The sequence below is a fragment of the Gymnoscopelus microlampas genome, assembly GCF_963454915.1.
Source record: "Gymnoscopelus microlampas genome assembly, chromosome: 7".
Taxonomy (NCBI): domain Eukaryota; kingdom Metazoa; phylum Chordata; class Actinopteri; order Myctophiformes; family Myctophidae; genus Gymnoscopelus; species Gymnoscopelus microlampas.
Window position 1 is genome coordinate 18171893 of NC_139944.1, and position 72089 is coordinate 18243981.

General features: G+C 41.2%; 6 protein-coding genes across 9 annotated transcripts in view; 1 reads left to right on the forward strand and 5 right to left on the reverse strand.

Moving 5' to 3' along the window:
- Positions 1-19376: 19376 nt before the first annotated feature.
- On the reverse strand, positions 19377-30542 carry myorg (myogenesis regulating glycosidase). Of its 2 annotated transcripts, none has more exons than XM_084063280.1 (4): positions 30499-30542; positions 26738-26846; positions 25110-25422; positions 19377-23425 (listed from the first exon to the last, which is right to left on the reverse strand). In XM_084063280.1, the coding sequence occupies exons 3-4, from the start codon at positions 25370-25372 to the stop codon at positions 21628-21630; spliced, it is 2061 nt and encodes a 686-aa protein (XP_083919406.1). In that variant the 5' UTR covers positions 25373-25422; positions 26738-26846; positions 30499-30542; the 3' UTR covers positions 19377-21627. The 2 variants fall into 2 exon arrangements, with proteins under 2 accessions (XP_083919406.1, XP_083919405.1); XM_084063279.1 differs by having other exon boundaries at positions 25110-25429.
- Positions 30543-33032: 2490 nt separating this feature from the next.
- LOC311048481 (uncharacterized protein) lies at positions 33033-37952 on the reverse strand (the record flags this gene model as incomplete). The annotated part of the gene is made up of 6 exons (XM_084061740.1): positions 33033-33181; positions 34145-34246; positions 34733-34795; positions 35303-35468; positions 35895-36018; positions 37833-37952. The coding sequence occupies 6 exons, from the start codon at positions 37950-37952 to the stop codon at positions 33082-33084; spliced, it is 675 nt and encodes a 224-aa protein (XP_083917866.1). The 3' UTR covers positions 33033-33081.
- A 4100-nt stretch (positions 37953-42052) lies between these two features.
- LOC311048482 (BOS complex subunit NCLN) lies at positions 42053-59973 on the reverse strand (the record flags this gene model as incomplete). The annotated part of the gene is made up of 16 exons (XM_084061741.1): positions 42053-42109; positions 42255-42333; positions 42642-42695; positions 43833-44005; positions 44690-44728; positions 44836-44923; positions 45486-45664; positions 46739-46878; positions 47065-47153; positions 47601-47704; positions 47849-47926; positions 49528-49625; positions 50547-50691; positions 51126-51316; positions 58876-59058; positions 59889-59973. The coding sequence occupies 16 exons, from the start codon at positions 59971-59973 to the stop codon at positions 42053-42055; spliced, it is 1782 nt and encodes a 593-aa protein (XP_083917867.1).
- Positions 51883-53983, forward strand: LOC311049418 (zinc finger protein RFP-like). The gene is made up of 2 exons (XM_084062990.1): positions 51883-51962; positions 52384-53983. The coding sequence occupies exon 2, from the start codon at positions 52393-52395 to the stop codon at positions 53872-53874; it is 1482 nt and encodes a 493-aa protein (XP_083919116.1). The 5' UTR covers positions 51883-51962; positions 52384-52392; the 3' UTR covers positions 53875-53983.
- On the reverse strand, positions 57688-58029 carry LOC311049604 (dolichyl-diphosphooligosaccharide--protein glycosyltransferase subunit DAD1-like; the record flags this gene model as incomplete). The annotated part of the gene is made up of 1 exon (XM_084063285.1): positions 57688-58029. The coding sequence occupies one exon, from the start codon at positions 58027-58029 to the stop codon at positions 57688-57690; it is 342 nt and encodes a 113-aa protein (XP_083919411.1).
- Positions 59974-63827: 3854 nt separating the features above from the next.
- Positions 63828-72089, reverse strand: part of fam219aa (family with sequence similarity 219 member Aa) — a 26843-nt gene continuing 18581 nt past the window's right edge. The window contains exons 5-7 of one of the 3 annotated variants that reach the window (XM_084063284.1): positions 68245-68299; positions 66051-66953; positions 63828-65712 (exon numbers count right to left, since the gene is read on the reverse strand). In XM_084063284.1, coding sequence (XP_083919410.1) covers positions 66795-66953; positions 68245-68299 — 214 coding nt within the window. In that variant the 3' untranslated portion in view covers positions 63828-65712; positions 66051-66794. Of the gene's footprint in view, positions 65713-65931; positions 66954-68223; positions 68300-72089 lie in introns of those variants that run through there. The other 2 variants (XM_084063282.1, XM_084063283.1) reach the window with 2 other exon arrangements.

Below are 72089 nucleotides of genomic sequence, written 5' to 3' on the forward strand. Positions count from 1 at the left end.
TGACAGCTCCTGGCATCGGCGTTCATTCTTATCAGCCAGCGTTCTGCTAATGATAGCCTTTGCATGGCCGCCGTTGGTCAGTGCTTTGTCACTGCCTTATAAACCGTGGCATCTTTGCTGAGCTTGCAGTGTCGTTGATCCGGTGGCATGAATTGGATGTATCAACAGCGCACACGCACTGACTCTACATTGCTCTAATGGCTTGGTAGACAAAGAAGTCAGATGGTCCATAAGCAAAGCTGGCACGGTGTTTCACCGCCCAGACAGATGGTATGTCCTTCCGCCCACCCACCCACCATGGATGACCACATCAGCGGCAGTTATGACCATACTGTATGCTGCAGGCTTTGGCTGTTTCTAGAACAGTGGTTCTCTAAGTGGGGTCCAGGGGGGCTATTGTTGGCTATTCAAAAATAGATCCGCTACGTTTGCTATTTTTGAAATGGAATCCTGAAATTTGTACTTGAGTTAAAGTAGCCTACTGGAGTAGGGAACTTGCTTTAAAAAAATACTTAAGTACATGCTTTTAGAAATACTTGAATCAATGTAAGACGTTTTTGCATTGAATTCTGGACAAATGTCTTGTCTAGACATTTTCAAAAATAGCGAAACGAGCTACAATATCTAAAAGCTCACAATGTGTCGCAATGTGGCGCGTTGCTGTGAGCCAGTAGATCAGCTATTTTCACTTTATTTTAAATAGCATAGTAGTTCATTCATGTACTTTTTTCCCTTCCTAGAAATGTTAATGGAGTAAAAAGTACCTATTGTCTTTGAAATGGAGTGTAGAGAAAGTACCCCCCCCCCCCCCCCAAGACTCCCTACCTCAAAACCACCATAAAAGAGCACCCGTCTGCAATTCTTCTAGCTTGCCAAAAGAAATGACCCCCCGCAGTGTTTCTGTAAATATACTTTTACTGCTCCTAGTATTGATGATTTCTTCGTATAGTATTGAATGTTTTATGTATCTCGATGAATTGAATACATAGGACCGCAATGGAAACAAGCTCGCTTTTTGTGTTATCCTTTTAGCATTATTAACTGTACCTTGCACCTTTGCAAACTGTTAATAAAGTATTCAATCGGCGTCAAAGAGCCATAAAGAGCGAGAGACTTGGTGGACCATGTGGGTCTGCAGAACGTCTCTCCTGGGTACGCCTGTCTTTCAGGGAAAGGCAGAACAGCTACGAGGAAGGAAAACAGGTCAATATCTCGGTGTCTTTCATGGAGGAATATTGTTGTATGTGTGTTTGAAGAACATCCTGAGGGGGAGTATTGATCAGCTGCAGCTACACCGCGGAGAGAGGAAAGGCCCTCCTGCATGACTTCAAAATTGTTCCTTAAATACTTGTCAGAGGAACGCCATTCACACAGAGAAGCAGAGAACGAGAGAGAGAGAGAGATAGAGGGCTGTCATGTATCATGACATTTTAGTTAGACAATTATACGATGAACAATTTACGCTTTTTTGGGGCACTGAACGTTGTAACATGCAAATAATACATATCTGTTTGGCTTTTAGGCTGCATAAACAACAAAATATGTTTAACAACTTTCACACATTACACTTTCATACTTTTTAAAAGATAGCGGAAATAGCCGTGGAAAAAAGGAGATAATTGCGATTATGTCATAATTGTGACAGGCCTAGCGAGAGAGAGAAAGAGAGAGGGGGAGAGAGAGAGAGAGAGAGAGAGAGAGAGAGAGAGAGAGAGAGAGAGAGAGAGAGAGAGAGAGAGAGAGAGAGAGAGTGTTGTGGAGGAGGGGATCTCATTACATGCACAGAGAAATAAAGTCCATAGGCAGCCGTAGTTATACTAAATTGTCCGATCAAATGTTTGCTGGTGGTTGATTACAAAAACAAAACAGAACAAAGAAATGTATAGCCATGATTACTTCGGTCAGTATGCCTATCATTGTCATTGTTTGTCTGATCAGTGACAACAGCGGTTCCTTCTCGCTTGTGGAGATGCAGATCATTACCGATGCTGCTCTGAGGAAGATTTGCAATTTAGACTCTATAGCTTTGGCTTTGACGGGAGGAAAGTGCTGGGATACTTGATTCAGATTGGAAGCATATCGTCTCTGTCGGGTGGAAACCTCCTAATGTCCAAAAACTGTTACTTTTCAGGGTTCAAATTCAAAAATAGCAGATTGACAAGCTTCGCACCGCGTTTCGAGCTTGTAGATCTGCTATGTTCTGCTTGTTATACTTTTGTTTTGTGTGACACTGTAGTATGATCATGTAGGGCATTAGTTTACGAAAAAACACAACAAGTTAAAATAACGGAGATAAGAGGTTTCTGCCCGACAGCAACGAAATGGGAAACTCTCCAAGTCTTCTCATGCCCTGGGATACAGCCTCATTACATATTTATTGGTACTGTTTGCATGTGGGAGCATACAAGAAGTGGGCCTGTGACCCACTTTGGATTCTGATCCTTAAAATAAAAAGTCTATAATATAATACATTCTATTTTAGTAGAGAGAAAACATCCAAAAGCACTGGTGGAGAAAGAGATGTGTTATAGTAACACGTGGTGTACACATATCATAGCCTATTTGTACAAAGGCATCATACAACAGTGCTTCACAAACTTTGTCATGTCAAGGACCCCCAAATTAATATGTATTTGGCTGCAGATACAGCATATAGGGTTAAAGCGGTTAAAGGGATTTTCATGCTATATTAACACATTTCACTGGGGACCCCCTGGAACCCCCTCAAGGACTCCATGTTGTTGTTGGTCATTGTATGACCCCACACTGTCACACAATGATCATGGCACAGTAGTAGTACTTAGCGTGGAGTCTGGGGTCCCCCAGGGGTCATTGATTGTTAATCTTCACCATTAGTCATGTACTGTACAAGTAAATACCAGTGTTGTGGAAGCTACTTTGAAAGAGTAGTTTATAATGCTAATTCGTCCAGTGGTTACAGTTCACCATGGCAGTAGATATGTCTCTCAACTGAGTTTTTTTTTTTTTTTTTTAAGTTGACCCTTCTTTTCTTTTTCTGGGTTCTGGAAAGATTAGAGACTTTAAAACAATGATCTTACATGACATCTGATGTCAATCTAAACACAGAAACAGTCTAGTCTTTAAACTTAAAACTGTAATGACACATTTCTCCTCTGCACTAATGATGAACTAAATGACCGGTATCTTGTATAATGATAGCTAGCTACACCTACATATGCCTCAACTAAACAATGTTACATTCTCTCTGAAAGATTCCAGCTACTTTATTTTATTTATTTACAACAATTGGGCCTATATCGTGACACGAGCAGTCTCTCAACGTTCTTATGGGAAAGGTGGTTCTGTTTGGCACTGAAAAGATCCTTGCCAATGGCCTCTCACATGCAGCACTGGCTGGTCATAAATTAACTGTGGTTGTCCATGGTGACGTAGTGTTTGTGTGATCACACTGGCCTCTTTGCAGCAAGACACGCCAACCCTGCAAAGCGTTCAAGTGCTTCCAGGGCAAGCCAATCAGAGGCAGCGTTGGCTTGTCATGTCCTGACATGCCTTCAGAGCAATCAGGATGGAAGAAGTAGTCCTGTCTTTCAAATGGGGTTATTGCCCAATATTGTAGTTTGTAAATTGAGTAGTTAAATTACAAAAAATTACTCAAAAAGTAGTTGAACTACTTGACACAAGACAAAAATATGAATGTAGTTGAACTACCAGTAAGTTACGGCAAAATGGAGTTGAAGTTTTCTGAAAAACTTCAAATATTTATTCAAAAAATACAACAAATGTATGTTGCTGTATACTGTACATAGCAACAAGAACCACAAAAGGGGTTCCTGTCCTGAAAGGTATAGTTACAAATAGGGGTTCCCGTCCTGAAAGGTATAGTTACAAATAGGGGTTCCCGCCCTAAATGGGATACTTTAATGCTCCCCAACACAATAAATACAACTAGAGAAGGTACAGTTTCACTGTTGTCACTGTCACTGCACGACAGTAAAGGAATTATAGACCAAATGACAGACCATATCAGCTCAAATTATGTCTAACAATAAAAATGTTCTTATGACAAATATTATGAAATGGGGGTCCGTGGCCAAAAAAAGGGTTGAGAATCACAGCTGTAGCGACGCATACTATTGCATATTCACATCAAGAAGTTGGAGTTTGCGCACGCGAGCAATTTCCCTTTCTTCCTACACAACAGAGCGGCTCAAGATAAGGGCCTTTTTAAGCCATCATCACTTCTCTCTAAAGGCATGAAAGAAACATTTCCACGGCAGCGTGGCGTGGATAAGAGAGAGAAGAGAAGAGGTGTGTGCACCTGAAGAATATGAAAGCCACGGAGAGGAGAGTGAGAAGCAAAGAGAGAGAGGAAGGGAGAGGACGCCTTATCCAACTTTGCCAGAAGGGAGATCAGCTCTCCTGTCGCCGTCCATATGTTATTACCGTGATGTTCTGTGACATCCATCCCGACTCCGACACCTGCCAGCCGCTGGTATTTGAACTGTTCCTGTGCACGTCCATCTGGACTACCGCAAACCACGGCAGCTGCTGGAGAGAGCGAAAAAAAAAATGAAGGGGAGGGGAAAAAATTGTGAAAAGTGAAGGCTGTCAGGGGGAAATGAATAAGACTGTTACAGAATATGGAATCGAGTATTATACACAGTGAAATCCCCAGTGTTACTTTAACCACAAATGGCAACCAAATGGACGGTTCCATGTGTAGCCTATATACGCTATTGGAGTAAAAATGAACACTGATGATTTATTGTGTATACATGTCATTATGTCATTTCTATAGCATGGCTGTGTATAGGAGGCTTATAAGAGGGTTTGTCCAGAGGTAATCTCTCTAATCTCGCAAACCACTGGACCAATCAGCGGCTCATTATTGTGCACAATGCCAGTAGGTAGGCCAAAGAAGTACCTCCACAATTTTGTCATATACCTATATCTACATCTGGCAATTTGAACAGACCAACGGTTTCCGAGAACCGAAAAAACACACACACACACACACACACACACACACACACACACACACACACACACACACACACACACACACACACACACACACCTCAATTCTGCCTGCATACATTCTCAAAGTGCCCGAAAACCTCTGACGTTACCATAGCCTCCGAAAACCCAGCAGAGCAGTGTGTCTCTGCCTGCCCTAAACAGCTCGCTGACGGCTAGGAGATAGATCAGCAAGGCAAGACGAGGAGGGACAAATCTAGAGAGGAAACAGACGGAGAGAAAGAGAAAGGCCCCCCTCTTTTTTTTCGTCCCTGTCGCCCTATTAATTTGAGGAGCACTAGGAAATGCCAGCGGGATTAAATGTGTTACTCCCCGTCCGCCACCCACCCATCCACCCACCCCCACGCACCCTTTTTTTTCCTTTTCCCTTTCTCTTATTCTCCTTTACACGACTACAAATTAAAAGATGGGGAAAGGGGTGGGGGGGGGGGGGGGGGGTGTATGAGGGGAGCGGGCGGGGGGGTGATTGGGGTAAAAGAGGAAAAAAGGCATTAATTGCTTGCCAATCGATAATTCTATAATTACTTTGTGACAAATGGCTGGCTTGCGGTGCCGGGTAGGTTCAGAGAGTAGAGTGCGTTTGCTGTCGGGGTGGAAACCTCATTATGTCCCAAAGGTGTTACTTTTCCGGATAAAAAAAATATTATGAAAAATAGCAGATCTACAAGCTCACATGAGCTTATAGATCGGCTACTTTTGTGTGACGCTGTATAGCATGACGAAGTAGGGCATTTTATTTATGAAAGAAAAAACATAAAAAGTTAAAGGACGGAGATAAGAGGTTTCTGCCCGGCCGGCAGCAATGAGTGGAGGGTTGGTGGTTAGTGGTTGGTGGGTGTGAAGGTGGGGTGGGGGTGGATGGGGGGGGTCAGTGGGCGGGGATGTTAAAAGGGATTGGCCACGATCAAGCAAAGAGAAATATTTGCTTTTGTGCCTACGAGCGTGGCTGCCCCCAGGGATTTGTGACTGGGCATTTATGTCAGGTTTAAGCATAAAGCGGAGACACACACCCCTCCCGGGGATGCCTTCCTTGGGAGGAGCGTGCATGTGTGTGTGTGTGTGTGTGCACACACGTACACATACAGTACACGCAAACACACACACACACACACACACACACACACACACACACACACACACGTATGCACATTCAGACGGAAGAAATACTTGCAAAAATGGTCTAAATCCAAAGTCCTGCTGTACATACAGTACATAGGCTAAACTAGACCATGAGAATGCGTTTTAACCACTTAAACCCTCTAGACCAGTGCTTCTGAACCTTTTATGGGCCAAGGCCGCCGTTCCAATTTCCATGTCCCTTACCCAATTAAAATGTAAGCTTTATTTTCTTTGTGTGTATTGTGTTGCTTTTATAATTTATAAAACATCTCATAGCTTTTTTTTTTATTTGAGATATACGCACCGCGGGGGGGCTGTACCACCCCCATTGAGAACACTACTGTAGACTTGGTAAACTAGACCCGAGTTGGCCCTGTACTTGGACCCCCCCCCCCCCCCCCCCCCCGTCTACACCATAAATACATTTAAAAAGAGGATCACAACACGTTGCAGTGTGGCGCGTTGTGAGCTTGTATACTGTATCTAGTACACAACAATGCAGGACAGGCTGCACCATTACATAAAAAAGTAACAAACTGGAAAAAGGATAGGCACTAATAAGCTACAAGCTTCTGCCTATACCTTTTCGAGCAGGCTAAAGGAAAATGCTTTTTTTTTGTAACGTCTCACTGTGCATTATTCATAGAGTATCGAAGTAAACTATTCATTAATTCATTCAACATTCCAGACAAAACATTTTTTGTAAAAAGAAAAGCATGTTGAGTCGTTTGCATTTGGCCAGGTGTGGGTGTCGGAGGAGGGAGGAGGAGGGGGGGAGGGGGTGTTTGAGTCTCCTGCGCTGCCTGCCAGTCACAGTTCACCATCTTCCAATCACGGTTTCATCTCTCCAGCCGAGCGTGTAAAGTGACGGGAGTCTCCTCCAGCTGTGGGGAGGAGAGCTTTTAAGGCAGATGGCAGGTGCGCCACTGGGAAGACCTCTGCAGGTCAGGGCGTCATGACACCTGGCGCCCCCTAGCTGCCAAAGGCCGGCCGGGGGAGGGTCAGAAAGGCGGCCTGCGGCATGCAGGAGATTGATGGCCCCACACCTTCGCTCGTGTCAAATCACCTGTCAGCGTGCCCCTGGCATTGAATCTATTTTGTTCCACGCCACCATTAACCTTGGACCATTTGGATTCATTCACCCCTCTCCCCGTGGACGAGGCCCCGCTCAACCTTTGTCCGCGTCTGCCTCCAAACTAGTTACCCGGGCTATGGTTCTGTTATGTTTTGGGAGCTTCTGTCAAAACGGTGCACTTTTTAGGCAGTAAACAAGGATCTGTTTGACACGGTATACCAAAGCCTCAGTCGAGAGCTCGGAGTCCAACGCGGGGAAACAACGGTTGGTCGGTGCGATTACGGTGGAAACTATGAGGTGAGGAACAAGGTCTAATCAGAAATGTGTGATCCCCCCCTCTCTCCCCTATCGATCCAGGCTGTTGGGGCGAGTCTTTTGCTGTACGCTTGAGCTCCGTGGTGCGTTGCTGTTGGTTCTGCTGTCGACGAGGGCCATCTCAAGCCTATATTTACCATTAGAAACCGCACGTAAACTCTTCACAACATGCACACCTTTGGCTAGAAGAGATGTTTACTTCGAAACCGCGGTATTGTCGTGGTTAAACCCCAGAGCACGGTGGGGGCCAGGTATCACGCGAGGTTTGATATTGTACGTAAGATGCATCTATATATGAAAGCAAGGTTATGAGCAGATGTTTGATCATTTCACAAGCCTATAAAAGGACGATTGGGCTGCCAGTGGCCGCTGTAATATTGATTGATGTCGGGCAGGTGGGGGCCGCAGTGCTGCCCTCAGACAGACTCTGTTTATTTATACAGTCTGCCGTCTGCCCACCTAGCCCATCGCTGGGGCTGCATTCGCTGAATTTACAGTCGTCAGGAGAGAAGGATATGCTAATGACACCGCATCTAGCCCCGAGGAGAAACAAAAACAGTTCTCAGTCCAAACTTTTTTCTCTTTTTTCTTCCACGTCGGTTCCATCAGGCTGAAATCGTGTCCATGTCCGCTACAATTATGGAATTGGGGGTGCCACGTGCACATGAGCTCTCCATAAACCAATCTATAATTTGCCGCTCTGTCCCCCAAGGCACACATAAATTGGAGCCAATAATGAGAGCCAATAATGATTGTCTTTGCATATTTGGACTTGATTTTCAATTATATATTGCTGATGTTATTGTTCTGGATGGCGCGCCTCGTGGTATTAAATTGTACTTCTCCTTGGAGGTGAGCTCGCTTGTCTGATTGAACATGCAAAGAAGGCATTATTTTCCCACGGAAGGGTTTATTGCGGCAGTGAAAAATAGGAAAAAAATAGTTTATATCCTAAGAGGCTTATTCGAGTCACACGCTGCAGTGAAATCCGCGTGGCTATTACACCTGTACAGTCACACACCACCACTGCTGCTATCGTTTATTGGATACTGAATAAGCTGCAACGTGTAGGCTAGCAGTGCAAAGGTAAACAGCCTGTACACACACACACGGACGGACGGACAAGTTTGTATTGCTATCCTTGTGAGGACAGCACTATTATAGGACGTCAAAAATGTGTTGATAAATAGCAGATAACCAATCTCCCAGTGCATTGTGAGCTTGTACATCGCCTACTTTCCTGTATGCGACACTGGTGCACAACTAACGGCATAAATACAACTTAACCCCTAAATACCTATAGTCCTAACCCTCACCCAAACCTGGATCTTTTCCTAATTGTACCGTAATCCGCACATCTATTTCTAACCACACATAAACCATTTCTCTTGTGTGGACCAGGAGAATTGTCCTCACTCATATTTCTCAAATTCTACTGTTTGTTGGGACATTTGGCCCTCACAAGTATGGTAACACAAGTACACACACACGCGCACGCTGTCGTCTCACCACACCATTAAGGTGGCTGAATATCAAATTCCTTCCTCCACTCCCCGGCTTGCTGAGGAGTCACAGTGATGACAAGCCCAACTGGATGTGGCTTGTCTGGCTGAGGGCGCGCCCCCCCCCTGCCCTGCTCAACTGAGCACCAACAGCAGCAGCTTTGAGATCAGCTCGGTATGTGTCCCTGACAGGGATGCGTGCCACTGGAGCTGTTGGGCCTTAGCTGTCCGCCGACACAGAGCCCGCAGGCCTCAGATCAGTGGCGGTTGGCGGTTGGCCCCACGGCTTGTTCTTTATGGCCGTTGTCGCTGAGTGGCCATGGCTCTCCTCCGGTCCTGTGCGCCCGGCAGCCCTCCAGATGGATGCATGGGACAGCGCAGGAGGCCACGGGGCTGAAAATCCCATCAAACGGCAGTTCCAGGCCCTTGCACCGAGAAGATGAAGCGCAACGGCACGCCAGGGGACACAGGCCAAACCCTGAAACCCCCCCCCCCCCTCCGCTCCACCTCCATCCGTCCATGTCCCTCTTCGCCTTCACCCCCCCCCCCCCCTCCCCTCTCCTTCTCTTCTTACAGGAGAAGAACTGGAAGCCCAACCAGCCAGAATATGGAGTGTGGCCCTCGGGGTCCGTGGCCCTCGCTTGTTAAATAAAGGAGCTGACTGGCTGATTGATAGACCCTCACCAGTTCCCTGCACCTCACACGTTTCCCGGTTCACCACCTTAAATACGAAATCCTTTTGTTGGCCGGCGCCCCCGCGTTGGCGTTTGTTAAATGCGCCGTTTGATGGATGGCACCAATTTCCCTCCAAAACCCAGATGAGCCACCTAAGCACCTCCCCCCCCCGACCTCCTCTCCTCCCCCCATGGTTTCTCCACAGGTAAAAGCCCCGCCAGCACCGAGGGACACGAGTGTTCCAAAACGGTATCAATCACGTCCCCTCCTCCTCCCACGTCCATGCCGCAGCCGCGGCAGCAACGCAATGTTTCAATTATGCATCTGTTCCTCGGAGCCTGACATTTCTAGCCCACCGATCAACCCTCCACCGGAGCGCAAGAAGAGCCCTCCTTGTTTAAACTTGCATCGTTCACTTTTTCATGTTTACCATGGAAGCATGGTAGCAGCAGCAGGAGCCCTGAATGATTCAGAGGGCCCAGAGCTGGACAGAGAGGCCCCAGAACACGCCAAGAGATGACAGGCTAAAATACACACGTTTACCCTCTTTTTTCTTTCTTTTTTTTATGACCGCCTCCAGTCATTTCTTTTGTGTCCAAAATGTCTGTGATTTCTTTTTGTACCATGTAGCATTTTGGCACTTTGTCACCTGCAAAAACAACTCGCAAAGAGCTGCGTAAAAGTGACACCATTTAACCTGGAGGGGCGGCTGCACGCTTCCAAGCCAGTGTGTCCTCAAAGTCCATTATAGCAGGTTAGAAATCGTTGCCCAGGTGGAAACCTAGCTTGCATGTCCAAAATCGTCCCCTTTTTCATTATTATTTTTAAAACATTTAAAATGTGTGAAAATAGCCATCAAGCTCGCAACGTGTGGCATTGTGAACTTGTAGATCTGCTATTTTCACTACTTTTGTGTGATACTCTTGTACAGTATGATGAAGTCATTTACGAAAAAACATTAAAAGGTAGGCATGTAACGATAAATCGTAAATCGATTTAAATAGATTCAAACGGGCGACAAAAGTGAATGGCAATGTGAATAGCCAGAAGAAACATTTGGAAAGGTGGAACACTTTAGTTAAACTTTCAGAGTGACGCATTACTTTACCTGGTTTACATCTTCTGATAGTTGTACTTGAATGTTGACATGAAATAATAATCCCGCCCGTTTAGTGTTTCATTAGCGCGAGCGTGAAAAAAAACAAAAAACAGCGTGTAGTGACGCAGCTGGTAAACACCGACGCGTTGAAAGGCTAGGAACATAATATCAAGGATTCGACAGTGATGTCACCATTATGCAACCCGGAAGTAAAGATACCAAGGATTCGTCAGTGATGTCACTGACATGTGCAAAAGAAACTACAGGAAGAGAATTGATAAAGAGTTTTCAGTCATTTGCTACTGTATTGAAAAGAGGATAAGAGAAAACACAGTATTGTTAAAAAAAAGAAGAAGAAAATAATAGAAAATAATGGATTTGTGTAAGAGAAATAATTTAAAAAAAGTTTTGATCAATTGTCTGGAAAATAATTTTAGTTATAAAAATTGTGAAGTATCGTATCGTGAACCTCAAATCATGATTCCAATCGTATCGTGAGTTGAGTGAATTGTCTATTAAAAGGCTAAATATGTAGATATGAAGTTGTTGCTGCCTGCCCGACAGCAACAGACATGGACTGTGGATGTGACCGGTGTGGAATACATTTCATTGGCCTGCCCATAATTTAGCAACATATGGTGAAATAACAACACATTAAGAACGTGGATAGACCTGTGTGTACAGTAGGCTCAAGGACTTATCAGGTGCAGTACTTCAGCTATATACAATATAAATGACATACTATATATGAACAGAAACATTTGAAAATGTTTGGGCCTTTAAAAAAAATACAATTTCAATAAGGTTTTGCCAACCACCTGGACCCATCCCCTGGGGGTCTGCAGACCCCAGTTTGAGTTCTGTCCAAGTGACATCATTCCCATACCCTGGAGCGACACGACTCATTGTAATTGGCGGCTGTTGCCTACACAATTATTTAGTATCATTTTATGATGTTTATACAATAATTGAAAAGGGGAAAATCCTGCTTTGTGACCCCCCAAAATAATCATATTTGAACTGGGGTATAGTATTATAGTATAGTTTGTGGATTCATTTTGATGCATTCTTTTAGGTATTAAAAAGGTCTTAAAAGTCCTTAGATTGCCACTTCACTGTCATCTGGGGAATCTGTCTGGTGCCACAATATGTATTTGCTTTATTTGTTCATTTGTGCTTTTTCTGGTCTTTCAATATTACTTTTTTTATTGTTTGCTATGTTCTCAAAGCAGATCAAGTACACCAGTAAGCTAGCAGCGTTGGTGGTGAAAGCAAAAAATACAATAGGAGAATGTAAGAACAACTTTATGCCTACTACAATAATAAATTATGATTAAAACGTAAAAAAGAAAAAAAAACTTTTATTCCTTTACATACTTCTTTGCCCAAGCAACTGGGAGCCACGGGAGACGGCCTAAGAGCAGCAGGTTGTTATAGGCGAAAAAATGTTCGCCTATACCCCTGTTATAGGCGAACATTTTGATGCATTTTCTCTTTTGGGTGTGGGAGGGATTTTGAAGTTGAGGTATTTGTTGACCCGTTTCTAGGCTCATCTGCTGTATGGCTATTCACTTGATTGCCTGACTATGTAAAAACTGAAAACTGACAATTAAACTTGTTTAAGAAAATAAACAATAAAGAATGCGCTTCTCGATTATTTGTTTAATTGTATGGATTCATTAATTAATTGATAGAATATCCGCAAAGAAAATAATCGATAGCTGCAGACGGCATCCTTAAGAAACCCCGGAGGACTTTGTTTCTGCACAGGAGAGCAGTGTGTCAGTCTGATGCGGAGCTGGGGAAGGGGACAGGTGAAAAGGAAAACAGATGCGAGACGGTCTCCTGGGCGTCAGGTTCATTTGCTACCTAGCGAGGACAGACATATTCCCGTCAGACGAGCCCTGGCAGCCAGCAGATGTGAGGTCATTCTAGTCGGCGAGTGAAAACCTTGGGTTAAGGATAAAGATTCTTACTTCACACACAAGACGGCCATGGGTTTTTTATTTCCCCTGTGGGCATTGGCAATGAATGCCATTCCACCCCAAAGAACCCCTGCAAGCGTTTCTGAACACCACTCTCATGGCCCACAATTTGTCATCGTTTCGATTTGACGCTTGCAGGTTATTTTCCGAATAGGCTGCAAGTGTCAGTTCAAAATGACGACTTTTTGAGTTTGTAGATCGGCTATTTTTGAATAGCCTTAGTATAAAATGTGGTTAAAGTTTGTAAACTGATTTTGGTGCAATATTAACTAGTTTTGCTGGGGCCCCTGGAACCCCCTCAAGTAAAAGTTTCGCTTTTTACCTTTTTCTATTTAGTCGTTAAGCCAATTAATTCCTCACCAACACACATTTCTGTGTGTTGTCACTGATGTTGTATCCTCCTGGCTCACCTACCAGTGAGGAGCCCCCACCGGGAGGATATAGAAGATAGAGCCTTCGTCCTACTCCTCCCGCCCAACACACCCGACAGGTGTCACTGCCTGTATAGGAGTACGTGAGGTGACAAATATCACCCTACCCGCCCGGTTCCTTCCACCAAACACGGGCCAATTGTGTTTGTTTAAACACTCGACAAAGCCAGATGCACAGTGATGGATTCAAACCCACAACATGTGGAGGTTGTGGGCAGACACTTTAACACTGCATGCACCGAAGGGCTTGGGCCCAATGATATTAGTTAAACTGACACGTACAAAATCCAGGGTGCACCAATGCAACTTTTAACAAATAATGTGTCGTTTTATTTTTGCATTTCAATCATATCAATCACTCTAAAGAATAATTAGGCTAAACACTGAGGCACAAAGCATAGATCTAAAGGCATTTGGGAAACATTTGTCAATGTGTTTGTTTTGGCGAATCTAAATATGCTTGCAAAGTTAAACGTATTCATTAATTTTGTCAGCTTGTATTCTGAAACCTTCCCCCAAAGACGGGGGGAGGGGTAGAATAGTAATTAATTAGAAATGTTATAGTTGCATCGGTTTTGATGTGTTTGGATTGTAGTGCGGCTCTGTTTGGACACAGTTCTTCAAGATAGCGTTCTCTCCCTTTAGCCCTTATCTACTGCCAGTGCATGGTGGAAAGTACATTTACTTAAGTACTGTAGGTACCTATACTTTATACAAATGTTGAGGTGCTTGAGTATTTCAATGTTTCTATACTTAATACTTCTACTACTACATCTCTACTTTTTACACAAGTCCAATTACTTGAAGACTTTAGTTACTAGTTATTTTGCAGATTTAGATTTTAAAACACATTAAGCACTCTTATTTTATTCAGAAATAGCTGATCTACACACTCACAGCGCAATGCACAAAGATGAGACTAATTGTGGGCTTGTAGATCGGCAATTCTTTTGTAGTACTAGTACTTTTACTTTGGCACTGTAAGTATATTTTGATGCCAATTACTTAAGTACTTTTTCACGCAAGAGATCTGAATACTTCTTACACCACTACTTCCAGACCCAGTGGGCGGGCGGACAGACAGACAGAGACAGACAGAAGTGTACAGGATGATACTTGAGACACCCTGGCCCACGACCAGAACAACTGGCGTCTCTCCTCTGCAGATGGACACACAGGTGGGCTCGCACAGGTGGGAGAGGAGCGAGAAGCGCTGTGCCAGGTTTATGCCCTGCCTGGCGTGTGTGTGTGTGTGTGTGTGTGTGTGTGTGTGTGTGTGTGTGTGTGTGTGTGTGTGTGTGTGTGTGTGTGTGTGTGTGTGTGTGTGTGTGTGTGTGTGTGTGTGTGTGTGTGTGTGTGTGTGTGTGCGTGTGTGTTGATGAGCTGGGTAGCGTTCATGTGTATGTACATGCATGTGTGTCTTAATCACATCTGGGCCCCGGCCTATGGTTGACACTTGACAGTGCAACTGAGAAGTGATTCATCGGTGCACCTACACTGCACCCTCCTGGACCTCAGTGGCACCACATGGGAGCACGAAGGCCCCCTACCATTAACCAACGCTTCACATTACAATGTGTTTTGCCATAAATGTATCTATTACATCCTCAGCTCTTCAACTCGCTGCAATGTTTGGACGAGTGTAAGTTTTCCTGACTTTAGCTTATTTAAGACTCTGTGAATGTGAGATGTGATGAGTCACACAAAAGAGAACTCGATCACAGAAATGTTTAATCCACAAAATTGATCACAGATAAATTGGATGTTTCTCTCTTAGATACACACGCGCACACACACACACACACACACACACATATACACACAGAGCGATTCATTTATCGGGAGAGGCTAAAGTAGCTTCCTAAAAGTCTGCACAGCCTACAGAAGCCCGCTGTTGTTTTTTTCTCACACTTCTCGCCTTCGGCATAAAAAAGCCCTTTCCCTATTCCACACTGCTTTCTGCAAACCTCTTCTCATAAAACCCTTCCTGTTTCCCTCAAGCCCTCGTGCATAAATAATTTGGGCCAGTCTATGAAAAGACAGGGCCGAACAAAACAATATGATTGCAGAAAAGCAAACCAACAAATAGCATTGATTTCCCGCAGCGCGCAGACAGCTAATCGATGAATGTATGTCTCCCCCGCACCGAGGCCGCGAGTCCAGATCAATTCTGAAGAAAGCAGAGACATTGGCAAACAGAGTGGGGTAGTAGTTCTAAGGCAGTGCTTCTCAAAGTGGGGTCCGGGGACCCACAGTGGTCCTTGAGGGGGTTCCAGGGGGTCCACAGCTAAATTGTTGATAGTTGGGAACCAAATGGACCCTTACAGATCTGTAAAATGTGTTTAAAATATTGTTTTGATGCCCATATTAACCTTAGGATGTATTAAGTTGTTTTTTACTAAGACATGCTAATAACATTCCTTAGGGCTGGACCACACATGGACACGACATCATGAACTTGTGACGGGCATCGTCCCCCTTGAGTAAAAGATAAACTATTTATAAAAGAAATAAAATATTGAAGGTGTTTTTAATGTTGAATTTTAGTTATAGAGGGAAATTATAATGTTTTAAGGCATATTTATTTAGCCAGGGATCCTTTTATCATATTTTATACTTTGGCTATTTTAGAAAAATCCTGAAACTCTTTGAAGAAAAAAGATCTGTTCACTTCTGGGGGTCCCTGGCGCAAAATATTTTGAGATAAAAATAGATATTAATTTGGGGGTCCTTGACATGAACAAGTTTGAGAAGCACAGCTCTAAAGCATGTGGAACCGGAATGAATTTCCCAATCAAACCAGACAGATTAGTCCCAGCAGTCATAAACACTGCAGCCAGGCTCCTTTCAACTTCAAAACGCCTACCCAGTATATCCTCGCTGTCGGGACAGAAACCTCTTGACTCCAAATTTTTACTTTGTGTTTTTTCGTAAATGAATGCCCTATAGGCCTACTACAGCGTCACACAAAACCATCAAAAGTAGCAGGGCTTGTAGATCTGGTAGTTTCGCCATGTTTGAATTTGACTCCTGAAAAGTAACAGTTTTGGACATGAGGTTTCCACCCGACAGAGATATTCTTATAAATGCCATGCATCACCACCTTTTTTTTTTTTTTTTTTAAATCAATTTATTTTTTATTCTGGTTGTCCAGGTCACCAATATACCCTTTTATATCGTTGTCGGGCAGAAACCTCGAAATCTCAACTTTTTATGTGTGTTTTTCCTTAACTTAACGCCCTACTTCATCACACCAGAGTGGCGTGCAAAGGTAGTGAAAATGGCAGATGCGACGCGTCAAGACCTTGTAAATCTGCTATTTTCACTATTATCATTTTTTAAGATTTTAAAAAAGAAACAGTTTTGGACATACAAGGTCTCCATCCGACAGCGACAAAATTTCAGAGGCTCCCATAGTCCCTGCCCTCGACACCACGATCCAACAGATGATGTATTGATCTAAAAAGCAGCAGCATCCAGGAGTAAGCTGCAGTATTTCTCATCACCTTGTCATTATTGCTCCCATGATGAGCTTGGCCATCAGAGTTGAAGTTGTCCCCTACGGGTGTTTCTTTCAGCGCTGGGCCGAGACGCGCCGAGACACACTCGCCTTCACACATCACAGGCTAATAATGGCTCAATGATTGCAGTTACAGGTCAGCTCCCTGACCCCAGTTAACGTGCACACATGATACTTCGGTTTGGTGTGTGTGTTACTTGTATTACTATACTTGTGAGGGGGGGCCAAAGATTCATGTTGGGGTTTGGGATTAAGATGAACCCCATTTAGAACCTGAGGCCGATTCTACAAATGCTTTCCAAATGAGTAGTTCTCAAACTTTTTCATGCCAAGGAGGACCCCAAAAATTATATGTATTTGGCAGCAGACCCATCTGAAAATGTTTTGTGCCAGGAACACCCCAGAAGAGCAGATTTGTGTTAAAAACTAATTTCAAACACATTCAAGATTTGCATATATATTTTTTTTTAAATGTCAGATGTGCAAGCTCACAGTGTGAGACATACAAGGTGTGAGCTTGTATGTCTGCTATTTTGGAGAAACATTCAAAGAAAAACATCATCCTCCGTTTCTTGGTACTGAGCCAAACTGCAATAACAGAATCATGAAAAACAAGACGGAGGCTCGTAACTCACTTTTAAACGCTCCACCCTTGCGGTCTTTTTCAAGTACAGAGAACCAGTGTTCTAAAACACTGTTCTGTATCCAAAGAGTTTTCTGAAAAACTATATATATATAAAATCTAAAATGACACAGATGCTTCCCCAGTTTTAATGGGATAAGCATTTAAAGGTTAGGTTTAGCGCTTTGGGTTAGAGTTATGCCCGATTTAGCCCGGTGTTGTGTAAAGTAACTCAAGTAAAGATTGGCCAGAGCAACTTTCACTTGTAGTCGAGAAACATTATTAAAGTATCTATACTTTGACTCTGAGGTTAAGTACTTTTGTCCACCACTGTTCAGTTACATAACGTTCAGTAAATTGAATTCTCCCGAGTGCAAAACGTTGCATCAAGGAGGCCAGACAGCACATCAAGAAACACACACACACAAAAAAAAGCAGCGCAGCATTGAAGATAGCGCCTCTCAATCTTGTCAAAAAGCAAGACGGGTCTCAGACAGAAATAGTCCTGGCCGTCTGCCCTGCCCACAGGCTGACGAGACGCTGCTATAAATAAGTAGCACGGCTACATTGAAAACATGTCAAAAGACAAACAAAAAAAAACACACGGGTCAACAAGTGTACCACATTGATTGCTGCCGGGCAGAAATCTCTTATCTGCATATTTTAACTTTGTGTTATTTCGTAAATTAACGCCCTACTTGATCATACTATAGCGTCACAGAAAAGCATCAAAAGTAGCAGATCTGCAGCTTGTCGATCTGCTACTTTTGCCATTTTTGATATCACAATATAGTGAAAACATCCGGTCTACAAGCGCACAACGTGTGTTGTGAGCTTGTAGATCTGCTATGTTCACTACGGTTTGAAAGATTTTGAAAAAGAATTGAAAGCTTACCCCAACCTGGGATGTTGTTTAATCAGGCCACAAAAAGAGCAGAAAGGCAACAACAGAAGAAATGTGTTATTGAAAGAGGGAGAAAAAATAAACAGCATATCAATAACTTTACAATTATGATATCTCAAAGCACCTGGTAGTAATGGCGGCGATCAATAACAAATGACACTTAATTGTAGTTCTATTCACATTAGGGCAAGAAAATTAATGGTACCTCATTCTTTTTGTTTTGATAGTTTAAGTGGATTAAATGCATTCTAGTTCCATTCCATCCATTCAGTAAAGCACGCAGTAACATCCTGTCCCATCCAGGATGTACTGGAAGCCTGATGAAGTCATAACACTTAGTAAAACTACGTAGTTGTAGGGCATCACAAAACCAAGCATTAAAATCACATCATCATCAGTGTGTAGATGCTGCTTATTTGGGATGTGGCTTTCAACGCAACTAACGGCTCCACAATTAACAGAGAATGCTAATAAATTGTGATTTTACACTTCACAATATGTTAATAAATTCAAATTATTCATCAATTGATCAGCTATTGCACCTCGCCTTCCTCTCCTGGCCCTTATACAGGGGGTTAATGACTAGAACATTGTACAGTTCACCTCTCCAGAGGCCATTACATACTATAATGGTATGTAATGGCTTATGACAGTGGTTCTCAAACCTCTTCATATTAAGGACCCCCCACTTAATAATGTATTTGAAGATTTTTTTGAAAATGGCAGATCTTGTATATCAGTTTCCCAAACAGTAGGTCGGGACCCAATTGTGGGTCGCGGATACATTTTTATGGGCCGCAAGAGAATACTCCCTTATTTTTTGGTTTCCTACGTTTTGTTTTTAATTATTTCAAAAGATTCCCCCCCCACAGACTGGCCCACAGCACAAGCTTGTAGATCGGCTATTTTCACTAGTTTGGGTCCTGGGGAGACTCAAATTTCAACTTTTGGGTCTCGAGGTAAAAGGTTTGGGAACCACTGTTGTAGAGCATGTAGATCAGCTATTTTCAAAAAAGCCCATGTACAGTATATAGGGTTAAAGTGGTTAAATAGATTTTGATGCTATATACCACTGGCTTATAACATCCATCAGCACAATGAGGAACAAAGACATCAAATATCCTCATTACCAATAATTGTAATTAATAATCATGATTAAAATATTAAAGTAAAACAATCGAGATGATCACTTTAGCCATTTTCGTTCAGGCCCAATACAACCAACATCACCACGGTATCGGTGCCTCATTAACTGTGTATCTACTGCAAAAGTCAGCATTGGATGGAAGATAAGCCACTGAACAACTCACACCCACATCACAACCTGAGAAAATAAGCAAAGCCATTACCTGAGAAACTGACTATACTTTGTAAGGCACAAGAAGAGGGTTTCAGGTTAGAATAGTCATTCTAATGCTGACTACTACAGTATAACGCTGCTGTGAGCTGTTCCATTACATTGCATGCTACACAAAAGGGAAGTACATTGAGTTTCACATTTAAGACTTGAGTTTAGTTAAGGCAAATGGTTACATTCAAGACTTCATAGCACCTGACTCACAGGAAAGCATCTCACAGAGAGAAGACAAGAGAAGCAGGAGTCAATATCACCTTGGTTATAATTACAGATTCAAAATGTCATTATCATCAATATAACCTGGTTTATGTTTTAAGCATCGTGGAAGTGGGCGACACATTATGCCATTGCACAATCGTCACCACTTAATTGTTTTGCTGGGAACCCCTGGGGGTCCCTGGACTCCACTTTGAGAACCACAGAGGTAACAGGCTCTTCCTTCATTATCTCCTCCCATGATGCAAACTGGGCGGCTTATTGTAAGTGCAGTAAATTGTACCTTACACAATTCACATTGAGCAACTTCCCTTTTTACCAGTCAAATGTACAAACTAATAACTGATTTGTATCAAAAAAATCTGAACTATGGTAGGTATGAACCACTAAACAGTGGTGGAAAGTAACCAAACTGCATTTATTTAAGTAATGTGGCATTTTTGCTTGCTTCTACTCCACTATTTGGGAAATGTTCTTTTTACACCACTGCATTTATTGGACACAGGTCCAGTGGGCACCTAAACCTTGTGGGCAACTCAACGTTAAATCCGCTGTTTTTTTCCTCAATGTAAAAAATAGAAATAAAGAATGAATGTATGCTTTGGATAATGGTTGAAAATGATGTAAAGTATAAATTATTTCAACATGCACGCTACATCATTATCAGACCTAAATTTCACCCTTCAAATGCTTGTTCATCCCCAAAATGGTTTTGTAGTAATTTAAAGCATTTGTAGAAATATTGGGCCATGAATGTAATTTAAAAAAAGATATGTATTTGGCCCATCATTTATAAAATAAATGTAAATATAAAGTACAAAATAAATACACAATTTAGAAAAAAGGTGCTCAGAAATACCAGGTGCCCACTGTAGCCCATTTATTTGATGCCTTTATGTAATTTTCAGATTGAGATTATCAATATAAAATAAAGTAAATTAGAACGCACTGATACAAGCTGACCCAGCTTGTGACTCTCCTTTGCCAGCTACATCATCCTCTACCAGACATTAATGTATCAATAATTACATTAAAATAATTATCATTATGCTGAAATGGGCCACTAGTGCATAGAAGTATTTTTCTGTAATTTTATTGTGTTGTTTTTCTAATTGTGAAATGGATCTTCTTGGGTCTGGGAAATAAATTGAACTGAATATTTCTACATGCTGGTATGTCGAAGTAAAACATCCGAGTAATAGCCACCACTGCCACTAACCCACGTTCATGCAAACGACTTCAGGTGTAATTGTTTCACTGAAACAACAATCCTCGTTTGAAGCTTTTTTTGGACGTAAATTCTGTCTCAATCGGACACGGCCATTGAAGTAGGGATGGGACGATAAACGGCATTCTCAAAATAATCATCACAGAGATTTAAAGCGAAACTGTCTGCCATACACTGAACCGGAGTTGGCTCTGTACTTGGACTGACTTTTTTTCAGTCGACGCCAAACGTCTTTGCCAAAAATAGCAGATCTACAAGCTCACAACACATGCTATTTTTGGCCCCCAGAATATGGATGCTGGGGTTCAAGTGGTTCATAAAACAACCATGGTGGTTCATAAAAAGTGCCATTTTAAAAGTTTTTTTTTCCAATTTTTTAAAAGTAATTTTAACATTTTTTATTGTTGCGATAATATAATTAATCGCAATTATTTTGACCACAATATTTGTGAAATGAAATGTTCATATCCTCCCATCCCTACTCTGCACACGTCATAAAGCTTGCTAATAAGCAACTCAGCACACAGGCTAAACGAGTCCAGCTCTATTACCACTTCCTGTTAAACCCAAAGTTTAACAAAGTATGCAATTTCATCCAGATCCACAGGATAGTCTGTGAGGTGCAGGGGCTCCTTGATATCGAACCTCTCTCCCTTGTAGCTCCGCCAGCGGCCGGCAGGCAGGTAGATGTCGCGCTCTTGCTTGCCAGGCTCCAACACCGGCGCCACCATGAGGTCGTCCCCGATCAGGAACTGAGAGTCGACTTTGTACGCCGTCTCGTCGCCTGTGGCGATCCACCACAGAGGCCTTATGATCGGGTCCCCTGTGTCGAGCACCTCGTACGCCAGTTCTAGGATCCGCGGCGCGACGATGCTCTCGTGGAGAGCGGTGTACTTCCGAGCAATTTCCACCACTTCCTGGTCGTATTCCCAGGGGGGCACGGAGAACTGCATGGACGGCATGAAGGCCGACAGTTCCAACCAGCGGATGTAGAGCTCTCGGTCGGGTAACACTTGATTTCCGTCTGTGCGGTTCCAATAGGCGTTTCCACCGATCATGTCCGGTAGAATGAACTGATAGCCGAGGATGCTGATGGTGAGCACCGTGGGGATGAGAGATTTGAGTCCCATCTCATGGCCCCACACTGAATCCCTATCTATAGGCCGGAAGAAGCAGGATATGTTCTGCGACTGGTAGCCACTGCGCAGTTCAGCGCGGTCGTTGTAGGGAATGGCCATCTCCGTGTAGCGTCTCGTGAAAGCGCTCGGATCGCGGACGGGGACTTTGGTGCTGAACTTCCAGGGCAGGTAATTGGTCTCGCCGGCGTCAAATTTGAAGGACGCTATGCCGTACTTGGTTCGCAACGAACGGAGGTTGGAGGCGTACCACTCGCGTGCTTCTGGGTTGGTGAAATCTATGATGCCACCGATGCCGTTCCACCAGCGCACCAAGGCGGGCAGCTGACCGGAGGGCTCCCGTACAAACAGCCCTTTCTCTACACACGTATGGAAGTTGTCCGAGTCGTAGTTCACAAACGGATGGGTCCAGAGCGACACGAGAAAACCGTCCGCTTTAAGCTTCTGAAACATGTCCGAGGCATTGGGGAACTTGACCGTATCAAAAATGAATTCGCCGTAGCGGGTGGTGTAACGGTCGTCGAGCTCCAGGTGGCTACAGTTGAAGCCATGCTTGCGGATGTTGGCGGCATACGTCAAGAACTTCTCCTGGTCTATGTCTTTTTTATGCAGCGCCCACGTGGACCAGATGGGATGGCGGAACATGGCTTTTGCGGGCACATTGTTTGGCTTGTTGAAGTATCGACGGACCATGTACTTGTGAATGGACGTGATGTCCAAGCCCACGCAGATTCTGTAGCTGAGCTCAGCGCACGGCGCCTCTCCCGGGAGTGGCTTGAAGGGACTGTCTTGGTAGCGGGCCTGGAAGAGCATGGTTTTCTCAGTGTCATTCCAGCCCAGGTGAAAGGGCACAGAGTTGTTGATCTTGATGGCCGTGGCACTCGACGAAAGCCAATAACTCTCCAAGATCCCACCGAATTCATTTCGGCTCGAGTAGATGTCACTCGTGACAAAGGGTTTGGGGGCCTGCTGGCCGGTGACGGCTATAGGCCAGTGCTGAGTTGCAGACAACGCACCGCCGTACCAGTGTGAGAATTTGTAAGTCATGGCGTGCTCCACGGGAATGTCAGGGACCAGTTCCTCCCAGCGCACGCGGTAACACTGTACTGGGTCCTTAGGTCGCACCGTCTCAATGAAGAAGATCAGTTTTCTGTCTGTGGTTCGCTCGCAGCTCAGCATCTCCCCCTCTTTAGAACAAGAGTCTAAATCCAGAGTCCCAGACCTGCCGAAAATTAGAGAAGCGTTAATGATCTGAACTTTCTGTGGTATAGCTGTCATAAATAATTAACATAACATATTCAAGAAATGTCTAAAATGAGAGTTTCAAACTTATGACTTCACAGCAGTTGAACCATTCACTGATGCTTAGCTTAACCATTTATAAATTATTCAATGAGAGGCTCCCCAAATGGAGAAGTTGAGGTTACAGCAATGTTCAAAGTTTGAGCAGAGACCATAATATGGATGTGCAAATCTGGGCCAAATCAACATTTACATGGTAGGGGGAAACCTTTTAAATGTTAAATGGGTGGGGTTCATAAATCTCACACTCGTGGGACTATTATTTATTCTCTGTATTCACTATACAGCTGTAAATTCTTGCATTTGCCATTTATCGGTGCAGCATATCATATCCTGGTTTGGAGTAAACCATAAGCTTTGTGAAGCCCTTATCTTCAACAACAGAGATTGGCTGCACATCCAGGACTACCGTAAAGTTAGAAATATAATTCAGAGGTTTCAAACTTTTGTGATCAATAGCGCAAAAGTAAAACGTTGTTAAAATACAAACTCTTAAATCATATGAGTGAAGTTACTGAATAATATTTCTATAAGATGATTTCCTCGTCTCACAGCCAGCTGACCATAGAGACCAATATAATTTGTCCAGCTCAGAGAACTGCTCGTTCTGATGAAAATTAGGTTGTAGTTCGCTGTCTACTTCACTACAGTAGAAAAGTGGTGTGGTTGTGTTTTCAATAGGCCTAAAAAGAAATAGCAACCATATAATAATCAACAAAGAAAAAGGCTAATGTACAAAAATGTTAGCTGTACAGTAGAGGACCTAACTTGATACAGAATGTGATTCAGAATGTGGTTCCAACTGTCTATTGTCTGATTATTAGCATCACTTAATCTAGCTGTAGAAAATGCTATTACAACAGCATCACTTAATAACCGTTTACAGTGGTTTAAGGGCAGAGTGTGTGGAGATTGCCATCTAAGTGCCAACATTTTTGTTGCGGCTGTGCTTCCTGCCAGCCAGAAACGTCTCTGTACTGTACTTAAAGGTTTGTGGTTTTTAACGTTTCGCTCATGAGGTACTGAAGACAGAATATTAAATAAGTTTTGTGAATTTATTTATTTTACCAAACTACACCCATGGCTATCATTTTGACAATCAACCAGGTCAAGCTTTCTTGCATAGTTTTGTCACACTTTTTCAAAAGGAGAGGAGAGCGCATATTGATGTTTGCTGGACAAGGATATTTCATTTTTATTTCATTTTATACGCCCCCTTCCTATACAAACCCATTGTAACTTCAAACTCAATTTTAACCATGTTGGATTCATCAAAAACACCCGTCCTTGGTTCTGGTGACTGATATTGTCCTTCTAATATGTGAGACCACCGTGTTTTTTCAATTACTTTTTTCATCAATTTTTTTTATTTTTGGGGGAAAATGAAAAAAAAAATAGTACAATAAAAAAATAAAAATGTATAAATGGAAAAAGTAATCGAAAAAACATGGCCCCCTCACGTATTAGGAGGGCAGGATGAGTCACCAGAACCAAGGACGGGTGTTTTTGATGAATCTAAGTTAAAAATGGAGTTTGAAGTTGTAATGGGTTTGTATAGGAAGGGGGCGTGTCTGATAAAATGAACCTAGTGAATAATAACCAACCTGAAATCCATCCTGAAGACGATGGATCCTGCCTGGTTGCGGATAATGTAGCCATCTTTGTTGAGGTCCAGCAGCTGGGTCTTCAGTAGCTCGGCCTTACGCAGCGACGCAATGTAATAACACCAGGCCGTCACCGCTGCTATCACCAGCACCAGCCCTATGACCCCAGCACCCACCAAGGGACGGGTGTGCTTGGTGTGTTTCTGCTTGGGGATCACATCTGTGATCGTGCCCCCCGCTCCTCCTGGGACCACTTGGTACATGACTCTCTGCTCAACAGGGGGGGGGTTCCTTCCGGTGACCTCTCAATCAGCTACAAACTAGTGGTGGACAAAGTAATCAACCTCAGCACTTACAGTTAAAGTATAGATACTCCTGGTCGAATATTACTCAACTTGACAGTTGCTGCCGAAAAAAGTATTTGCTTTTGAAAATACTTAAAGGGATAGTTCACCCCCAAAATGACTTTTTTTCTATCGATTAGTCACCCCATGGAGACTTGAATTCATGGATATTATTTTGTTTTTGTCGCATTCCTAAGCCAATAATTTGATGACCGGTAGCGGTTCTGGTAGGAGACACAAAGAGTCTGCTTTGTGTCTCCTACCGGAACCGCTGCCTACCGGTCCGCTGGTCAAATTATTGGCTTAGGAATGCGACAAAAACTAAATAAATATCCATGAATTCAAGTCTCCATGGGGTGACTAATCGGTAGAAAAAATGTTTGTTTCGGGTGCACTATCCCTTTAAAGGACAACTTTGTTTTTTTACAACCAATGTTTATGTTTTAGATTGTAATTAAAGTAAATAAAAGATGAGTGTTAAAAATTTCAAATTTACTGCTTTCTATAGTTTTAGCAATTTTCACAATCTTTTTTACAGTGTTTTCACAGTGGGCGGGGGCATTATGTCCGGTGGCTAAATATGTATTTTTTTAACACATTAACCCGGCGTTTTCTTTATTATTATTTACAGTAGCTCTTCTAGCCCCCAATAACTCACATCTGGCCATCTCAGACAGCCGGACCTTTTTTATTGTGTAAAAAAGGCATATTTAGCCACCGGACAGAATGCCCCCGCCCACTGTAAAAAATATCGCAAAAAATGCTAAAACTATAGAAAGCAGTAAATGAAAAAAAAATTACACTCATCATTTATTTACTTTAATTACAAGCTAAAATATAAACCTTGGTTGTAAAAAAACAAAGTTGTCCTTTAAGTATTCTTTTAAAAATAAGTAGCCTATTCGAAACTACAAATTATAAAGTACTTTTTCTTTTTAATATGAATGCATTACTGTATTAAAATGTAGTCATTTCCCCGCAAAAAAGTGTTTTCCAAACAATTTGAAAAGAATATATCAATAACAGTGAAAATAGCAGATCTACAAGCTCACAGCACTTGTGAGCTTGTAGATCTGCTACTTTCCCTTTATTTGAAATAGGGCTTACGTTAATGCTTACGTTAATGCCCTTCCTAGGAAGGTTTACGTTAATGCCCTTCCTAGGAATGCAGTGGAATGAAAATCCAATACAAATAAGGAAGTAAATTACAGACACTCAGAAAAAAAAACAAGTACAGTAACTCAAGTAAATGTACTTAGTTACTGTCCACCACTGCCTACAAACCATTTGAGACTCCTCTCTTGTCTGTAACCTTGGTAGACGGCAGACAGGATACACCGTTGTGAGATCACTGCTGGACTGGCACTTGTGTCCGTCTACCTACTGTATGTGCCTGTGTTCACAGAGAGAAGAAAATAAATCTTTCAAAAGACAGACTCCAGTTCCTGAAGTGAGACAGCCCTGACTCCACTGGCTGTGTTTCTCACATCTTGAAGTCACTGACCGAACTATTGCTTGCTGGAGAATCACAATTTGCTTTCCAAGTGTTCACAATTTAACCCATTAAGACCTGGAACTTTCACTTTTTAATTTGAGCTAAAACGCATTATTTTACACTTTGGCTATTCAAAAATAGCAGATATACAAGCTCATAGCGCGGCACCGAGTGCCGCGCTATGAGCTTGTAGATCTGCTATTTTAGAAAAATGTGTGTAAATCTTTGAATATATATTGTTATATATTGTTTTAAAGCGAACATTTTTAACTCGAATCTTTGCTTCTGGGGGTCCCTGAAACAAAACATTTTGAGATGGGGGTCGGTGGCCAAATACATATAATTTTGGGTGTCCTTGACATGAAAGTTTGAGAACGACCGATATAGAAACATACGTTTTTTTTTTCAGAATACTGCTGGGATTTAGAAGACATTTGTAGAATCAGCTTCAGGTCTTAATAGGTTAAAAAAAAAAGAAAGGAACGCACGCACACACACGCAAACACACACTAAATGTTGACTTTCAATTCACTGATAATCATCAGAAGCATTCATGAAACAACTCACAACCAAGTAATTCTTATGTGTTTCTGAAGACTTTTACATCCTCAACATACTTAAGCATTCCTCACATGGAACAGTGTAGCAATTTTTATATTTGCCTGAGGTGGGACAGAGTGTGGCTTCACACAGCAGCAAGTCCAATGTATCACTCCAAATGAAAGACAAGACTCATTTGTATGTAAGGAAGTACGAGACTGAAGGCAAAAAGTGGATTCAAGTTCTCCAGAGCTTTGCCAATGCCAGAGACAAAAAACATCCTGAGCTACCAAGACGGACTAAAGCCTAATTTATGCCCCCGAAAACAGCCGATCTACAAGCCCACTACGTGCCGCATCCACGACACGGTGTGGGCTTGTAGGCCTGTTATTTTTGCAGAGTGACACTGTCGTGCGACGAAGTATGAATCAGGCTCAACAGGCACTTGTGGAAGTTAGGGATGTGCATGACTGTGCATGACTTCTAGAATGTTGTACTGGTCTTAACTATTTGTTTGTTTTGTTTTGAGTTTTCTATTCTTTTTAAGAAGAAGGATAATTCAAATCAAAGGGTATTGCTCATAAATTGGTTTTACATGGGCATCCTTTATTATTATTATTATCATCGTAACCAATTATATATCTATAAAAAATATATTATTATTATAATTATTATTATACAAGGAATATCCAAGGCCCCAGGAAGGAGGTGCTGGTCAAGGCAGGAAAGCATATGAAATTTAAAAACATGTAACCTTCCGCATGTACGTACATAATTATGTTCATGCGGAAGGCTCCTTCCTGGGGCCTTGGACACGCACACAAGTTCTTCCAAAAAAAAGTACGTCACCCATCTGGTTGGTGGAATGTGCAGTACCTTCTTGACTACATGCGGAAGGTTATACAAACATATTAAATACATCAATATATAAAATTGCATCAAATAGTTCAATATTTTCTTAAGTCATCCTGGGTGGAAGTGTAAAAGGTATACAAATTCACTGACAGGCCTTTAACAAAGATGATGCATGACTTTACAGGAAGGAACGCCCATGAGGGATAAAAGCATCAAATGAAGGTTATGGGTAATTAACTGGCTGATGCTTGTTCTATAGTGTCTACTAGCCAATCAGCATAGATTAGATTAGGATGCAGGAAAACACAGCGAGAGGAGCCTCTGCCTATAAACTGCCCTGGTGCTTGCTGACTGGTCCTAACTGCAATTGGCCCTCACGGTCTGCACTGGCAGTGGCAGCCCAGGTCGATAATAAAGGATGCCTGCTATTAATTAGCAATCTAATGGACTAATTCTGTGTTCAACCAGCCTTGGTATGGATCCCCCCCGCCCCCCACCCCCCCAACATTGGGAATGATAACACCTACCCATCTTTAACACAGACTTGTTAGCTTCTATTGGGCTCAATTAAACTCAGGAGAGATATATGACTTGCGAAAGTCCAGGTTATAGTTATATCACATGGGAAGAAGAATTATGCACTTAATGAAGGAGTTAAGTGAGGTTTTGTTAGCAGGCTAAATGGTGTGAGAACGAGCATACGTGCAAACGGGGAGTGCAAGATACATAAAGGGAGCACAAATCTTCATAAAATGATCACAAATGTGATGGATGTATAGGCCTTAATCTGACCCCCGCACACTTTGTTGGACAGTGGTGGCGTAATAGCCGATCTACAAGCTCACACATAGCCGACCTACAAGCTCACAACCATCATTCATTCATCGTTAATTCGTAATCGAGGTAAAAGTTTGAAATAATCGTGAAGTTTGGAAGTCTCATTGCCCAGGCCTAACTCTTTGCATCTTTTGCAGGCTGCATTTGTATAGGTTTTCTTGCAGACACATTACACAAAATGGCTCTTGAAAATACAAAATATGCTTTGTATTCAAAGTGTACGGTATTTCGAACTCTTCCATCATCACAGCAGCACAGTATGGCTGTGTTTAGGAGATACTATATGGAGGCCACATCTCTGCCATTTCAGCTGATCCATTATCTTATCTCTCATTGTGACATGGTGAAAAATAAACACAAAAAGTGCTGATGTACTCAAAGCAGAAGCCTGAGAAATCATATCCCGTTATCTCAAGAGCCCTCTCTCCCTGTGTGTGTGTGTGTGTGTGTGTGTGTGTGTGTGTGTGTGTGTGTGTGTGTGTGTGTGTGTGTGTGTGTGTGTGTGTGTGTGTGTAGTACTTTATTTTCTCACTTAGTAGGCTATAAACCAACATGACAAAATATTGACTTGGGACATGGCAACCACTGTACTGTACAATTTAAGTTGTAAAATGATCCTCTTCAAACTAGATACGAGTCTATTAAGCCATCATCAAGCCAAGAAAAGGACAACATGCAGGCTACTAAATATACTTTAAATCATATGCATTTAAGCCAGTGGTGTAAAGTAACTAAGATGTATGAACCCCACCCATTTTACAGTTGAACACTTGAGTTACTAGTTACTTTGTAGATTTTGATTATTATTACAAAACATACATTAACCACAATATACATTTCGACCATTTGAAAATAGCCGATCTACAAGCTCATCACCATGCATTGTGAGCTTGTAGATCTGCTATTTTCAAAAGCTTGTTAAACATTTTATACATTTGAAAACTTGTGAAATGGGACATTCTTTCTGCATAATGAGAACTACTTTTGGTAGGCTACTTCAAGTAGGCTACATTTTTATACCAACACTTGTATTTTTACTCAAGTACATTTTTCATTCCGGACTTTTACTTGTAGTAACAGGGTATTTAGACATTGCAGTATTGATACTTTTTTCCACCACTGGTATTAATGCAAGCATGCACGGGATCATAAAACTAAAGAAGCCATCCACTATGACTCTGCATGGTCTGTGAGTATGACCGCAAGAAAAGCTGTTAATAAAGCGCATTGATGGGTATTGTCTAGTAATCGATAAACAACTGTGTCAACAGCATGTATGTGTCTGTTTTGTATGCTCTTTAAAACTCATTCTACATACCGATCAGACACGAGCCCCATGCAGTCCGTTGATAGAAGTACAACTTGTTTGTAACTCTCACAGCTAGAACACGCTACGTTGTAATGTCTACGCCCACCAACTCACACACACACACACACACACACAGCTGCTTCGAGACACACAGGAGCATGTATGGGAAATGTAGTTCTTTAGGAGTCAACGTACCAATACTGAAACATCTGTTACAGTATAGCTTGCCAATTCCTTGCTTGCCCTATATAACCACGTGGTTTATATATAAGGTAGTTAAGGCTAGTATAGCATTTCATGAGGAGATAGTTGACTTTTTGCTTTCACTTCTATCTTGGTCTAGGGCAAGGGTTCCCAAACTTTTCAGGCCGTGTCCCCCTAAAATAATCATATCTGAACTGGGGACCCCCCAAAAATAATCATATTTGAACTGGGGACCCCCCCAAAATAATCATATTTGAACTTGGTTCATTTGAACTGGGGACCCCCCAAAATAATCATATTTGAACTTATCTAATTTGAACTGGGGACCCCCCCCAAAATAATCATATTTGAACTGGGGACCCCCACCCTGACAAGGACTTGGAAATGTAGGCATTGCATCTAATTTGACCCTGTTTCACATGAATATTTTGAAAAGCGAGCAGAAATGTGAGCTTGTAGATCGGCTATTTTCACAATGTGTACGTACCTCTTTCTTACATAATATTGAACAATTGGTATTAAAAAGGTCTTAAAAGTCCTTAAGTTGTAACTTCACCCTACATACACATACTGTATACTGTATGTTTATTTACTGTTGAGTAAGAAAACAATGGGTTCCCAGATTGCAATATAAGTAGCTATTGATAGACTCTGACAGACTGTCCACACTTGTTTTTGAAGTTAAAATCACTTTTGTTTAGACACGTACAGACATTTCTCATAGCATGGAGGGCTTCACCAGCTGCTATTGCCTGGTGAGGGTTTCTCCTGCTTTGTTTGAGCTGAGACCTGGTGAGGCTGTGTATGGCCTTTTTGTGGCCACGTCATATAACAATTTAAAGCAGCACTATGTAACTTTCCTCTTCTACCCCGGATTTTAACCCAGTTTCCTGCGCAAGTGCTGACATGTTTTACCATTGAGCTTATAGAGCCTGCCTGCTTGCTCAGGGGATAAATTGAATCTTGACCATCAGGTCAGAATCCGTGTAAGATCCTGTGTGTCTAGGAGACATGACCTTTGACAGGATCTAAATGTCTCAATAGAAGAGCAGGGAGACAAAACCACCCAAATTGTATACGTTTTATTCAAGTTTTATTCATTAAAAGAAGTATAGTGAGGCTTTAATTACCACTACTAATACTGTGTGAAGCACCACATTTATAACTGTGAATGTCTATGTACTGTATATGAACAGTAACTGGGGCAAGTTGTCATGTGATGACTTGCCCTGAAAGCATGTGAGACAACAACTTGCCCTGGAGTGACATTTGAGCTACCTATACCACGAACCTTATAGCTTTACCAAAGGTATCAAAATACACCTTTTCCCTCCTCTATTCTGGGAAAAATAATAGAATTGAACATACTTACTTATCAAAGTTTTGTTCCATAAAAAGTGCAGTTTCATTTTGTACTTTTATGGTTGAAAATGCTCAAATTGTTCTCATCTGAGATTACATTGACATAATGCATGTCAAGAGCTTGCCTCCAGGACAGTAAGCTGCACATACAGTACTTTACAGTTAGAGTTATTAGGTAAAGTCCTCTGTTTTTGGAGAAATAGCCAATGGGAACACTTACCCATGTGACAAATAGCCCCAGTCACCCATGCATGATTCAACATGCTTTATATAAGGCATAAACAACCATTTTATGAGGAAAAAGTATTTAAAAAAGAAAGATTTAAGAATATAGCAGTTAAGTATAAGTCAAAGCAAATGTAGTTTTATTTATTTATTTATTTATTTATTTTTCTACTCAACCAAGGTGCACAATCAACATCTATCAAAACTCTCCTTTGTCAGGAGTAGCCTATTATATTGTATAAGTTATGTGTGTTTTGTTTTGCTGGGCTTCGACAACATGATAGCAATTCACAGCTTAAAATCCACCAGTTTGCATGAAAAGAAACAACTATTGATTAGCTCTTAACCAGGAAATGTACTGAAAAGCAGTAAAGGACAAGTAGGCTGTCTGATAGACCTTTGGGGAGACCTGAGAACACCATTGCAAATTTAACCTGCTTGAGATTTTCTGGACGAGGGCCCACTTGAAAATCCGAGGCATTCGCGGCCCACCCATTTGACCACTTAACATTTTCGGTACCACAATGAAAACAACTTTTTCAAGGCTTTAAAGAAACGATACAGACTTTTAAAAATATATATTATTTTCTTTAAATTAATGTTGAATATATTAATATAAATTAATATTATCGATAAAATCGTTTTTTTGGGCCACTTGCAATATCCTCACAGCCCACCAGTGGGCTCCGACCCACAAGTTGAGAATCACTGAAATAAAGGCAGGGACTTCAGGGAAAAGGAAAAAAAAAGAAAAATACGTTACATTAAGTTGAAATGAAGTAATTATTTTATGAGGACACATTATGCGGCTGTGAAGCGCTGGCTCTCAGACACAAACTGTGGGTGTATGATGTAATGTCCTGCCTGGTAGGACTTCACCACTTGGAAGCAGCTGTATCCACTGTGGACAAAACAAACAGCAGAGTGAAACATTAACACCAGTGGCAGACAGTAACTAAGTACAGTGACTTGAGTACGGCACATTTATGAAGTATTTTTGTGTGTTTGTTGCAAACTACTGACTTTCCCTCCGCTACATTTCAAATAGAAATATTGTACTCAACTACATTTCTAGGAAGGCACTCTTAGGACTCAAACAAGACCCAAACAAGAATATAGGCTGTTAAGAATGAACCACTTAATCCTTATTTCAAATATAGTGAAAATAGCTGATCTACAAACTCACAACGGCAACATTTATGAACAATTTCTGAAGATGTACTTTATAATTTGTACTTTTGAATACTTGAGTAAGTAAGTATTTACTTGAGTATATCGTGTCTGTCGGTGGAAACCTTATGTCCAAAACTGTTACTTTTCAGGATTCAAATTCAAAAATAGCAGATCGACAAGCTAAAAACGGGTCGCTTCGCACCGCATTTCGAGCTTGTAGATCTGCTACTTTTGATGGTTTTGTGTGACGCTGTAGTATGTTCAAGTAGGGCGTTAACTTACGAAAAAACACAAAAAGTTAGAACAAGGAGATAAGAGGTCAGCCCGACAGCAACGATATACTTTGTCCACCACTGATTAGCACTAACCTTTATGCTACTGTAGCTCATAGTACAGTGAAGTATACAGCGTAGGGCTTAAGTGGTGACTGTACTATTGTACTATATTTATCCTCCAAATGAATGGGTTGTGGTGGCTCTCTCTCTGTGTGTGTGTGTGTGTGTGTGTGTGTGTGTGTGTGTGTGTGTGTGTGTGTGTGTGTGTGTGTGTGTGTGTGTGTGTGTGTGTGTGTGTGTGTGTGTGTGTGTGTGTGTGTGTGTGTGTGTGTGTGGGTGTGTGTGTGTGGGTGTGTGTGTGTGTGTGTGTGTGTGTGTGTGTGTGTGCGTGTGTGTGTGTGTGTGTGTGTGTGTACCATGATTCCTGGGTGCTATTGGATCGAGACCTCCTGTATTGGTGTTGTGGAGACAGGGGGTTGCCAGTTGGAGGTCGAGTCTCAGTATTAGTGGCTATAGTGCTGTATTATCAAACATACATAAAGAAATATGAGTGTGTGTACCAGTTCTAACTATCAATGATTCAGCTGGGGACCCCCTGGAACCCTCTCATCCTCAAGGACCCCTGGGGGACCTCATGTTGAGAACCACTGGTGAATACAATCTGGACAGTGTCAAATACTGCATGGACAAACAAGAAGTGACAGATTACAGTCATATGCTGTCTCCATGATAATGTCATTATAGTTTGCAACATTCATAATACTGTAGGCCTATATTAAAATGTAACTTTCTAAATGCTTTGTACTTTTACTCAAGTACATTTTTAATTCTGGACTTACTTGTAACGGCCTACTTCTACATTGCAGTATTGATACTTTTACTTGAGTAAAACATTTGAGTACTTTTCCCACCACTGCAACCGAGCGCCCATCAGTGATCAGCCCTCTGACATGGACATTAAGGACATGATGTGATATGTGGTCAAAGGTCTGCATCTCTCTCACCGTAATCCCTGTGCTGAGCGGCTGTGCATGTGTCTCAGGTAGTCTGGCTGCTGGTGAAGTGGCCTAAACATTTGACAGTTTGACAGAAATTAAACAAACCCAGAGGACATGTTCAGACTTTACAAACTGACAGGAAATAACAAGGTCATTCCTCCAATATTAGTATCTGATAGGTCTGGGAAATATGACTTGCAAACTTTCCTCTTCATTACGATTAATTAATGTTTATTATCATTTATTTTTTAAATATAGTGACAATAGCAATAGCAGATCTACAAACGTGTACACCTAATCAGACTGATGGATTTAGTCATTTATAAAAAAAATAAAAACTATTTTTTCATGTCGATTTGTTGATATATAATAAAGAAAAACAAATGATAAAGAAAACTGCTTGTTGATTATTTGATTAACCTACACGAGCGAGAAGAAGACATTTATTGATTCTAAATATCGGTTTTGATATGTTTTTGGATTAATTGCCCAGTCCCACCTCCTGATCAGTGTGGTTGTTGTCATAATTCAGCTAAAATGAGTAAGACCTGACTTGACCTATGAACTGTGTGTTACCTGTGTGAGCTCCTGTGGATTGTTTGAAGCTGACCATCACTGGCAGCAGGAGGCTTTGAAAGCTGCAGTTCTCGTGGTTGGTCAGCAGAGGGCAGAGCAGGAGCTGTGAATGGCTTGATGATAGGCTGAAGAGGGCCTTCATAGGTGTTGTGGCTGGGTTTAATTTCTGATGGAAGAACCAGAGTCATTCATTTAACAATTGGAAGGGTCCATTTTTACATTCTCGTAGTTCACTCTCAGGATTTTGCAGGGTGCTTTATTCATTACTAATAGGTCTACTAGACAAGTGCCCTTTGGTTGGAAGATGCACTTTTTTTTGGCACACTCACAGGTTGAAAAAGCCATGATGAACAAAGGTGCCTACTGCCTAGTATGTGGTACTTTTGGTACTTGGTACTTTTACTAAAGTAAATTTTGAACACTGGTACTTTTGCTTAGAGTAATTTTTCATTGTGGTATTGGTACTTTTACTTAAGTAAAAAATGTGCGTACTGTGAGTCTTCCATCACTGTTCATCTTAGTCTATGTACACTAAAAATGAGTCCCTCCACACACACATAGACCAGGTTGAGGGTTCGGTAGTCATGTTTACCTGGGTTATGGAAGGTCAGCTGTCTAACGGGAGGGAACAGTGGACCACCATCCTCCTCATAAGACCCTAACGCTGAGCGGGTTGCTCTGTAGCTGGACTGAATCCTCCGGGGTAACAAGAAGTCCTCAGAGGGAGGGAGAGATGGAGGACAAGAAGAATAGGAAAGAAGTTTCACTACAATTCACTTTGATATGAGATAGTGTTATAGGCTTATCAGCTTTACATTTTTGTTGTTTTTGTTGTTTTTTACTAGGCTATGCCTTAAGGTTTTTAGTTTTAGTTTTTGTTAGTGTCGAAGTGTCCTTGAGCAAGACGCTGAACCCCTAATTGCTCCCGATGAGCAGGTTGGTGCCTTGCATGGTTTCCTCCACCATCGGTGTGTGTGTGTGTGTGTGTGTGTGAATGGGTGAATGTAATGCACAATCTTTGTAAAGTGATTTGGATAAAAGCGCTATATAAATGCACCATTTACCATTTACCATAGGTTAGACACACCTGGCTGATAAGTGGTACTGCCTGAAGGTCACAGTTCAAATTCTACCCTGAGCAAGCAGGCAGGCTCTATTAGCTCAGTGGTAAAAATGTCAGCATTTTGCACAGAGACCCGTGTTCAAATATGGGGTAGAACAGGACAGTTAAAGAGGGCAGCTTAGTACTCAACTACTTCAGAAATAAAATAATTACAAAGTAGCCTATAGTTTATATAATTGCTACTACTAGGCCTACTAATAATAATGATAATAACAAAATAATAATAATAATAATACTAATAATAATAATAATAATAATAATATTAATATAGCAGTAATAATAATAACACTACAGTTATGTTTTGTCACAATTAGGAGGATGTTCCATATAGGCCTGTTTTGGACCTCTTTCCCCTCATAAAACATTTGAGAAAACATTCTGAAAAGATTGGGTCACCATCTTCCTCAGTGAATTAGAGGGATTGGTGTATGCTCAGGATTGTAACCTGAGCATTACTGCTATGGACAGTAAAATAACTGGTCTCCCAATATACTTGAGTAGCTCTTAACACAAGTAGCCTTACTTCTACTTGAGTTGTATTTAGTCCAGTAACAGTAGCCTACTTTTGCTTTAGTAGTAGGATATTCTATCTAGTCTTTCCATCCCTGATTACAGGGCAGACAAAAACACACTAATTATGTTTATACTATTCAATAAATTATGAATTGAGTTTTTTGTCCAGGGTGGGACTGGTCTGGTTTCTGCAGCGGAACAAACACTAGTCTACGACGCCATCACTGTAAAGATAGATGGACATGGTGGAAGTAGTGAATAATGTATGGGACAGCTTTCACCCTGTACACTACAGGTTGATGTAAACAGCCAGGAGTTCATTAGTAGAAGTGGTTTAATGACAAAAAAAGCGGAAGAGACCGCAGCCAAGTGACCCAGCAATTACAATAGACCACTGTCTGCCCTTTCATGAACCCAGACATAAACCTGCTCCCTGTATTTAAAACTAAAATAAACACAGGATAAAGTACAGTGCAAAGGTGCATACTGTATTACTTTGCCTTTTCCCAGGCTGGAGAGATCTCAGTACCATTGCCAGCCGAGCTGGCATTGAACATATCCATCACTACAGGCTGCTAATCAGAAAATATGCTGAAGGTCAGTCAATCACTTGATATTAATAATGAAGTCAAAATACATTCTGAATATCTGGGGAGAACATTTGTATTGTCTGGCTTGGCTTTGTCTGGGTTAGAAACATTGTCTACTTGATCTATACTTCTAGGCCCGTCCTGATCTGGCAGTAGATCATAAAAACGCTCACCTCTGCTATGCCATGCATTATGCATTTTGCAAAGACAATTGTATTTCAAAAGTCATAAATGACTAACTCGTCATTCACCTCTATATGAATTCCATTTTTTGGATGCAGTGGTCTGTACTGTAGTTTCTTACCGGTCGGGGGTGGGGGTTGTTCCTGCGGTGAGACGAGGTCGGTCGAAGCTGTGCTGGTCTCCCTTTGCTGCCGGAGCCAAACTGCTCCGAGTACGTACTGAGGTGCATCTGGGGAGCCATCATCACCACACAATGCTCCAAGTCCACTTACCACTGTTTGTATACTGTACTGTAGACCTGCAGGCTCCCAGTCAGACCTAAAAAGCCATTCAAATCTCTTCTCCTCCCCCTCTCACCTGCTAGCTCCTCCCTGGTGTTACTTTAACACTGAAAGTTAACTCTTTCAGAGTTAAAGCGACCCACTGGATGTTGCTGTGTATCATTAGCCTACTTCTGACCCTTTTTGACGTATTGAGTGGAATTCTACCCTGCTGTGTTCTGCTCTAAATGTGTGTTTGCATCAGTGATTTGCCCATGTTCACATTTTGGTTTTGTGTCTCTGCATGACTTGCTGGTTTACCAGGCATGTAGTGCTCTGATGCATATCACTTATTTGCATATATCAGTGGTTCTCAATGTGGGGTCCAGGGACCCTCAGGGTTCCTTGAGGGGTTTCCAAATGGACCCTTACAGGTGTGCAACTCTGTGAGTGTATGGTTGGTTCATACGTGCACTCTCAGAGTTATTGGAATCCTTTAAATTAAAAAGTATATTAGGCTCAATTCCACGAACTCTGCTTCTGCATAGCCAGCCAAAGACTCAACTGATAGCTATTAAACCTATACTACAACAATACTGTAGCAAACAATTAAAAAAGCAAAGGGAAAACTAAATAAAATCAGGACAGTGACCTGTGTTAACTATAGGATCAACTGTGATGAATCTGTTGCTGTAAGTGGGTTTATGAGAGTGATCCTCAGTGAACCAGAACACCTCTCTCTCTGCCACCTGAGCACTGCTGCTAATCCCCCCTGCAAGGCCCCCTGCCGAGATACACACACCTGGGGTCACTATCCATTACATAGTTCCCTCCCGTGTGCGTGTGGTGGAAAAAGTACTACATTTCTTTACTCAAGTTAAAATATCAATACTGCAATGTAGAAACACTCTGTTGCAAGTAAGAGTCCGGAATTCAAAATGTATTTATTTGAGTAAAAGCACAAAAGTATTCTACATCAAAATATACTTAAAGTACCAAAAGTAAAAGAACTCATTATGCAGAATGTCCCGTTTCACAAGGTATCATATGTATACAATGTATTAAAATATTTTGAATACAGCAGATCTACAAGTATAAATAGGGCTGAAGTGGCTAATGTATGTTTTGTAATAATAATGCAAATCAACAAAGTAACCAGTAACTAAAGATTTAATATAATTGTAGTGGAGTAAAAAGTACAATATTTGACTCCAGTAAAGTAAATGTAGCTCAACATTTAACTTAAGTATAGTACTTAAGTAAGTGTACTTAGTTACTTTCACCACAGCCCATGTGTGTGTGTGGCCTGAATATCTTCCCAAGCACAGATCTCCAAACACTATGGTCTGTTTTTAGCTCTCCTGTAATGGAGACAGCGGTCGACGTTGCCAGATCTGTGATGGAACACATCCAAGCAAAGGGGACAGACAACGCAGGCAGCCAGGCAGGGAAGGGAACAGGGGGAACAGGGGAAGGAAGAAGGCTCTCTGGACCGGATGACTGCTTCCTCCACCCTGCTGGGTCACCTCTATTCACATTCAACTAGGGCTCAGCATCAATCAATAATTCACCGGGCTCCGCAGGGTTCCCTTTGTTTGGCACACCGTTCTGACTGTGTTATCTGTGACAGGATCTGGCTGTTTGTCTCAGCTATAGACAGCTTGACAGCCAGAAAACTCCAATCAGGGTCCAGACAGACGCACTACCGAGGAGAGGGCCACGCATGAACAATCATATGTTGTCGCTGTCGACTGTCGTCGGGCAGGAAAACCTTGTGTCTCCGTCTTTTCAACTTTCAATGTTTTTCATAGAAAGTATTTTGTTCCAGGGACCCCCCAGAGGCAAAGATTTGAGTTACAAATGTTTGCTTTGAAAATATGTATATTAAAGATTTGCACAAAAGTACAAGCTCATAGTGCGGCACTAGGTGCCGCGCTATGAGCTTGTATATCTGCTATTTTTGAATAGCCAAAGTATAACATAATGGTTTAAGTGGTTACACAGATGCCCTACTTTGTCATACTACAATGTCAGAGCAGGAGCAGAAATACATTTGTCGATCTACAAGCTCACAACGCGTCATGTTGTGAGCTTGTAGATCTGTTATTTTTGAAAAAAAAGTGAAAGTGGTGTACCACTTTTTTTGTCTTAAACCCTCTAGACTAAACTGGACGTGGGTTGTCTCTGTACTTGGACCGCTTTTGTCCATCTCACACCAAATCTCTCTGCCGACTGAGCTTGTAGATCCCCCCCCCCGCCCGGAATATGGATGCTGTGGTTCAAGAGGTTATAAGTGTGTCTTTGTTTGGGTTTTATATAATATTTAACCAATGAAAAGTTTAAAGTAGTTCACCCAAAAAATTACTTATTTTCTATGAATTGCACACCCCATGAAGCCTTGGATTCATGTTTTCCTAAGCCAATAATTTGATTACCGGCAGAAAGATGCTAATGTATCCGGTAGGAGACACAAAGTAGACTCTTTGTGTCTCCTACCGGAAATACACCCGGTCATCAAATTATTGGCTTAGGAATGCGACAAAAAGTAAAAGAAGTCCATGAATTCAAGGGGTCATGGGGTGTGCAATTGATAGAAAATAAGTCATTTTTTGGGTGAACTACCCCTTTAACAAGAGCCTGTGACTAAATAATTGGAACCATTGGAATGCGTGCTTCTTTTCTTTTCTTCTTTTTCCTGAAAAGTAACAGTTTTGGACATACAAGGTTTCTGACGATATAGTGCTGAGGATATGGCAGGAATGCCCTGCACACAGATGTTCTGATCAGAATCCAATCCCAGGCCCCCGCTGAGATATGCGTCCAGATTGATTGCAAGGCGTATCCCGTTTCCTATTCCCTTATTTAGTTTGTTTACTCTTCATTTCACCCCCTGATGAGACAGAGCTACAACAAAGTCTGTGGGGTTGTTGTTTTTTTTGGGTGTGCGGAAGCAATCTGCAATTCATTGGTTTTCTGTTTAATGAAAAGAAGGAAGGAAATTCAAATGATGCAACACAGACTACTTAAAAAACAAGATTTCATTGCAGATGTACAAAAGGGACATGTTGTCTTTGCTCCACAATGTATTGAGCGTTCAGATTCATAGATTGTATTGGTTTCAAGGTTGGCTCAACGGTAAAGAAAAGAAATAAAGAATAAATGTATGCTTTGAGAAATGGTCTGAAATAAGCCAAAGTGTACATGATTTGAACATGCTTGAACATTTGACATTTAAGGCCAAATATTTCAACAATTGATACAAGTTGCTACAAAACGTGGATATGGGCATAAACAAGAAGTTGATGGGTAAATTTAGGTCTGATAATGATGTGCTGTGCATGTTCAAATCATGTATACGTTATTATACATTATTACAAACCATTCTCCAAAGCATACTTACTTTTTCACATTTGAAAAAAAAAGAAATTTCACATTGAGGTGCCCAGACATCTCAGGTGCCCACTCTTCCTGTATCCGGCTCAACATATGGAGCAGTGGAATATTTCTGGGCATCTCATGTCAGAGCTACAGTCAAATCCTCAGTGTTCGTCAGTGGTGGGAAAAGTACTCACACTTTTTACTTAAGTAAAAGTATCAATACTGCAATGTAGAAATAGAAAAGTTTTGTTATCAAAATGTACTTAAAGTACCAAAAGTATCCTACTCATTATGCAGAATGTCCCATTTCACATGTTTTCAAATGTAAAAAGTGTATGAAACTCTTTTCAAAATAGCCGATCTACAAGCTCACAATGAGTCACATCGTGACGCATTGTGAGCTTGTAGATCGACTATTTTCAAATGGCCGAAATGTGTATAGGGCTGAAGTGGTTAATGTATGTTTTGTAATAACAATCAAAATCTACAAATAACTAGTAACTAAAGTTTTCAAATAATTGTAGTGGAGTAAAAGTACAATATTTTGCCACTGAGATAATAAAATAATTGAAAGTTGGAAATGCTCCACTAAAGTAAAAACATCTCAAAAGTGTACTTAAGTACAGTACTTGAGTAAATGTACTTTAGTTACTTTACACCACTGGTGTTCATTTATCCATGTGTAATCCAAAGTCACGTCCATTCACTGGTGCTTGGCCTTCACTGCTGCTTTGAGTTTAGTATACAGAAAGCCAAAATTCTGTGAAAGAAAAGAAAAGAAAAATTGGAGCAAAACAAGCCGGTTCATGCATTTTGGTGTAACCTTGGTATCTGTGCTTTAATATGAACACAAGTGAATGAATCCTTCTGGGCAATAAGACTGAGTGCATTGTGTGCAAACCAACCTGAATAGCATAATAAATAATGCCCAAGTACGCTGCAATACAGCCACCGAGGAACAGATCAAAGGCTGCAGGCTTCACTCTGATGAGAAAAAGATACAACTTTCAACAAATAATCATATTTACATAAAGGCCTCTAAGTATCAAATTTCCTCCATGCCATTAGGTACCTAAAATCAGCCTCTTTTTGCATGCTGTGATAATGTAACAAGTACACTTTATTGTATATTATATTATTTGTATTATGTTATTGTGTATTGATTTTGTTGTTTTATGACAGTGTAGTATACTATTTGTTGTTGTTAACTAAGTGAACAAAGACACATTCTTGTCAAGTCTGTTGAAATGGCAAAAAAAAACTACTGAACTTAAGCTCAAAGTCATCCTTACCTATACATCATCACTGGCTGGTTCATTTGATCAAAAAATGTCATGTCAGGATCCCTGCAAGGGAAATAATCAGTTTAAGTAAGTTAGTAGCCTCGAGCCACCTATCTCCTGTTTCTGTGGCGTGAGTACATCCTCCAGCCACGATGCACAGGTACACCACCTATGATGCTAGTATGTCACAGGTATACCTACTTACTCCCCAATCCAATCCTTGAGTGCAAAGCAGGGATGCAGGTAAGTCAATTTACTTACAGTACCTGCATACCTGCTTTGCACTCAGCAAAATTGAAAAAGTACAAAAGTACAACATTTTAAAAGGCTAAAATATAGCCTTTAAAATGTTGTACTTTTGTACTTTTTACATTTTCTCTTTACCTTTTCTTTATACCTTCTTGCCAGAAATTAATAAGTCAAATCAAATCCAAATCAGGGAGGCATTGGGTACCATTTTTATCATCTTCCGTATGAATCGGTCGGGAATTGAACCTCGACCTCACAATGTCAGGGCAGACACTCCAAACACAAGACCACTGAGCTGGTGAAATAATCAATATATTCTAGTATATATTTTACAATAATGTTATTGGCAGAAAATAATCTTGCACATGATGCAGTTCATAGGTACATACAGTCAGTGATGGAAGAAGTGCTCTCATGTTTAACTTAAGTAAAAGTATCAATACCCTATTGTAGAAATAGTCTGTTACAAGTACAAGTTCGGTATTAAAAATGTGCTTGAGTAAAAGTGCAAAAGTATTGGCATGAACATTTACTTAAAGCACCAACAGTAAAAGTACTCATTATGCAGAAGGTCCTATTTCACAAGTTTTAAAATGTATACAATTATAAAAATCCTACGAAAATAGCAGATCTACAAGCTCACAACGTGTCACTTTGCAACGCGTTGTGAGCTTGTAGATCAGCTATTTTCTAATTGCCAAAGTATATACTGTAGGTCTTAAGTGGTTTTGTAATAATAATCAAAATCTTCAAAGTAGAGTACAAAGTACAAATAATTGTAGTGGAGTAAAAAGTACAATATTTCCCTATGAGATGTAGTGGAGTAGAAGTGAAAGTACTGAAAATGTAAAACACTCCAGTATTAAAAAAGTCCTCCAATGTGTACTTGTAGGCACAGTACTTGAGTACATGTACTTAGTTACTTTCCACCACTGCATCCATTCCTAGTACCTCTTGTCCTGTTTGAAGGTGTGTCTGTGGACTTGTCTCAGGTAGCGTCTGAACTCCTGCTCCAGTGAGTTGACCAGAACCACCTGCCTGGGCTCCTTGTCCAGCAGCTGGGCCGCACGGGGCACCGACGTCAGGAAGGACATCAGACTGGACAGACGACTGTCCTGGAAGTCCTGCATCATAAGATCCATATAAAACAAAGCGTAAAGATGTGGATACTAGTGGTCGACCTCTGCTCTTGAAAACCTGGGCTATGTTTATTCATCTGTGCTAATTTATCTGTGCTACATTCATTTGATCCCCGGCCTGAACAAATAGAAGGGGCTCGCACACATGAAAACTGAGGCTCTTTAGATGCAAAAAAAATAGTCTTTACTTACAAAAGTGCAAAAAGTGCAAGTGTACTACTTGTTTTAAACTAAAGATCCTCAGTTTTCAACTTTCAGTGTGTGAGACCCTTCTTTTTGTTCATGGTGGCCTCTTGGTGGTTTCATCCTTGAATTTAGAGCGCAAACTTCCCTACCTCTTCTACATTTATTTTATTAAATATTAAATATTGTATGTATTTAAGCACCAATATGAGTTGGCACTTATGCTATCCTTGAACATTTTGCTAGTGAAACAAAGCATTGATGAGGCCGGACAATAACACCTAAACCCTTTACTTGGTTGAGTACACTTAAATGTCTTTAGCCGATCTACAAGCTCACAATGCATCACATCGCAATCCCTATCGCCCCCAGAATGGGGATGTTTTAGAGTTGAAGTGGTTAAGGAACAGATATGAACTGCAATGCCATCAAAGTAACACCAGAGGTCAGCACACCCCCTCTCATACAGACAACTGAGAATCTTACCATATGGCCTTTGAAAACCTGAAGGTCTTTGGGTGAACCCTGTCATGGAAAAAACAGCAGGCATTAGTCAGTGTTCTATTGATACTGTAGGACCTAGCTTTTACATTAAGTGATTATGTGTTTTTTTTTTCTGTATATATAAATACCTTGTCAGAGAGGTTGTACATAAAGCGGGCCAGGGATTCTGCTATAATAATGCCATTACGCTTGAGTTTCCTGAAGTCCACTTGAGACCTGTGTGAGAGGATGATCCACATGTTAACACTCAAGAGGCAGTTGCTCTCATATTGTAGTGTGGATGAAATATGTAGGGCTGTCATGATGATCATGATCATGATCATTGCAATTAACGATTGAATTATGTTTTTTTTTAAATTGCACAAGGCAGATAATGACAAATAACTTAAATATACTTTAAGTTATATAAGAAATGACTGACAATGACCGATATCAACAATCAAAACAAATAATGTAGCCTACTATGGCCAAAATAGGCCATATTTAATCATTTTATCAAAAAAAAAGATAAAATAGTGGAAATAGCTGCTCTACAAGCTCACAACACGCCACATCACAATGTGTTGTGAGCTTGTAGATCTGCTATTTCCACATTTTTTTAAAAAATGGACACTGTACACTGTACAGTATGACATTTTTCAACAGATTAATTTATACAGATGAATGAAAATAATTCTGATGATTATGCAAAAACAAAAGTGCAATCATCTCAAAGAATTGTGATCAGGCGATTATGTAATAACGGTGCCAGGCCTGTGAATAAACACAGTGAACCCACATGGTGTCTAGTATGGACCCTCTCTGCTCGGCGTTGGGGTCTGCCAGGTGGGACAGAGTGAACGCTGGGATCCTGCGCAGGCCGTAGCGCTCGTGCTCCCACGCCACTGTGGACTCCACCAGGTTGATCTTCTTGTGGACCATTCCCAGCCTCACCCACGGAAATCTGGACAAAACCACCTGCAACACACCATCCTCAGCATGAGCTTAAAGCGCTGGTTCTCAAACCTTTTCAGGTCAAGGACCCCCCCCCCCCAAATGAATATGTATTTGGCATGTAATGTGACAAAAACTAAAAACATCTGAATGAATTCAAGGCTTCATGGGGTGAGTAATTCACTAAACTAAACTAAACTTACTTACTAAAACGGATAACAGCTTTGACAAAAACGTGAAGGTGTGATTAACTTAACTGATTCCTACTGTACCTACGTATCTTCAAGTCCCAGAAAGTTGTTTTTTAGACTGAAATTAATGGGATCCAATGACTTCTACGTTCCTCAAAAATCCAACAAACTATGCTTTGGAATATTCTCTGCAGAAATGTCAAGTATACTGTAGTCAAGGGGCCAACCATGCCAGACCAGCAGTATGGTCATTTAAAGGGCAAGACCACTTTGGTAGAGGTTTGGGTTGTGTAGTTACCTTGCCATGATGTTACTCCAAAGATGGGCAAGAAATAAAAAATAATTGCTCCATTGATTAGAAATTGATAATTCAAAATATGCTCCTCATTGACTTACATTGTACGGTAAAACAGCTCTCAAAGTCACTCTTTTAGCACAAAAACGAACGCTTGAAGTTGATTCAGACAATATAGAACATCACCAAACCCAGTACTGTTTTTTTTTTAAATAAAAATGTCAACTTCCTGTTGATTTTGCCATTTTTAATAAGTAGAAAACCCGGACTGGGTCCGCGGATCCGGATCCGGATCTTCAAATAGTAAAATCAACAGGAAGTTGACATTTTTATTAAAAAAACAAACAGTACTGGGTTTGGTGATGTTCTATATTGTCTGAATCAACTTTGTTTGGGTTCATTTACGTGCTAAAAGAGTGACTTTGAGAGCTGTTTTACCGTACAATGTAAGTCAATGAGGAGCATATTTTGAATTATCAATTTCTAATCAATGGAGCAATTATTTTTGATTTCTTGCCCACCTTTGAAGTTACATCATGGCAAGGTAACTACACAACCAAAACCTCTACCAAAGTGGTCTTACCCTTTAACTCTGTGAACTGAAACGTTTACCTCTTCCAGCTGTTGAATGAAGGCGTGCATGGGGGTCTCGGGTCTAGGTGGGCGGGACACATGCATGTAAAGCCCATCCCCATTGGCCAGAGTGTCCAAACACAAAACCAATGCCACGTTGTCATGAAGCAGACTGGACTCTGATTGGATGGCAAAAAAGGACGGCAACAATGCAACGGTTAAAATGCAACAAATCTGCATTTGTATACACTAAACACAGTATAGACATTCCAGCTATACTCTCACAACAACACCAAAGCCGTAGTTATTTAGTGGAAAACTAAGGACATTTTGTAGTGTCTTTTCTTAAGTTTGTGCAGATTCACCTGCATGATCCAGATTCTCTTCGATCCATCTCTTGGTCCCCAGGAAGTTGTACTTGCCTCCTCCAGTGAGGGAGAACATCAGGTGATAACTAAAACATAAATAACACATCTGTATGACGGAACGCTCAAATAATGATTCACCGCTTCACTTCATGCACATAAAGCTTGCATACATTACATTTCTGTATGTTTCCACCTGAAACCCTTGCCAGGTTTGGTGACTCAAATTACACTGGCACCACACTGGCACCACACATGCAGAGGACGGCAGTGGAGGTATCGGAAGGTTCCCGGTTCGATCCCCGTCCCCCCGCCCACACTGAACCCCTAACTGCTCCTGTTGAGCTGGTAGGGGCCTTGGATGGTTTCCTAGGCCATCGGTGTGTGTGAATAGGTGAATGTGATGCACATTGTAAAGTACTTTGGAGAAAGGCCCTATATATAAATGCAACATTTACCATTTACATGCCAAAGAAGCTGTGCTACCGATTAGAAACCATCAAGCAAATAATGTCAAAAGGTTCATGTTAACTCACGGTGGTCTGGTGCTGGAGCTGCTGTAGAGTTTCTGGAAGAGACGCGCCAGCTCTAGCAGGATGGTGACCCCGCTGCCATTAGAGTCTGCTCCATGGGACAACCACTGTGAACCATAATGAGCATTAGTGACCAATTATATGAAGTTAGGTTGAAGATGGGTGACATTGCCTTATTGGTACTCCAATAAGGCAATGTGGTCAGATCCACTACAAAAACTAGTGGCTGCTACATGATGTATATAACTCACCGGGGTCAGTCCATAGGTGTCATAGTGGGCAGTGATGACGATGGTAGGCGGGTCCTCCCCTGCTCCAATCAGAACTCCCTGCAACACCCGCCAATCAAGTTACGATGAATCTGAGATTGTAGCTTTAGCAAAACACACTAGTCATATACAGTGTTGCCATGTCCGCTTATTATAAGCGACTTTGGGCTTGTTTTTCTGTAAAGTTTGGTTGTGTAAATATCGGTAGTAGCGGGTTACGTTTTTTTGGGCTTCTTTCTAAAGTGTAGTTGCTAATTTGGGTGGCTCTCAAACATTTTAATGTCAAGGACCTCCAAATTAATATGTATTTTTTTGCGGCCCCTTATCTGAAAATGTTTTGTTCCAGAGACCCCATATAAGATTTGTGCAAAATGTTCTAAAATATTCCACATATTTTTCCCAAGATTTTTTAGAAAATAGCATATCTACAAGCTCACAACATGTCGCTTCGTCACACGTTGTGAGCTTGTAGATCAACTATTTTCAAATAGCCGATGTACTGTATATAGGTTTAAAGTGCTCTTGGCCTAGGTCGCTTCTTTTGGGCTTGTTTTCATTAACCATATTGCTTATTTCTCTACCAAAATCTGGCAAAAGCGATTATTTAAAGTGATGAATTAAACAATTATTTAAAGCGATAATTCTTATTGTGTCTATAGTCTGAATGCTAGACCACAAGTGACTCATACCTCACTGTTTCAATCCATCTCGTGAGCAAACTTGACCTGTCTTGCGACAAAGCCTTCATTTCCTCTTGCACTCTTTCAATCTCTTGTGTGTGAGACCTTGTCCTTGACCTATCTTGTGGACAAATATTACATTTCCTCATTCCTCTCCACCGTAGATATGAAGCGAGGCTCATGTTCCTTACCGAATTTAATTAATTGGAGTGTTTGCTGGGTGCTCCCTGTTTAATAAGAAAACTTAGTCTGCTGTTTAAACCTCTGAGTAAAGACCTCGTTCAGAAAAGGGCAGTAAGTGAATCCTCAGTGACTCCTTTTCACGACTGCTTCCACTTTCACGACTGCTCCCACTGTAGTTGTTGCTCTGCAACAACTACAGTGTAGTCTGACAGAGATGAACAAGTCTTTTGTAGCTACAGCTAGGTTATTAAATTAACAAGCTTATAGTACTTGAACAATGAAGAAAACAACCGCTTATGGGTCATGTGCAATACACTTCCATCTGGTATAATGCGGTGTATTAGCCTTTATATTAGCTGTTTGAATTTGGTTCTGTGTGTGTGTGTGTGTGTGTGTGTGTGTGTGTGTGTGTGTGTGTGTGTGTGTGTGTGTGTGTGTGTGTGTGTGTGTGTGTGTGTGTGTGTGTGTGTGTGTGTGTGTGTGTGTGTGTGTGTGTGTGTGTGCGCGCGTGTGCGTGTGCGTGCATGCGTGGGGGGGGCTATTTTACCTTTATGTACTGTAGCCTACTTATTTTTATTACTTTGTTTACTCTCTCCATTGCATTTCTTTATTTGGGATAATCAAGTTTAAGCTGACCTCAACATAATCTTAAACCTCAATAAACTCAATTCAAACCCTGTTCACCTTCACCATTTTCATTTATCTAACAAAAAGCCTAATGTATACTTCCCACTTCGAGAACCACTGGACTAAAGCATAACTGAATGAAACATTCACGGTTAAGGGTTCCACACTCACCTCCAGAGTGACCAGTGTGTTGTCTGTGATGGCTTTAATAGGACTGTTGTTGTTCACTAAGATCTGGAAGGACGTCGATGTGACCATACTGCGAAGAACTGCCAACACACACACACACAGGAACACAGCAAGAAACCGCCAAGAAGAGAGAAAAGAGAACATACAGTACAAGAATACTCTTTAGATGCATTCTTCTGCCAGTTCAATTCATGCTATCATCATAGTGCTGTATCTTCTGCACCAGAGGTTCCCAACCTGGGTCATGGCTCACTTGAAAATCTCCAAACGTTCAAAGTGTTTGCGATGCTTCTGAACATCAATTTACACGATAAGCAATAGAACTGTATTTCGTCCCAAAATTGTTACTTTTCAGGATTCAAATTACAGATCTACAAGATCAAGATCAATTGCAGATCTGTTACTTTTGAGTGACACTGTAGTGTGATCAAGTCAGGCATCAGTTTACAAAAAAACACAAAAAGTGCCTGACAGCAACGATTTCTTTTATTGCTAGTTTGATCTAATATAGAGCTTTAATCGGGCCTAAATATTTGAGCCCGGCTCGACCCAGCCCGACAGAACTTCAAGCCCAGCCCGACCCAAAGCCCGATAGATAATTGACACATTAGGCCCAGCCCAGCCCGTAGTCCGTCATTTTTCTAAACAAGCTTAATTGGTGCATGCAATTATGCCTTTTTTCTCAAAAAATCTTGGTAATTCGTTAAGAACAGGAGTCATTCACCCTTTTCCATCTCTCTCACCCTTTTCCATTTAAAAAAAATGCATTTTGTTGCCTAGACCAGCCCGACCCAAAGCCCGACAAATACGTGACCAATTGGACCCGGCCCGTCGGCACGGGCTGGGCCGGGTCCAATTGGTCACATATTTGTCGGGCTTTATTAGATTCTAATAGTCTTTAATCTAGTAAAAAACACTCAAATAAGTCGTGGCGACTGACCACTTTAATCCATCCATCCATTCATCCCTCCCTCCCTCCCTCCATGGGGTTGTCCTCTCACCTCTGACCAGTATGGAGGAGGTGCGTGCGGCTGCAGCCTGTTTGACCTCCTCGTACATGCAGAGCAGCTGCTCATCCTCTGGAGCCACGTAGACAGGCATCCGGGTCTCCTCCAGCAAGGCCTCGCTCTCACTCTCCATGAAGGACTGCATGGGGGAAGAAGCAGAGTCAACGTTATCGTCACATCACAGATTTACAGCTGTAAAGAATTGAGTGGGGGAAAAAATATATATTTGCATGAGTGCTCCACCATTTGTAGTTTTTTGTGAGAGGAGGAGAGAGGATAAAGATAGAGTAAGAGCAGGAGAGAAAAGAGAACAGGATAGAAACCGGTCGAAAGTGAAATCAAAAGATATATCGTCGGGCAGAAACCTCGCCTACTTGATCATGCTACAACGTCACACCAAAGCATCAAAAGTAGCAGATCTGTAGATCTGTAGACCTTGTAGACGGGCTATTTTCACTATTTGTTTTCCTTTTTTAAATAATCGTTTAATCAAGGCAAATGTTTGATTTTTGATGTTTGATTCGATTTGAAGTCACATCACCCAGCCCTAAGATGTACAGTTGTACTTGTTACCTGTACTATGTCCTGAGGAACAGAGGAGGTGTTTCGTGGCATCAGGAGCAGTATGGCGGCGGCGTTCTGTCTCTGTGACTCCAGGAATTTCTCTGTGGTGAAATCTGCCACCTTCATGATGACACAGCGTCGCGTCAGGACCGGCTCATCTGACGAGCGCGCCTCCGCCACCACGATGGCTCCCCGACAGCCTCCAAGGACAAAAACACACAGACGGTGAAGTTCAACATTTGTACAGGCCTTCAAGAAGTATACTAATGCATGTCTTTGCACAGAAAGGTGTCCAGAATTAAAGTATGAGCACCAGCACATTTATCTTGCAAAGGTGATGATACATTATATGTCACAAATACTCCCTAAATACTGTATATCACAATGTATTTTTGATGAAAAGACATAGGCACATTTGAAGTGTATAACTCAAATCACCCAGGCAGCCATCTTTGGAAGATTATGCAAATGAGGTGTATGTGTGGATGTTAGCTGTTCACAGACGGACGGACCAGGGCGAAATATAATCTGCGATCTTCAGCTGTCTGGCATGGCAGAGATAATGAAAAGGTATTCTTTTCTTCCTCTCTCATGAATGGTGTAAGTGGTGTAGATCAGGAGGATGACTGGAGAAGCGAGAAGTGGGTGAATGTGAATGAGGGACAGAGAAGAGTGGAGGAGGGAGTCAAGGGTTAACAGCTACAGTACAAGGAGGAGTTTCTCCGTGACACAAATCTAGTGAAATGAAAGTTTAACAGTGGAAGTAGTTTGGTGGCAGCGTACGTACTCTCTACAAAACCTCCTTTCAACACGCCGCCTGCACAAATACTGAGATCTTAAACACAGGTGAGTACTGATATAGATAGATAATGATTGTCTTTGCCAGGATGGAACGGCCGGGAGGTGAAAACTACTGTATGTTTTCACCCCTGTCCGTGTGTCTGTGCAGCTAATCTCGAACACCGTGTTTTTTTGTAAATTAATACCCTACTTTACAGCGTCACACAAAAGTATCAAAAGTAGCAGATCCACAATATGCTATACTTTTGCTACTTTTGAATTTGAATCCTGAAAAGTGACAGTTTTGGACACAGGAGGTTTCAACCCGTCAGGGACAAAGTGGTCTTGTGAGTCGTGTGACAATCACCATCAAACAGGGTTTGCCTGTAATTGTCTTCAAGGATTTATGGCCAGATTCATAATAAGCTGTGAAAAGTATCATTCAAGAACTACATTTTTATTTGTATCTTTTCACTTTTATTCTCAGTGTGTGGAAATGGCATCTGCTGGCAGTCTCCTGTCTGAAGACCAGTTCCTGTGTTCTATCTGTCTGGGTGTGTTCACTGATCCAATCACCACTGCATGTGGACACAACTACTGCAAAACCTGTATCACACATTATTGGGACACTAGCGAAGTGTGTCAATGTCCGCTATGTGATGAAACCTTCTACCAGAGACCAAAGTTCTCTGTTAATAAAGTCCTCTCTGAGATGGCTGATCATTTCAGGAAGTCAAAACAGTTAACAAAAACATCCAACGCAAACCAAGAACCTGCTAAACCAGGTGAAGTCTCCTGTGACATCTGTACTGAGACCAAACTCAAAGCCCTGAAGTCCTGCCTGGTGTGTCTGATCTCCTACTGTGAGACTCACCTGGAGCCTCACCAGAGACTTGCACAATTAAAACGACACAAACTAATCGACCCTGTAAAGAACCTGGAAGACTGTATGTGTAAGAAACATGACAGGCCTCTGGAGCTGTTCTGTAAGACTGACCATGTGTGTGTTTGTAAGCTCTGCACTGAGCTAGACCACAAGTCACACCAAATTGTGTCTCTGGAAGAAGAATGTGAAGGACAGAAGGCTGAAGTTCAGCAGATGATCCAGCAGAGACAAGAGAAGATTGAGGAGGTCAAACAGTCTGCAGAGCTCAGCAAGAAAGATGCCGATAGAGAGATAGCAGACGGTGTGCAGGTCTTCACTGCTCTGATGAGCTGTACTGAGAGAAGCCAGGCTGAGCTCGTTGATGTGATTGAAGAAAATAAGAAAACAACACAGAAACAGGCTGAAGGCTTTATTAAAGAGCTGGAAAGGGAAATCACAGAGTTAAAGAAGAGAAGCTCTGAGCTGAAGCAGCTCTCACACACTGAAGACCACCTCCACCTCCTCCAGAACTTCACATCCATCAACACCCCTCTACCCACCAAGGACTGGACAAAGGTCAATGTCCGTCAGTCTTCGTATGTGGGGACTGTGAGGACAGCTGTGGCTCAGCTGGAGAAGACACTCAGTCAAGAGATGGAGAAGCTGTATGATGCTGAGCTGAGGAGCATCCGGCAATATGCAATGGATGCAACTCATTCTGTCTTTGTGAATAATTCCGTCTTTGGAAATAAAAGCTTCTCCTCTGGAAGGTTTTACTATGAGGTTCAAGTTAAAGGGTATACTGACTGGTATTTAGGAGTGGCCAGAGAGTCTGTTGACCAGTGGGCCACACACATTAAACGGAACCCCAACAACGGTCACTGGACCATAGCGTTGAGGTGGGGAAAGATTTTCAAGGCTCGTGCCGGCCCTTCTGTCCTCCTCCCTGTAAGAGAGGGGATCCAGACGGTGGGAGTGTTTGTGGATTATGAGGAGGGGCTGGTCTCCTTTTATGATGTGGAGGCCAGAGCTCATCTCTACTCTTTCACTGGCTGCACCTTCATTCAGACACTCTATCCATACTTAAAAATTCTGCTCCTTGGCTGGAAATAAAAAGGTTTTCATTCTTAATTATTTTTCATTTAAAAAAAACAAATGTGTGTATATGGAACGGTTCATTTACAGGTTTTTTATCTGTCATCATCTGTAATTTTCAAATCCAATTGAATTTGTGTTGGACCTAACAGATTATGTCCAACACAGATTAAACACAATAAATGAATGTGTCTGTACAAAAGACTAATATATTTCAGTTTTCCATTTGAGTAATACTGGGAATTGAGACATGGAAATCTATTTTAAGCTAAATACTACATTTTTGTATTTAGATTAAAATGGATTCCCATGTCTGTGAGACATCTATATTTACTTGATAATATATTTTATTTCATGGAATTCAGGTTGAAGTTAAACTCAACATTTTTGTTCATTAATGTGCAAGGTCATCAGGAATCATTTTTTTTGTGTCTGTGTCTATGTCATGTATGTGATTTCCTTGTGAGGAAAAGCTTGATGCTTGAAAATATTTCATTATTTGGTGGTATTAACGTAAATGTTAATGGAAACATTTGTCAGTGTGCAGACTCTATTTTTCTGTATTTCACTTGTTCTTCTGTCCAGGTATTTTATCATTTGGATGTGCAGTACATGTTTTTGTAAACTTTATGCCCTAGTACCAGTTGATCACATCAGCCGGAGGGACAGGAGCATTGCGATTGGCTAGTATAGATCTCATAAGCTGGAAAGACAGCCAATTACCTAGTTCCGGTCCATAGCCTCACCGTATCCCTGACGATTGCTCTGTGATTACTAATTCACACAAATTATATGTGTCGTATAAAAATATATATATTTTAAAGAATGAGGTAAGTAACTACGTACTTTAAGTACTGTATAAGTACTTGAAGGTAGGTAAGTGATATTTTTTGGTTAAAACAAAAACAAAATGTTAAAAGGTTTAAAGCTCTATATTGTGATAGTAGTAATCATTATATAAAGTGTTTATTCAGTAACATGGGTCTCTACATCCCTCCAGCTCGTTAATACACAGAAAATACATTTTCAGGTGGGTGGCCAAACTTCAGCCAATCAGGCGAAAGCACCCTTTTATCAGCTTAAATTTGTATAGTGTTCCAGGTCCAATTGTGTCTGCTCATTTCTTTGCGTCATCACTTCCAAATTCACTTGTTTATCCTGTGTCCTGAGTGAGTTCTCTCTCCTGATTGGATAAAATTGGTATCCCACCCTGAAAATCCAGAAACGTGACAATATTACACCCATCCTGGCTGCCTGTGAGCTACAGAATTGATTTTAAGATTTGTTTTATCACTTTTAAAGCCCTACATTTAAAGCCCTGCATGGACTGGCTCCCATTTACATTGTGGACTTGCTGGAACCCCATAAGCCAGTGCGCGGCCTCAGATCATCGGATAAGGCCCTCATGGATCCTCCCAAGACTCGCCTTGTCACCCGGAGGGACCAGGCTTTTGCGGCCCGGGCACCTAAGCTCTGGAACGCCCTGCCCGTGGATCTTAGGCTAACAGAGTCAGTGTCCTCTTTTAAATCGATTCTGAAAACACATTGTATGTTAAGTGTTTTTCCTAAGGATATGTGCTTGGTCAGCTCTGATTGCTTAACTTGTTTTATCGGCTGACTACAAATGCTGTTTTGATGTTTTTATTACTCTCCGCAGGAGAGTTTTGTTTTCACTTTCTAAATATGACACACCGATTGGTCAAGCCTCACGTGACACGTGACAATACGGTGAAATACTGTATAAATACATGGCATCACTTTGACAGTGTCTTGCCACTGTCAAAGTGAGGTAAGACAGGAACCATCACGAAATGGCTGCATGGCTGATACATAATTGGCAGATAGGACAGATAGGACACTTATATAGACAGGAGGGATATGACACTTACACAGACGGATAGGACACTTACAGTACACAGACAGGACGGATAGGACACTTATACAGACAGGACGGATAGGACACTTACACAGACAGGACGGATAGGACACTTACATAGACAGGAGGGATATGACACTTACACAGACAGGACGGATAGGACACTTACAGTATACAGACAGGACGGATAGGACACTTACAGTATACAGACAGGACGGATAGGACACTTACAGTATACAGACAGGACGGATAGGACACTTATACAGACAGGAGGGATAGGACACTTACACAGACAGGAGGGATAGGACACTTACATAGACAGGACGGATAGGACACTTATACAGACGGATAGGACACTTATACAGACAGGACGGATCGGACACTTATACAGACAGGATGGATAGGACAGTTAGAACATAAGAATTAGAACATTCCCAACATTCCCAACACAAGTCTGGTAAGAGTGAGGTAAGACAGGAACAATCACGAAATGGTTGAGAAATGGCGGATACTGTAACAATTGGATAGGACACTTACACAGACAGGACGGATAGGACACTTACACAGACAGGACGGATAGGACACTTATACAGTCAGGACGGATAGGAAACTTATACAGATAGAACATTCCCAACATTCCCAACAGCGGAGAGTTGTGCTCCGAGGAGCACTTTTTCTAGTTCCATTTAATGTTTCTTATTTTTATTTCTTTTTTTGCTGATGTTTGCTGTTTTTAGCATGTCTGTAAAGAACTTTGTAACTATGTTTGGAAAGGCGCTATACAAATAAAATTAATTAATTAATTCATTCAAAATGCATTTCTGTCTAATAAAGTATTCAATCAATCAATAAAACAATCAATCAATCAAAATAGAATCTTTGAATATTGGTGAATAATAAAAATGTTTTAAAAAAAAAAAGCTCCATGACTCAAGTGATTGTTTGAGCATAAATGGCCCAAATCATCAGCTTTTAAATATTAAAAATGTTCTTCTATTATTTAAAGTGGTATTTAAACGTCTACTCTGTCTTTTGTGAGCACCCCAGACGGTTTTTAAGTTGCTTGATTCAATATTTAGATATTTGATATTCATTTGATCAGAAAAAAACCCTTCCGTCTATATGTAACGGTAGAAAACACAAGTCCCTGGTTCTGGTCACTGATATTGTCCTTGTAAAGCGTGAGGGGATATATGTTTTTTTCAATTCCCTTTTTCATGTTTGTGTTTTAAATAATGATTTTTGTAATGAAAAAAACACTAAAAATAAAATACAAATAATCTGTTGCTGCATTTGACGGCGCTCCGCTCTTGGGGCTTTGCCCAGTTGTCTCTATTTGTTTAAATGTTTTCCAAATCCTTTCTATTTATTATTTATTTCATATTATGTTCAAACGCTAGGTAGGCACAGCTTTGTGCAGATGTGATGCCATGCCATGACTCTGTCTCTGCCTGCCTGCCTGTCTCTCTGCCTGCCTGTCTGCCTGTCAGTCCGTCCGTCCGTCCGTCCGTCCGTCCGTCCGTCTGTCTGTCCAATCACTCACTCACTCACTCACAGGAGGTGAGGGGGCATGCCGGGTCTTGTCTGGTCTGTGTGTTTGTCTGGAACTAATGTTGCAAATTTCTTGTGCACAGCACTGCACACCGGCAGTAGGCCAAAGAATGACTCCCACATTCTTTCTCAAGCGCTTCCTATTTTGGAAAACTTGAAAAATGTCATAATGGAAGTCAATGGGACTCGGATTGGGCCAAAACCATGAGCATTTATAGCATCATACGTCAAAGACCATGCCCATATATGGAGATGACCAACATCATGTAACAAGGCTGGCCACATCCGGTTCCAACACTTCGACACTACAGCATGTCAGGGGGAGCTGGGGATCGACCCGGGAATCTTCCGTTTACCCAAGTGGCCGCTCGATGGGTTAATTTCATAGGTGGGGTTGCAACGCTTCAACCAATGAAGTTCATCACAGCAAGATGGAGGACCGTGTGAGCGACCAGGAAGTCGGCAAAAGCTCTTTGTGGGGAGATGGACCGGAACTCTGTTTTGTTCTGTGGATTGATTTGAATACGAAGACACACGGCGAGAATGAAGCATCCCACACAGGAGATGAAGCCAGACAGGAAGCTGTTGAAGGGGAAGGTTCCAACGAGCAGACAGTACAGGAACTGCAGCGCTCCGGTCAACAGGATGTACAGCAGGTACGCGTCCAATACCTTCAGCTTCTGAGGCGTGGTGGCGGCGTATTCCTCTGAGACGCGAGAAATCAACGATGTCACTGCTTTGGACATGGTTTCTGTTTCAGATTATTATGCTCGCCAATTCAATAAAAGATCCTATGCTACTTCTTGCACCGGGTCAGTTTCTTCCTCAGAATGAATGGAAAGGTTCTATCTGTGCAACAGATAACGTAAGATAAACGCGTCAACAGGTGTGGACTGTGGACACACCCAAGATCAAAGCTTGGGTGAGTTTGAGCAGCAAAAGAATGCAGAAACGGATCCAGATTAGACTGTTGTTATTGTGCCTGTGAATGTCAATGAAGTGGTATCCTGAAAGCGTAATCCTCAGAAGATTAGTTGGTGGGAAGTCTGTTCAGCTAATTGTCCGGTTTCTTTTATACAATGATGTGGTGATGTTGCTGTAAATTATACTTACAGTAGATATCCGTATTTGGGCATGGCAGTGGAGCATGTCCATATTTGGAAAGTAAGTAGCACCATCCGCATTACCTTTTTTTACAAGAACTATCAGAAGTTACTGTAAAATCATTCAAAATACAGTACTGTAGTACACACATTGACGGCCCAGTAAAGTATGTTAAGGTTTTGTTGAGAGGAGGGGTGGTAATCGATGGAGGGGAAAGAGTGTTATTGTCCTTTGTGTGGATTCTGCAAAAAAATATATAAAATGTAATAAAATAAACAAATGGCGTCTGTTGAATGGCTTCAACAGACGCTCAGGGGAGGGACCTCAGTAGACACTACCCTCAGACAGGGTTAACACACTTGTCACAAATTGGACCTGAGTTGGCTATGTACTTGGACCACTTTTTGGGGGTCCCCGGACCCCAATTTGAGAACCATTCCTATCCACATTGAGTTAAACGTCATGTGTATTCCTCACAGTGAGCCTACCATGTTTTTGCAGCCCCAGGTCATAGTGCTGCATCCTGTAGGCAGTGAACTCGTAGGAGGAGACCGCTGGCAGGGCAGAGGCATGCAGGGACCCTGCACACAGCAGCAGCAGCAGCAGCAGCACGGCCATTCTCATCGACATGACCACACCTTGTCCCACGCGGGTTCTGTCACAACCTCGGTCTAGAAGAGGAGCATTAAGTTCAGCAAGTTGTGCAAAATAAAAGCCGCAACGCAACGTGTCACATTCAGGTATACAGTATATCTCTGCTGTCGGGCAGAAACCAACTATGTCCAAAATATTAACTTTTCAGGAAATTAGAAAAGATTGAACAATACTGCCTCATCAAAGTTGGTATGGTACATTGTCAGATACTTGAATATGTCCTTATATTATCATCACTTTACCCAAATCCATTTCAAGTGGAGTTAGGAGGTTTTTGACTATTATTAACGTGGAGTTGTTTTGCCCATGTTTTGCATCATTGCTTAGAATGAGGAAGTCAGACAGAACGTCAGTTTGAGGATCCAAAGGAGTTAGGAGGTTTAGTCAGAAGTGCTTTTTAATACTTTTCATAGGTTCAATATATTTGAAAAATTGCGATTTCTGCCCGACAGAGACGATATGCTGCAGTAAGAGACCTATATTTTTCTGGTGCTTTCGTTTTTAAAGCAGACAGACCACTGTGTAGTTCACTCAGATTATGTGCAGTACAAGTGGTTCTGGTGGGGACCAGTACAGTAGGCCAGCAGGGGTACATGGGGTTTCAGAGGCAGATTATACCCACTATGCCATTAATAGGGCGCATCATTTGTGTTTTACGCTAATTTCATTATACAATATTTGGTATAATCACATTGGAATGCTCATAATAAATAAAATAAAAAGACAGTGACACAGCCTTAACCATGAAGAGTTCAGAATCACGGTCTGTTTGACTGGGCTATTATTTTAACTCAAACCATAAATTCACAATCACTTGCCCGCAGCTTTTAGACCAGGGATTCCCAACCTGCGTGCTGCCTGGGGCACATGGCCGGGCAGCCATTCGGCTGCCGTGTTAAGAGGTCAGATAGGTGGGCAGCGAACGCTTTCATGATTTTCAAATGGGCCCTGATCCAGAAGAGGTTGAGAACCCACTGCTTTGTTTATTAGATCATTCATAAATAAAGTGCTTACCCGTCTCTCTGGCGTTCTCATGGGTCTCCTCACCTCCTGTGACAACAGCGTGCAAACCAACTAACTGTAGCTCCTGGGATCCACCACGTCTCTCTCTAGGTAAGCAAACCGCTCGCCATCTGCTCCCAAGGGATCAACTCTACTAAACCTATTCCCCCAATCCCTCCATCTTATTCAGCCCCCACTCCCCTCCACACACACACACACACACACACACACAGACACAGACACACACTTTAACAATTTATGTATGTCCACATAAAGGAGAGCATACAAGGATGACGCAAATAGTATAGGTGCAGTAAGGTTACATTCACAAAATCATGGCACACACGCACGCACACACACACACACACACACACACACACAGACACACACACACACACACACACACACACACACACACACACACAAATTCACATCAGTAGGTAATCTTCACACAGTCCAAAAAAAAAGAAACAGCATCAGGCTGAAGAGCTGATTTAGGGGTGCGACACTTAATCAAACGAATCAATTTAATTATACAACATAATCAATAATGATAATGAATTATAAAATAATCAATTAATAATCGATTCATATTTTGTCAATATAGCGAAAGGTAAAAAATATATATATAATAGTGAAAATAGACGATTTACAAGTTCTGTATTTTCACTATTTTAGCATGACACCGTTGAGAGGCTAAGTATAAAATCAAAAAGTAAAACGATAGATTAATTGCTAAGTAACTAATCGATAGCAGCCCAAGGAGGGCTGCTATTATACAGACTATAGCAGAGTAACTACTATTGTACTACAACCTGCAAGAGATTTCAAACATGATTAACACTGCATTACAGTACATGGCGCAAACACAAATTAAAAATATAAAGACAATTGCCAACTTCAGATATCGGATTTATTTTTTTTATGTTACATTACACAGAACATTAATATTGTTAAATACTAAATGGAGCTAGTTTACATCGGTTCCACAATCATAATACGCGTCTGACAAATAAAAAAAAGCATCTCTATGTTAAAATGTATCATTTCCCAGATTTCGAAATAAATTAAAACATACAACAGCCGATAAATATATTTTTGTTACGATGCATTACTTAAGGCAGAATCTACTTTAGTAAACTCATCATGAGGTGAGAGTGAGCCAACATCCCAAATAGGCTCTATGCACAGCAGCCATATTGTGAAGACATTCACAGGTGTTACCAATGATACTAATGAAGGCTCTGTTCATTCTGGTCAAACAGAATATTGATATTGTGCATGTTGGCTCACTGGAAACACTCTGCTACACCAGTGGGACTAAAATTGGTTGACTAAACATGGTTCCTTAAGGGGGTTTCCAAATGGCCCCTCACGGGTGTGTAACTCTGAGAGTATACAAATGGACACTCTCAGAGTTATAGGGGTCGTGGAAATTGAAAAGTCTGAGAACCACTGTGCTACACAAAATGGAATAGAGCCTTCATTAGTATCACTGGTAACACCTGTGAAGGAAGTGAAAATATGGCTGCTGTGCATGGAGCCTATGACACACTGAGTGCGTACTGCATTTTGGCCAAGCAGTGCGTGATATGGACAAAATCTGTGTGTGAATCCATTAGAATAACATTTAGACAAAGTAGGTACATATCACAATCAACAAAAAACGAAACAAAAAACCTGCGGGAACATAGGGGATAATGTGTTGTCGAGTGACGCGGTCATGCGATGAAGTATAAATGAACTGTAAGTCATAGTCGATAAAGACGAGAATGTGAGAGTTTAATGTATATACAGTTACTGCTTTGACACCAACCTCAGATAGTGGCTGTATTGGCCACTTTGTCTTACATGAGCCATTGTACTACAATAGACTTTTGTCAGTGTGCTATTCAATATCATTATTCACACAAGCACACGCATGGCACCTAATATGTAATATGCACCTAAAAGAATGTAGACAAAGTCATAATTTATGGAAAGCTTGTGTACTTTTGAGGATTTCAGAAGAAAAGTTATAAAACATTGCAGCTACAACAGGTCAGCGTGATAAGAAAAAAAAAATCCCTTCATAATTTTATGGATATTCCTGTATGGCATATCATTGAAATAATACTGATAAGACTCCTCCCTGCAACATATCATTTTAACTCTCAGCATAAAAGAAATAACAGGAAAGGTTAGCGCTAACAAGAGTTAATCCATGTGGAGAGAATATTTTAACGTCTAGGTGGAATGAAATTCATCCATTCGGTCTTAAATTGGACACCTGTCCAAAACTAGAAAACACTTGTAATAACAAGAGTTAATGTACATAATAAATGGGATTCCTCAAAGGTGGCAGTCAGGTTTTTCCAAACATAAAAACATGTTAATGGTGACACAGTCATAAGACTATAGTCTAGTCTCCCAAAAATCGACAAATGGTCTGAAGTGGGTTTACATGCATATAGTACTCTGATATCCCAGTTATGCTATTCCAGTACACGTATCTATTCTGATAGTAGTAGCAGGTGGAAGTGGCTTGATGTGGGACTTGGATTGGTGGAGCGTCCTTGTTTTGGGCACATTTCCCAAAAATGTTTTAAAAGAATGTGACTCACTGTGAGCTTATACGGATCTCCCGCATGGAAAACCACAACATCTACCGCTGATCCAAAGGGAAATGCTCTCTGGTCAAGGGCATATTTGGGTTTTGCCAATCAGGCAGGGCTAGGTGTAAAAAAGATCTATCCTTTGAAAACCATCGGGATACCAGTATGCATGCCAACGCAAATATTTTTGAAAACCAGACTACTAGTACTTATGTTTCTGATGCTATTGTCCAAGTAGATTCACACACTAAATGCTCTTGTTATCTAGTGAAAACGGCTGACGGTTAAGTCTTAACAGTGATGTAAACCTTGCAAATTAAAAAGTGTGCACCCCATGCTTCAAAACAGCAAAGACTTTTGTTTTTTTCCCTTTCAACATCACTGAAAATACTAATTATAATAAACCATTGACAGTAGAGAGTCTTGTGTCAGCTGCTACACACTGTGTGTATATATACTGTATAAGTACGTAAATCACCCATTATCCCAAATAAGTGTGTGTGTCGATCATATTACTGGGTTACGTGAACAGTTGAGGACATGTGCAAATGTACAAAGAGACACAACACAAATACACAGAAATAAAATAAAAGTAACGATGATTAAAACCTTCACTGATATGCGACAACCTCTGAGAGTATCTCAAAGGATGTTCTCCAAAATGATTTGCTCCAGGCAACATACAGCGGAATCCTGTTTGAGTGCCGACATTCATCAGTACTCAGTATATCATCTCTGTCGGGTGGAAGGAAACCTCATATGTCCAAAACTGTCGTTTTCCGTCACTTAATGCCCCACTTCGTCGTTAAGAGTTGTTCTGATAACGATACCTGTATCGGAAAAGCTGCCGATACTGCCTAAAATTCTGGTATCGGCGAGTATGCCAGTCTATGCCAATCCGATACCATGTAATTCATCATGATATGTAATTTACAGTCATCAATTATATTGTATTTTAAATGCTTCAGTTGATGTTGCACTACTGTTTTATACTCCAACTGTACTATTTACATTACTTGTAGCTGCACTTTAACAATTATTAATGGATTTTTTGTGTATTCCTAGATCAGTGGTTCTGAAACTTAATTTCAAGGACCCCCATAGCTCTGAGAGTGTACAAATGGAACCAAATGCAACCGTAATGGGTCCATTTGGTTCCATTTGTACACTCTCAGAGTTACAGACCCACTTTGAATACCACTGTCCAAGATTATTTTTAAATTACACACTGGTTATCGGATCAGTACTTGGTAGCGAATCGAAGTTATGGTTATCGGAATCGATATAGGGAAGGAAAACATTTTATCGGTGCATCTCTATTCGCCGTACATTTTGCATTCCATTTCCTGAAAATAAATGTTTTTTGGACATGCAAGGTTTCCACCCGACGTTGACGATAATGTCTGTCAAGCTTGCTAAACTTTCTTTCAGTTTGTGGTAAAAGGCATTGGAGATGGCAGAAGTGTATTTTCCTTCCTAGTTTTTTATTTTGTTTTATTTTAATGAATTCCTTCCTGCATTTGACATATTTTGTGATGACCCTTTAGTGATAATGTTGGCTCTTTTTGGCAGAACTGCCGAGATATCCATTGCATATCACGGCTAACAGAACCAACTTAAAAGGAGTAGTTCACCCAAAAAATTACTTATCGACTTATTGACTTATATATCAAATACTCATCCCATGAAGCCTTGAAATTATGGAGATTTTTTTGTTTTTGACACATTCCTGAGCCAATACAATTTGATGACCGGGTCATCGGTCAATAGGAGACAAAATGATTGGCTTAGGAATGCGACAAAAACTAAACAATCTCCATGAATTCAAGGCTTTATGGAGAGTGTAATTTATAGAAAATAAGTCATTTTTTGGGTGAACTACTCCTTTAAGCAGCCCTTTAGGAAAATGGGCTGATGTCTAATTCTAAGGAGCTGATGTCTAATTCTAAGTAGCTTTTAAGTCTCTACAGTACATCTACTGTTATTGCATCAGTTTGATGTTGAATTCAAGACGTTTAATTTTTTTTTTGGCCAGATGTAAACCTCACATACAGTAAATGACTTTTGTTGGCACTAAGATGTGGTTAAGTGGTCAATAAAGGCGGCTAAATAATCTGCATGAGCTGCTCAGTTAAGACACAATGCAACAAGCAACATGCAAAACTGTTTTTTTTTCTGTTTTGTATTTTTTGTGTTCGATATAAAATATCATCTTGCAGTTGGATGTGAAATAAGTACTACAGTACAGTACAGTACACCCCTGGGGTAAACAGCCGGTCAAAAATAACTTTTGCTACAGGTTTTTTTTTTTTTCTCACTCAAACTGTGATCACTACATTAGTGTTGTAAGCATTAGTGTTCTATCGATAGCTTCATGTTTTAGCATTACTTACTTACTTACATGGATCTAATATCACACACACCGTTTTCCATGTTTGATACGTACCAGGATAGGAAGACACAGCAGCGGACTGAGAAGATAAAAGCAGTGGTTCTCAAGCGTTTTAATTTCAAGGACCCCCATAACTCTGAGAGTGTACAACATTGAATCGAATGGACCCCTAAAGGTGCATACGTGCTCCAATTCAATCCATCCGAAGTCAGAACCTTCTTCCTATGACTTATCTGAAAAAAGGTTCTTTATTGATAAGACACCTTTCGTACTCATTTAGCCTACCGCCCAACCAAACTGACTCGGTAATCTGATGAAATTAACCACAGCCGTGTAGCTTGCTCAGTCTCAAGTTTGTGAACATCTAGCACATACAGTATAGAACATCTATATTTTAATACCTGGATATCAGACGGTTTGGACATTGTGTCACAGAGGTTATGTTTCTCAATGTATTGTGACAGTTTGTGTTTATGCATGGTCACTAGAGGTGGGCAGACCAACGTCTTTTCCCCCACTGCTTTCACTGCTGCCAGAATAGCCTAGTCTGAATGAATGAATCAGACTTCAGCGACCGCACAAACGTCGGTCAGTAAAGACATCTAGGCGTGCTGACCATGTGACTAGGTGACCACCGAAAGTTATGAGACCGCTCAGATTGACGTCCTTTTGTAGTTTATCACCTAACCCAGTGGTTTTCAACCTTTTTTGTGTCAAGGACCCCCAAATTGACACATATTACCCCCCATTTGAAAAGATATGCCAGGGACTCAACCATTTTGATTTCTTGGGGGTCCCAATCTACACTGTATCATCATCATTAGTGTTCATTTAACTCTGAGAGTGTACAAATGGAACCAAATGGACCCGTTAGGGTCCATTTGGTTCCATTTGTACACTCTCAGAGTTACAGACACATAAGGGTCCATTTGGTTCCTAACTATTAATTAGGCTGGGGACCCCCTGGAACCCCCTCAAGGACCACTGGTGGTCCCCGGACCACTGGTTGAGAACCACTGACCTAACCGAAGTTTGGTCGGTGGATGGTAGCACGTATAGTCCCCTTTATGGGTCCATTCGATTCCATGTTGTACACTCTCAGAGTTACAGAACTGTAAGGGTCAATTTGGGAACCCCCCCTCAAGTAAGCCAGACGGTCCCCCAGGACCCCACTTTGAGAACTACTGATATAAAGCCATCGCTTTGTTGTCGTTGTTTCTCCATTCTGTTTGACCATCAATAATGCAGCGCTGCCATGGTGCACTGCCAGTGTGTTGAAGGACTCTCACAGGGGGCTGTTTTGGGGGGCAGGTCTGAGAAGTCTTTTCATCATGTTTGTTCCTCCTCAACAGGCTACATGGGTTAATAATCCGTCGGTGCCAGAATATCCACAACAAAAAGGGAAAGTCAAATAAGATGTGGAGATAAAAGTATTTCTTTTAATGTCTCTCTTTTTGTTCTTCCTTCAAGGGAACATTTCTTTCATCATCATCAGACAAGCCATCTTGTCTCTTGACTTCCCCAATGCAAAAAAAAAAAAAGCAAGATGCACAGATCCTACCATAGGAGGAGCGTACAATATATAGTTGACCTATTTTAATCTTTTCTTTCATTATTATTTCAGGTAAACCCTCCCCCCTCCCCTTTGTGCCACTACCATCCACAAGTTTTTTTTTGTTGTTGTCGTCGTCGTTTTTGTGACGACTTCACTCTGCCGGCCGCCCTGGTGGTGGAAACGCCTCGGTGCAGGAGGGTGGTGGCAGTGCTACTGGATTTGGCAGGCTGTGGATGGAGTGGCCTGGCAGCACATGCAGGTGGGGTTGACGGCTTTAGGGGGGATCAGGTCCAGGTCCTCGTCGTCTGGGATCTCGTCCAGTCGGTAGCCGTCCTTCAACAGCTGGATGTTCAGGTCCTGGTTGATCTGCTGCACAACGGAAGAAAACGCCAGGGTAAGACGCCAGCGGAGCAAGGCTATTATAGTTATATATTAGTTAAAGGTAGGGAAAGTGATATTGTTTGGTTAAAACACAAGGTTTTTTGTTTAAAAGTTAAAGCACTATATTCTGATATAAATCATTGCTATTAGTGTTTGTTCAGTAACAGGGGTCTCCCCATCTCTCCAGCTTTTTGATAAACAGAAAATACATTTTCAGGTGGGTTGCAAAATGTCAGCCAATCAGGAGAGAGTACCCCTTTATCAGCTTCATTTTTATAGTGTTACAGTTTCAGCGTTAATCTGTATCCTGTCCGAGTTCTGTATATGATTGGATAAAAAAATCAATCAACCTGAAATTTCATTTTCTGTTTAATAAAGAGCCGGAGAGACCAAACAAACAAACACTGAGTATCATCAGAATACAGAGTTATTTAACACTTATTTTAAACAAAAAAAATCACTAACCCTACCTTTAACTGAAATAAAAATAAAAATGTGGAAACATGTTAACTAACTGAAACCTGTATTATGTTTTAACAAAACTAACTAAAATCATATATTCTTCTCGAAAATAGTGGAAAACAGGGTTCATGTTGAACAGTTAAACATAAATGTGGTACAACAAGAGGAACACATGACCAGGAATCAATGAAGTTGGAGCGTTGTTGATGTGAACCAGTGCAACAAGTAATGTAATGCACCGTTACAAATGACAGCCCATGACTAACATGAATGCTATACTAAAACACATTCATCTGAAGGAGCGCTTGACCCATTTTTAACATTATTTTCGTATAACTGGTCCTCACTAATGCTCATTATAAGATGGCGCCATTTCTGTCTATTCACTCAGTTCAGAACCTTGTCCCAAGCTAATAGGAACTACAGCCTCTCTCTTCCTGGAAAGTTAGCATACTGAAAATAGGCCATTGTTCTTGCATTAATAAAAGTATTAATACAAATAATAAGTCTTAAATCTGGTTTGAAATGACCAAACCTGCCTACCGATGGCGTTTCAATGTCAGTCAGGTTTGTGAACCATCCACAGCCCTCCTCTGAGAAAATTATGTTGCCAGCATTAGTGAGGAAGACCAATTATATGAAGATAGGTTGAAAATGGGTGAAGTGGTCCTTTTTAAGCAGCATTGAAATTATTTCCCCAATGGGTGCACAAATACCTGACGCATGACAGTGCTGTAGGTGACACAGTGGTGGTGGTGTGACGTTATATAAACTATAGTGTGTGATGTATAGATACCTGGTCCCTCAGACATCTCACCTCGGCTGAGGAGTATCCTGATGAGGAGTATCTGGACATGTCAAAGTCATCGTCACTGCAAAGGGAAAGGATAGCAAAATGTCAGCCACGGCCGCCCCCGCAGCACAATTATTATTCGCATAATAATACCGATGTTGACAACAGAAAGCTCCTATTGCAGATTTTCATGTTTTTAATCATGGCTTTTTGATTATTGTTTGGACCCAATGTTTTATACAACTGTAACTAATTAACTCTTTGACTGCCAGAGTATTTTCATAAAGTACTCCCCCAGTGCCAGCGATTTTCCTGTTTTTTTTGGTGTTATTTTGTAATTTAATTTTCATATAGTTTCTCTGGCTGCTGTTTTAAACACATACGACAGTCGACCAGCAGAGAGCAGTAGATTGACACCTCCATCACTCGCTGACTCGCTCGACCCCCACCAAACAGGCTCAAACAGTCTATACGTCATTAACCGGATGTGACGTTATCGCAGATTGCCGATCAGGGGAAATTACGATGTGATACGCGACTACGATGACTGTTCGTCACCCAGACTATAGAAAATAGAAGTGGAGCTCTAGTCTGCATTCGTTTTTTATACCGTGTGAAAAAACGTGATTTTCCCCATTCTGGACGAAAATGACCGAAAAAAAAAAAAGAGAGAACCGGAAACGGAATCTGGGTCATGAAACTGGACCCCAGTGAGTCTGAAGGAATCAGAAAGTGAAAGTGATGATGAAAAATAAACAGAACAGAGCGATCACAGTAAAAAGTAAAAACTCTGGATTTCTCGTTCTGGCACTGAGGGCATTCAGAAAAAAATCGGGATAACTCGGGGCTTGGCACTGAGAGAGTTAACTAACTATCTTGACTAGGGCTGTGCAATTAATAAAAAATAGATCGAAACCGATATTTAGCTCCTTCTTGATATTTAAAAAAGAAATACAAATAAAAAGGTATATATATATATACCAACAAGCTCCCAACACATCGCATTGTGACGCATTGTAAGCTTGTAGATCTGCCATTTTCACCATAAAAAAGGCAAAAGCTGGAAATAACTGTGATACTGATTTGAAGTCATATACCGCCCCGGCCCGCAAGTTTGTTTTGGTCGTTTTCCAGCACCCTCTGGTGGCCACACAGAGTGATATACCTGTACGTACATATAATACAAGTATTAATTTACAAAGACAGCGAGACACTTTTACAACAGTTCCGCACCCACGCCTCGCACGACTCACCTAATGAATAGTTAACCCATTAAGACCTGAGGCCGATTCTACAAAATGTCTTCTAAATAGTTTTGTGAAAAAACCTGTTGCTACATCAGTGATTCTCAAACTTTTTCATGTCAAGGACCCCCAAAATGATATGTATTTGGCCGTGGACCCCCATCTCAAAATATTTTGTTCCAGGGACCCCCAGAAGCAAAGATTTGAGTTACACATGTTCGCTTTAAAAATATATATATTCAAAGATTTGCACAAATTTTCACGATTTAAAAAAATAGCAGATCTACAAGCTCTGAGCTTGTAAATCTGCTTTTTTTGAATAGCCAAATTAATCTAAAATGACACCGAGGCGTTCCCGGTTTTAATGGGTTAAAGAAAGCAATCCATGATTCATTAGACGTTATAAATTGAGAGTCCCATCTCATATGTGCACATCGGTGCAGGGGGTAATTAGGGAACATAAGGAGTTGACATTTCCAAGGGATTGATTTAGCGTAGCCAGCAGAGACAATCTGGAACCTCTCCTATCGATCGTTAGAGCAAAAAAGACGGGCCTAATTAATGAGGCCGCAGCGATCAGACGCGACACGCACACAGCCATGATATGAGAACTTTATTTCCTTGTTGTCGTGAGGATACCGTGTATGTCCAAATCTGTTACAGAAAAATGGTAAAAGGAACTTGTGTTAATGGATCCAATGTAGTTATTATTTAGTCACAAGTGCTTGTTAATACTTTTCATTGGTTCAACATTTATAAAACCCAGATACTTTCACTTAAACTTTTAATTTACAGAAGAAAAAAAAACACGCAAAAGCTTGAATAGGGAGATACAAGGTTTCTGGCCGACAGCGTCGATTTGGTACCTTCTGCTCTAGATAAGCCTGTCACAAGAGGGGTGGAAAAAATACATGCACTGCTTGCAAATGTCCTCAAAATATCAGATCCATTTCAACATTCCCAATGTTCTTACTTTGAGGTTGACTGTTCTTGCCGTCAGGTAAACCTGTCATCATACCATCATACTGTATCATTTTATTATTTTACACTCCGTATTGAACAGTGTTTTAAATTAGCTATTAATGGATTTTATGCCATGCTGTGATGTTTTTCACGGTTCGCACACGCATTTATCAGCTTCAAATTTCATAGTGTTCCATATATATATATATATATATATGTTACAATATTGTCTGCTCACTTCTTTCTGTCATCACTTACAAATTGCACCTGTTTCATCCTGTATCACCCGTTTGAGTCTCCCAATTAGATAAAATTAGGGATGTTAACAATTAATCTATAATCGATTAATTACCATTGAGAATTTACTCGATTAAATGAAGTGATAGTTACAGGTATGGTGTGTGTGGTATCAAATGTGAGTTTACCGTAATCACAGAGTAATCCTTAATCATATTCCATCATATTCAAGGGCTTTTGGAGAGAAATGAGACAGACTCCATAGAGCACTGCAGAGGGGAGGTGTGTGTGTCTGTGTCCAGATGATGCCTTTTCTGTTTACTAAAGAGCTGCAGAGACCAAAGTGCTGCTCCCATCGTGTTTTTTTTCTTTATTGGCAATAACATTTCGAGCCTCCCGGCTTGAAACGTTAGGTTTAAAAAATGTAATAATAATTACATTAAAATGGTTAAACGTGTCTGTGGGTTTTACAAATACAAAACAAATGAAAAGCATTAACAAGAGCTTGTAACTAAATAATAGCTCAATTGGATCCACTGGAACACAGGTTCTGTCCCCCCCTCCCCCATTTCTTGAAAAGTAACAGGTTTTTTTCCTGGACATGCAATGTTTCCACCCGACAGTGACGACATTGTGGACAGCAAACAATTGTTGCCCTGGCTGGTGAGGCCCCGCGTGTGAGTCAGCCAGCGATGTCAGATGGAGTGATTTGACAGAATATGTGATGTCATCTTGGCTGGCAGCCAGAGAGGGCTGGTCTCACATGTGAGATTCCCTTGTGTGGCAACAAGCGACGGTCTGGGGACATGGGGACAAGGGGACATGGGGACATGAGGGTATGGGGACATGGGGATATGGAATTAACCCATTAAGACCTGAGGACGATTCTACAAATGCCTTCTAAATCAGTCACTTCACACTTTCAAAACTGTTAAAAAATAGCAGATGTAAAGCTTGCATCATCGCACAAAGTGACACGCTGCGAGATTGTACATCTGCTTTTTTTGAATAGCCATAATATGTAAAAATAACGCAAATATCTAAAATGACAGATGCTTTCCCGGTTTGAATGAGTTAAAGCAAAATAAAATCTCACGACTGAAAAAAATTGTATAGCCAAGTCCTGTTATGTGAAACAGTGTGAAAGGAGCGCCCCACAGTCGCACTGGTTCCTAAACAATGAACACAATATATAAAATGAAGATGTTTTAGTAATATTGTTCCTGCTGTTCTACATACTGCCGACCAGGTGAAGAACTGACAGACTGAAGGCTCTCACCTTTGCTTTTATGAAATATCTGAGACCAATATGGTTGTATGGAAGATGCTTCTAAACATATTGCTAGTTTGACCACATCAAATGCTCTAATCTTCCAAAAGAAAAAACTAAAATAGCCCATCTACAAGCTCTCAATACGTTGCAGA

Bases quoted from the DNA above. Each gene is read 5' to 3' on its own strand.
- myorg (XM_084063280.1), bottom strand. From the start codon at position 25,372: ATGTACCAAGTGGTCCCAGGAGGAGCGGGGGGCACGATCACAGATGTG. The intron at 23,426-25,109 runs GTTGGTTATTAT...AATTTTCGGCAG, and splicing joins GTCTTCAGGATGGATTTCAG to GTCTGGGACTCTGGATTTAG.
- LOC311049418 (XM_084062990.1), top strand. From the start codon at position 52,393: ATGGCATCTGCTGGCAGTCTCCTGTCTGAAGACCAGTTCCTGTGTTCT.